This window comes from Carex rostrata, chromosome 1 (genome assembly GCF_964058835.1).
Source record: "Carex rostrata chromosome 1, lpCarRost1.2, whole genome shotgun sequence".
Lineage (NCBI taxonomy): Eukaryota > Viridiplantae > Streptophyta > Magnoliopsida > Poales > Cyperaceae > Carex > Carex rostrata.
In genome coordinates, this window is record NC_135918.1 from 6,702,092 (window position 1) to 6,772,006 (window position 69,915).

At 33.3% G+C, this 69,915-nt stretch overlaps 8 protein-coding genes and 1 long non-coding RNA gene across 12 annotated transcripts; 5 read left to right on the forward strand and 4 right to left on the reverse strand.

Moving 5' to 3' along the window:
• Positions 1-208: 208 nt before the first annotated feature.
• LOC144554653 (putative magnesium transporter NIPA2) lies at positions 209-4,554 on the forward strand. Its single transcript, XM_078302972.1, has 9 exons — positions 209-352; positions 440-565; positions 773-829; positions 2,097-2,187; positions 2,725-2,885; positions 3,190-3,317; positions 3,508-3,648; positions 4,032-4,124; positions 4,243-4,554. Exons 2-9 carry the CDS (start codon positions 445-447, stop codon positions 4,414-4,416), a joined length of 966 nt encoding a protein of 321 aa, XP_078159098.1. The 5' UTR covers positions 209-352; positions 440-444; the 3' UTR covers positions 4,417-4,554.
• A 2,932-nt stretch (positions 4,555-7,486) lies between these two features.
• Positions 7,487-9,982, reverse strand: LOC144554663 (acidic leucine-rich nuclear phosphoprotein 32 family B protein). Its single transcript, XM_078302981.1, has 2 exons — positions 8,002-9,982; positions 7,487-7,721 (listed from the first exon to the last, which is right to left on the reverse strand). The coding sequence occupies exon 1, from the start codon at positions 9,971-9,973 to the stop codon at positions 8,045-8,047; it is 1,929 nt and encodes a 642-aa protein (XP_078159107.1). The 5' UTR covers positions 9,974-9,982; the 3' UTR covers positions 7,487-7,721; positions 8,002-8,044.
• A 13,060-nt stretch (positions 9,983-23,042) lies between these two features.
• On the forward strand, positions 23,043-27,743 carry LOC144554673 (FHA domain-containing protein FHA2-like). Of its 2 annotated transcripts, none has more exons than XM_078302995.1 (4): positions 23,043-23,472; positions 23,801-24,077; positions 26,619-26,761; positions 27,230-27,743. In XM_078302995.1, the coding sequence occupies exons 1-4, from the start codon at positions 23,167-23,169 to the stop codon at positions 27,437-27,439; spliced, it is 936 nt and encodes a 311-aa protein (XP_078159121.1). In that variant the 5' UTR covers positions 23,043-23,166; the 3' UTR covers positions 27,440-27,743. The 2 variants fall into 2 exon arrangements, with proteins under 2 accessions (XP_078159121.1, XP_078159116.1); XM_078302990.1 differs by having other exon boundaries at positions 23,045-23,472; positions 23,801-24,095.
• Positions 27,744-29,620: 1,877 nt separating this feature from the next.
• Positions 29,621-31,711, forward strand: LOC144554685 (nod factor hydrolase protein 1-like). Its single transcript, XM_078303007.1, has 2 exons — positions 29,621-31,001; positions 31,384-31,711. The coding sequence occupies exons 1-2, from the start codon at positions 29,891-29,893 to the stop codon at positions 31,566-31,568; spliced, it is 1,296 nt and encodes a 431-aa protein (XP_078159133.1). The 5' UTR covers positions 29,621-29,890; the 3' UTR covers positions 31,569-31,711.
• Positions 31,712-31,791: 80 nt separating this feature from the next.
• On the reverse strand, positions 31,792-34,415 carry Z-ISO (15-cis-zeta-carotene isomerase). The gene is made up of 4 exons (XM_078303017.1): positions 33,894-34,415; positions 33,202-33,348; positions 32,775-32,984; positions 31,792-32,298 (listed from the first exon to the last, which is right to left on the reverse strand). The coding sequence occupies exons 1-4, from the start codon at positions 34,329-34,331 to the stop codon at positions 31,963-31,965; spliced, it is 1,131 nt and encodes a 376-aa protein (XP_078159143.1). The 5' UTR covers positions 34,332-34,415; the 3' UTR covers positions 31,792-31,962.
• A 7,117-nt stretch (positions 34,416-41,532) lies between these two features.
• Positions 41,533-42,383, reverse strand: LOC144554702 (ubiquitin carboxyl-terminal hydrolase). Its single transcript, XM_078303026.1, has 2 exons — positions 42,112-42,383; positions 41,533-42,017 (listed from the first exon to the last, which is right to left on the reverse strand). The coding sequence occupies exons 1-2, from the start codon at positions 42,184-42,186 to the stop codon at positions 41,781-41,783; spliced, it is 312 nt and encodes a 103-aa protein (XP_078159152.1). The 5' UTR covers positions 42,187-42,383; the 3' UTR covers positions 41,533-41,780.
• Positions 42,384-46,403: 4,020 nt separating this feature from the next.
• On the forward strand, positions 46,404-47,088 carry LOC144554727 (uncharacterized). Its single transcript, XR_013511721.1, has 2 exons — positions 46,404-46,463; positions 46,905-47,088. It is a non-coding gene; the product is annotated as an uncharacterized LOC144554727 (long non-coding RNA).
• LOC144554712 (zinc finger CCCH domain-containing protein 63-like) lies at positions 46,991-52,650 on the reverse strand. Of its 2 annotated transcripts, none has more exons than XM_078303035.1 (7): positions 52,336-52,650; positions 51,106-51,263; positions 50,513-50,575; positions 49,419-49,538; positions 48,874-49,143; positions 48,180-48,491; positions 46,991-47,638 (listed from the first exon to the last, which is right to left on the reverse strand). In XM_078303035.1, exons 1-7 carry the CDS (start codon positions 52,439-52,441, stop codon positions 47,468-47,470), a joined length of 1,200 nt encoding a protein of 399 aa, XP_078159161.1. In that variant the 5' UTR covers positions 52,442-52,650; the 3' UTR covers positions 46,991-47,467. The 2 variants fall into 2 exon arrangements, with proteins under 2 accessions (XP_078159161.1, XP_078159169.1); XM_078303043.1 differs by lacking the exon at positions 52,336-52,650 and adding an exon at positions 52,002-52,125.
• A 13,193-nt stretch (positions 52,651-65,843) lies between these two features.
• Positions 65,844-69,249, forward strand: LOC144554735 (GDT1-like protein 3). 2 transcript variants are annotated; one of them, XM_078303064.1, is made up of 10 exons: positions 65,844-66,218; positions 66,432-66,491; positions 66,583-66,705; positions 66,892-66,990; positions 67,092-67,164; positions 67,282-67,367; positions 67,505-67,588; positions 67,924-67,983; positions 68,281-68,485; positions 69,045-69,249. In XM_078303064.1, exons 1-9 carry the CDS (start codon positions 66,111-66,113, stop codon positions 68,467-68,469), a joined length of 882 nt encoding a protein of 293 aa, XP_078159190.1. In that variant the 5' UTR covers positions 65,844-66,110; the 3' UTR covers positions 68,470-68,485; positions 69,045-69,249. The 2 variants fall into 2 exon arrangements, with proteins under 2 accessions (XP_078159190.1, XP_078159184.1); XM_078303058.1 differs by lacking the exon at positions 69,045-69,249 and having other exon boundaries at positions 68,281-69,020.
• The last annotated feature ends 666 nt before the right edge of the window (positions 69,250-69,915 follow it).

Sequence of the window (69,915 nt, forward strand, 5' to 3'; positions counted from 1 at the left end):
GAAAACTTTATAATTTACACACTAAATATTTTAGTTTTCGAAATAAATAAATTTTGTAAGTAATAATTAAGTTGGACTTGGAGGTTTGACCGCTTGAAGCCTCGAAGCTATCTCCAATTTAATGGGAACTTCTTAATGCAATTTGAACACACGACGCACAAATTACAAAACCACAAGAGATCCCAAGCGAACTCCCGCCCTCATTAATCCCCAGTGGGGTTTCACATGCGGGGATTCGGCCTCGCCTCTCTCTCTCTCTCTCTCTCTCTCTCTCTCTCTCTCTTTCTGGAATCCCGATGGCTGTGCCACCGCTTCATTAACCGATATTCTCTCTACTTCAAATTAAACTGAAGTACTTACTCCTCCTCCCCCAATTTCTCTACAGTTTTGATCTGAGTATGATTTGCTAATACACCCGGTTGAATTTCTTGATTTGAAGGAGACATGTCGAAGGATAATGCGAGGGGATTGGCACTGGCGGTTTCATCGAGCTTCTTTATCGGTTCGAGCTTCGTAATAAAGAAGGTCGGCCATCGAAAGGCCGCTCTTTCTGGCATGCGAGCAGGTTCAATTTTGTTCCCCATAATTCTGATTTCAAAGATCCACTTTTACTTTTGTCTGTGAGTTGTATTTGTGATTACAAATTATCGAGAAATTGGAATCGCTTTATTACTTTATTTTTTGGATATGTATATTGTTCGATTATTATTAGTAAAATTTTGTTTTAGTTGGGAAATACGATGTATTTGCTTAATTTGTTTCTTTGTTTCAGGTTCAGGTGGTTTCTCATACTTACATGAGCCTCTATGGTGGATTGGAATGATTACTAGTAAGTACATTCATCAAGGGATATATTTTCTTTATTTGATTATTTACTATTATTTTACTAAAAGAGTATGTTTTGTTTTATTCACTATGTCAATGTGTATAGTACAATGCAAGTAATGTGCATTGGAGGGTGTTTGACCTATTCTATTCCAACCCATAGTTAGCTTGAAATTGAGAATGTATACATTTTAATATGGGATTAGATCTAATTGAAAGCAATAAGGTGGGTACCTTTTTAGCTGTTCGCAGCGCATTGCTTCCAAGTTAACAGCAGGGGAATTTCCAGCTTTTCATTGGTGCAATCTTGGTTTTATGTTGTACCAACCCATGTGCTCTTAATGTAATCAAGTTTTTCTTTCATAATTTATGGTGTTGTTAGATTCTCTACAAGTGAATTGCCTGAAAAGTTTGTTCCTATGTCAACTGACATCGGAATAGTAGTGAACTTATATCCAGAGAAAAATAATTATCTATGAACCTTGTTGATATAAATACTATACACACATGAATATGATTTGTAATTGAAACATACAAGTGCAAAGAAATAGATAGCCAAAGGAGGTTTAGTGCATAGAAGCCACGATCTTTTTTCAGTGTTATATATTATAACGGTTAGAAAATTATTCAGTTTTGGTGTAGCCAATGCAATTTCTGTCTTAAAACAACATAAGAGATCACATAAGGAAGAACCATAGAAAAATAATCAAGCCAATTAGGTTTGACATTGTCAAACCAGCTTGACTCTCACAAAAGTAGATCCAATTTTCTATTTTCATTGAAGCTAAACTTTTATAGCTGATTTAGGACAAATTTTGGGATTAACTTTGTCAAAGTATTTAACAAAGTAGAGAATCAGAGTTTGGAGGAAGAATAATATATTTTGTTTTTTCTTTTTTGATAAAAGAATAATATATTCTATTAAAATAGGAAAAAACTATACTAATTATAGCTCTGTTGGGGAAAAAATTTCTATCGAAACCTGTATGCTGTTAGAATATTGGAATATTATAGTTTTAGTTAACTAATTTATAGATTAGCTTTGTAGATCCGGCTAATGATACCTTTCGGTAGGAATTGACTTGCTTTAAGTTTACTAAAGTGATACATTTCTAGCAAGATTTGCTAGAGTCCTCTGCAAACCACCCATTTGTGGAATAACACCTCTTCACGAACAAAAAAAAAAGATGCACAATTGACAATGACATTAGTTGCAAATTTTGCCATGAACTGTCCAAAACTAGATGTTAATATTTTGTGTTTCTGTGCAGTGATAGGAGGTGAAATAGCTAATTTTGCTGCATATGCATTTGCACCAGCAATTCTTGTTACCCCGATGGGTGCTCTTAGCATTATTGTTAGGTAATTATACTGTTCTAATTTCGAGTCACTTCTATGAAGCATGAACTGGCCATTTTTGTCAATACTTGGCAGCTAATTGGTGCCAAATCGTTCTCTGCTAAGGATTATTATCTCATATAAGAAATGTCTATTGGCCTTTCATCTTCATACCAGCTATTTTGCACTGGTATTGGGCCTATTTGTTTTGACCTGGAACTTGTATAGTACGCACCACATTTAGAAAGCTTCTTGAGCATTCATAGGACTGCTCAATTAATCTTGAAATCATTCATAAAGTGCCAATAAACAAATATATGGGTACATTTGATATAAGACTTGGCTAGGTTAATAATTGTACTGCTTTTTTTTTTTTCCTAATGTACCTTTTATTTCATTTTTTTTTGGGGAATTTTAGAAGGTTTTTATTACAAGGGATCTTCTGGTAATTTGATTATATACACCTTACCTGACAAAAATGTGACCAGTATTACTACAAACGAGCTAACCAGTAAAAACTGTCCGAATTAGTTTCAATAAATTGAATATTTAATGATACAGTGCAGTGCTGGCACACTGTGTATTGGATGAAAAGCTGCACAAACCTGGTTGGATTGGATGCATTCTTTGCATAGTCGGTTCAGCTATTATTGCCTTACATGCACCTAAAGAAAGAGAGATTGAATCTGTTAAGCAAATCTGGCACTATGCAACGCAACCCGGTAATTCACAAAAGTCCCCCTTCTATAGGATTACTTGTTTGTTTTATTTTTTATCTTTTGGTTGCTTTATTTACCAGACCAATAGCCCAACTGCATCCGAAAACAGTATTTTATTTTACCTTGTTTTTTTATACGATTCTTCTTTTCATCTAACCCATCCTTTTGACTTGTAATATATCCTTTGTGTAGGTTACTTCAAATACTAATATATCCTTTTAGTATGGCCTTCTTGGAACCCAACCAATACAGCTGTGTGCATCTGTTCTCTTTTATGCTTATAATTCTTATGCCTGTAAACTTCCAGGTTTTCTTGTCTACTGTGGTATTATTATTATAGTAGTGTTGGTACTAATTTTTTGGGCGGCGCCCCGCTATGGCCAGAAACAAATGCTTGTTTACATCAGCGTCTGTTCTCTCATGGGTTCTCTTACGGTATATCTAACTATTAGTTTTTTTCATCAAAGTAAATCATAAACTCTTCTAGTTGAACCAAAACACTGCAAGAAAATCGGAAAAAAATATATCAAATTATTATTGAGGAGATAAATTTGCAAAAAAAAAATAATAATAACTGCTTGAGCCATTTGTATATTGAAATATCGTCCTTGTTTTTCATACTTAGGTTATGAGTGCAAAAGCATTTGGAATTGCTATAAAGCTATCAGTGCTTAGCAAAAAGAATCAATTCGTATATTTTCAAACATGGTTTTTCGTTTTTATTGTCGTTGGTTTCGTGGTGGTACAGCTCAACTACTTAAACAAGGTTACATTTCTACCCTAATTTTATATTTTTTTGCCCCAAATTCATTATCTGACACAAAATTAAAAAAGAAATTATCTGACTACCCATAGTATCATGGTACTGGCTATTTCCTCTATATTGGTATTGAACTGATATGGTACAACATTATCCAGGATTGATACCAAGTAGGTTTATCATACTGTACAGATAGTGTACCAAACCATTCAACCTCGGTACTCGAACAAACTAGTGAGTACATATTCATAGAAAAACTTTGCAATTCCAATTAATACAACATTGTATGTCTCTAATCATGCATTGTCATTATACTATATATGTCTTTAATATTTATTTCAGATATTAGCAATTAAATCAGTTATAAAAATATATTAATTTATGTGCAGGCTTTGGATACCTTTAATACAGCTATTGTTTCTCCTGTATACTTTGTGCTCTTCACTATATTCACCATTTTGGCAAGTATGATCATGCTTAAGGTAACAAATTTTGAATTGAACCTCCACATTTTATGCAATACAAATTCCTGGGTTTATTGTAAATTTACAAGTGCTGTGTGCATCATATATACTTAATTTTCAATTCTCGATATTGCAGGAATGGCATGTGGAGAGCGGAACTCAATTTTCGACCGAAATGTTAGGATTTGTTGTCATAATTGCAGGGACCTTCCTCCTAAATTCAAAAGAATCAGATAAATCACCTCCCGCAGAGTTGGCTGATCTAAATGGATCGGAAACATCAGACAGTCCAACACAATTACCTCGATGAATTAGGTGCCATATATATACTGATTATTTTGATTACTTCTAAATTGGGAAGAAAAAAAAATTCCTATTTATAGGTTTTTTTTTTAATTTATTAGTAATAGTTGATGTACATAGATGTTTTTCTAAACAAATTACAAAATATATAGAAATTAGTACTCAATTTCACATGCCGAACTTCTAAAAATTTTGATGTATATTTTAGCCTGAAAACTCCCAATTGCATTGTTAAGCTTCCTTAAGTACAAAAATACCATATCTGCCCTTCTAAAATGAAAATCTCATATCTACCCAACCATTATCATTTTACTAAAATTAACCCATCATCTATGAATTTAACCTTCAACCATCAAATTAAAGAAAAACATAATCCTTCTTAATTTGCCTCTCCCTTTTCCTCACCTTGTAAAGACTATAGCAAATTTTTCTAAAGGAGGGAGCAATTTTTTTCTATATAAAAAGTTTATATTTTTTTTTTCTAAAAGTATATAAAATTTATTACGTGAGGTTGAAGTTTGACATACAAATTTTTCATAGATAAGGTTACAATTTTCACACGAAATGGTTTTTGTTTTTTTTGGTTGTTTGCCACAAAATTTTCTAAAAGTATGACTTATAGATTAAAAGGATTATTCTTACTCGGCAGAAAAAGTTTAGTCAGATTATTATTATTCTTTGTTATCTTATGTCATGGATTTTCGTTTGCATATATAATTTTACATTTTTTTTACTCAGTTTGTTTTGAATAATTGAACCAACTAAATAATAAAACAATCCTAATTTCTTAAAAGATGACAGTGATATGTTAATATTATATACAACACCATACGAGTGTAAACCGTAGAAAATTGAATCTAACAATAACAATTTACTGATTTCCATATAAAGGCGCCCATTACCAGACATTTTTAACCATCTTTCGTCTGATGATCTACTAAGCTTGGGACAAACATGAATTGAACCATCATACAAAGAAAATAAATCTGTTGTAATTCTCGGGGAATTACAAGACCCTATAAATTCTATTCCAACCGTTGGTCTTTCTCGAGATGTGTGCATGAAAACTTACTTTTCCATATAAGTTTTCGAGATCCGCACATAACTTATCTGGTTGATATTGGAATTTCATAATCTTGTAATTTCTTTCAGAATTACAGCAGATTCGGACTCATACAAAGCTTTCCTATCCAATGGATAAAAACTCAGTGTGTAGTGTCTACACTCGTGTGTTATCTCTGATCACGCATTTTGGTTGAAAATGGACCGGATGGAACCTAATTTGTCACCCGAAGGCCGAAACCATAATCGTGCCTCTATTGGGTTTTGCAGTGTTGGACGACAAGCAATGACTTCTTCTTTGCAAATACATTGCACAATGACAAACTCTTTTGCCAGCTTAGCTCTAATGCTGCCTCACTTGATTGAAACGTGAAGCTGACATGGTCACAGTATTGCTAGTAATATCAAGCCAAGGACTGAGTGCAACGCATAGTAACAGCAGCCACATGAAGCGCATAATAAGCTCCATATATATGAGCGTGGATATAGTCTAGAGTTTGGTCCCTCTTTAATTAATTATTGTACCCATTAAGTGGCAAGTTCAATGGGAATTAGTATGTTCAATTAATGGCATGCTCTTGTGGATATAGTCTAGAGTTTGGCCCCTCTTTAATTAATTATTGTACCCATTAAGTGGCAAGTTCAATGGGAATTAGTATGTTCAATTAATGGCATGCTCTTTAGTACCTGGCATTCTGGCAATGTGAAAAGATCTGTCAAGTCCGGTATGATTTGATTTGTCTGATCAGGACCAGATCACATGTGCTTGTGAATTTCAAATTGTTAAGTACACGTCCAGAGCAGAGCCAATTCATTCAATGAGGTTCCCTACTAGCTAGCTTGGATAGGCAGGAAACTAGATAGGAACACACCATACAATCATACATGCATAAATGCATTGTTTACTGAGTTGTATTATATCCTAATTAATCCAGTGGCATTACATTAGCAAGGAATGTTTTGAAAGAGGGGAAAACTTAAAATAAATGCCTATAATTATATGAGATGGGTTATGGTGTTTTGGGAAGTAAAGCTCATGTTTTAGAGGTGAATGATACATGAGGGAAAATGTTTAATCTTGCATCATTGTAATTAATATAATCGATTTTTCTTCTGATTTGAGATGTAACGGATGGAAAAAAAAAATTGTTGCAAATATTTTTTTAAAAAGGACACAAATGTTCAATATTATATCTTACCTATATAATTTTCATCCAAATTTCTTTGTCACAAATCTACGGCAACTATCGAATTTTTCATTAACCTTCAAAATTTTAATGAACCAAACAAAAAATAAGACGAAAATAAAAGTTAAATTTATTTTCCCTCATTAATCATCCAAACACGAAGTTAAATATATTAATATTCATTTCTATTTCTATTTCATTCCATTCTCTTCTATTATTCACCTCCCCTCCCTCTACTCTCCATCCAAACAAAGTGTTAAAGGTTCAAATAGTCAATCTGAACCATTCAAATGTGCTTAGAGGCCAAATTTTACATTTTTTTAAAAAAAAATTACTATTTTCTTATAGATACAAAATCACTATTTTTATGGTCCATAATTTTCTGGAAAAAAAAAAACAAAAACAGTGATTTTTTACCTATTTAAAAAATTAATAAATTTTCCAAATAATGTAAAATTTGATACATATTAATATGGAAATAATGTTCTCTAATTATATATTAAGATTATAGGCGTGGGGTCTCAAAAGAAATAAATTGACTGCAATGGATGTTGCCCCCAAAAGGGCAGACATTGCATGGAGGAACCTTTTAAATTTGTGGTACCATGCACACGAAAAAACAATGTTGCGTAGGGAATCAATCATCACAACTAACCATGTGAGGCGCTACAGTGTTAAAGAGGAGAAAAGCACAAAAGATATCACCAAACCAAATTCATAATTTTTTTTTTATGAAAAATCCCTTAAAGAAAATTAAAGAACAAATTCAATTTTATCCATTAACATACTCTATGCAAAATAGCAAGCCAGATAAACAAGAACATATATACAAAACAACAACCACGATTTGCATATGAAAATAAAAAATTAACAAATTAACATTACAAGATATTAGTTAACGAAGACATCAAACTTTACACTTAGACAATGTTGTATATTCCACAACAACAAAAAAGAAAAAGAAAAAGAAAAAAAGGATATGATACCTTCATATTCTCATAATTGTTGCATCTTATTGCCTCTTAATTACCCCCATTTCCCTAATCCCTTGCCGACCAAAACTCTGAAACAGAGCACCTTTATCAGAAATAATATAAACAGCATAGTGTATGTATAATGACGAGAACATAAATTTAAAAAATAAATAAATAAATACATGGCATTGTCAGTTATCAAATGATAAGTCATCATCCAATGCTTTTGGGAAGTTGGTGCATTATAAAACTCAACATGAACTAATAGTGCTTAATAAATTGCTGTTAATAACTTAATATTATTAACAAAGAATAATGACTGTAATAACAAAAAAACTCATAATAAAAAGGGGCATATATATATTGTACCTTTCTAGTTTCATAATGTAGCACATCATGGCCTCTAAGTTAATTACCCCTTAATCACACCTGTTTTCTTTTGATCACTTAATTTGCTATTATTTCTACCAACATGAAAAACAGACATTTTTTTCAAAACCTTTGATAATTTAATCAAATTAGGCCTTCCAACCCCCAAATTCATCTTCCTTGTAGAAACCCTAAATGCTTGTAAGCAGCACAACTGCCGTACCGGTCCGTCATCCTCTTCGCCTTCCTCGTCTACACTGTCCTCTTCTCTCTCTTCCTCTTTCTTTCCTTTATTTTTAGTATTCCTCTTGTTTCCATCATTCTTGTTTGAGTTAACCTCAATTGCCTCCCAAATTAAATCCATCTCTTCCTCTTCTCCTTCCCCCTCTTTGACCAGAACCGGTACCTTTCTTTCTTCACGTAGTTTAGTAGTTATTCGATCTTCATACAGTTTGCATGCAAGGGTTCTCTTCCATTCTCTATCTACTACCTTTAAGGATCCCTCTCTTTGAAACCCTTGTGATGGTGTCCTTGCATGCTCCCAATGATTTGTTGAGAAAGATTTTGTCAACCTTTCTTCAGTTCTACCGCAAATTAAGGATTCTCTGATGCTCTTCGGTTCCAATTTTTCTTCACCATTGCTAACATTACTAGTAATTGTTTGCATAGAATTCTCCAAATTCACATATTTGGGATAATTTTCATTACTTTCACCTTCTTTTCCCTCCACATCACTAGCACATGATTTGTAATCATCAAATTCCCCATTTGACATATCAGTACCAACCAAAGAATCCTTGGATTTGTAATTCTCTAAATTTGCATTATTTCTCTCCTCATAATCTATTTCCCTTGACACACTATTTTCATCTAAAAATATGTGTTCTACTTCTAAACTCGATATACGGTTGTTAACCGGATTGTTGCTGATTTGATTATGGTTCTCCAAGTAAACAGTATATCCCGCCTTTTCTTCACAGTTACTTTCAGCCAACAATACATTTTGAATTTCAGCATCCAATTCACAAACAAAACCACAAGAGTTATAGAACTTACTATTCAAGCTTTGCACTGAACTCTCCAAATTTTCATCACCAGACATATTCTCTCCGGTACCGGTACCGCCTTTTATTAACAATGCTTCTTGGTTCTTATTCTGTACTTCACAAACAATAGTAGAAGAAGAATTGCACAATTCACCCATGATTCCTTCAAATTCAATCCTTGAAACCTCAACATCAGCCAAAGCATGAACAATTGGAGACAGAACCATTTCATCTAATTCCTCTAACATCCCAATTGTGTTTTCTTTTCTTGGACCCGGTACTGTACATAGCACATTTAATGCACTGCCGCATGTTTTACCCAGAAATTCAAATTCAAATGGCAAATGTGAAGTATTTGTGTGGTAAGGAGAGATGGTCACAACTGCAAGCAGAGAGAGAAGAGTAGAGATAAGAAGGGGTGAGAGAAAAGAAAAGAGAGAGAAGAGGTAAGGTGAGAAGAATAGTAGATAGGCAAAATGGATAGGGTGAGAGGTGAGGAAGCATGTGAGAGAGAGGAGGTCATGTGTAAGCATGGCCATGAGAGAGGTGTCAGAAGTGCGCATTTTGGTCATGGTTTGTTTTTGTTTGGGAGTGAATTTCCTTTTCCTTGTAGTTGTTTGATCTGGTTTGGTTTTAAGTGTTTTTGTTTGGTGGTGGGGCTGAGAAGGAGAGTTGGAGAGAGAAACAGTGAGTTTGGTTATGTGCGAATGTGATGGTGGGGTGGAAGGGAAGAAAAGAGGAGGAAAGGTGGTAGAGAAGGGAAGGGAAGAAGGAGAGAAGGTAGAGAAAGAGAGAGGAGCAAGGTGGTAGACTTTAGCTTTTGTTGCAAACGAGAGAGAAACAGAACTGTTTGTTGGTGTGGCAGAAAAAGCGTAGAAAAAGGGGAAGTTGGAGCAAATTTGGGATGAATTATAGCCTTTTCTCATAATTTGCTATCCAGACATAAATGAGAAGATTGCCATTTTTACGAATTTGAAATGCATCCAGCTTGAGAGAAAATGCAGAGGATGGTTTTTCTCCGCAAGCAAAATTTGTTAGTTATGCTTTAAATCAAGTAAAAATTTGGTTGCTTATTTCGGGTAAAGATTTTAAAAGAGTAGTTTTGGCTTCATACAGCGCAAGGACTAAATAAAAAAAAAAGTTGGTTCGTGCACTGTATGAAGTCAAAACTGCTCTGTTAAAATATTTACTCCTCTGTTCCACTGAAACAGGCTTTCTTAGAGGATTTCTCATTTCTATCAGAAATATAAAGAAAGAATATAATGATTATTTGAGACAATCTATCTATTAATCAGAATAGAAACATGTGGTTAATTGTAAGATTTCTTTTTTTACGAATTTCAAATGGATCCAGCTTGAGAGAAATTTCAGAGGATGGTTTTTCTTCGCAAGCAAAATTTGTTAATTATGCTTTGGATCAAGTAAAAATTTCTTTGCTTTATTTCGGGTAAATATTTTACAGAGCAGTTTTGGCTTCATACAGCGCAAGGACCAAATAAAAAAGTTGGTTCGTGCACTGTATAAAGTCAAAACTGCTCTGTCAAAATATTTACTCTTTTGTTTCACTGAAAAAGGCTTTCTTAGAGGACTTCTATCATAAATATAAAGAAAGAATATAATTATAATTTGAGACAATCTATAAAAATAAATACATTAATTGCCCACATCTTATCGCCTTGATCGTCTTTCAGTTATCTGATAAGAATTATTTATTGTTGGATTAATTGTTATATAGGAATATAGGATACAGCTCTCGTCTCCTTTCTAATTGGATTCTTATAATTAATGAGAAATTAAAGCCTAATAAGACCGTTATTTGAGCAATTAGCGCCAGCCCGTGACCCTACTTGTCCCCATCTCTTTTATCATTAAATCATAATGCATGGTGCCTTCCTTTTGAAACATTTCTCTCTTCTAAAAAACATAAAAAAGGTAAAAATAGTTCACAGCTCAAACTATTTTACGTTGGATAAAATTAAAGAGAGCTGTAAAATCAATCAATATATGAAATCAGTGCAAGAAACAGTATGGTTGGCCCCATTTCTGTTCCAGTTGTTGGCTGCCGACATTTTTATTAACATCCAATATTTAATATATTTTATCACAAATAACTAAGTTTTTGGACTTTTATTAAAAATACTCAAACCGCAAATAATCAATATTTTGTTGCGGGTTGAGATTTAATTTTTGTTTTTGCACTATAAAACCCCGTTTCTTTCTCCTCCCTTTCAAAATCACCAGATATCAAAGAGAGAGAAAAAAAAAAAAAAGACGATTTCAAAGACAAAAAAAGACGACAAAAAAAAATATTTATGCAAAAAAATAGTTATGGCCAATCTGCATGGGTGCGTCATCGATGTTTTGACGTCTTTGATGTTTTGGCAATAATAAAGTTATGGCCGTTTAGAGAGCATGGATGCGTCATCGATATTTTGGCAATAATAAAGTTTTGGCCGCTTAGAGAGCATGGATGCCTCATCGATGTTTTGACGTCAATGATGTTTTGGCAATAATAAAGTTATGGCCGCTTAGAGAGCATGGGTGCGTCATCGATGTTTTGGCAATTACATCGATGCACTTCTGTCGTCGTTAAACCGGGCATAAAGCATCGGTGCGTTATTGGTGTTTTTGCACGAAAGCATTTTTTTTTTTAAAAAAAAAAAATTTAAACAATCATAATTTTGGCTAGGAAAGTCGAATTTGTACGTATGACCCCAATTCGAAAAGGGGGGGGGGGGGACGAGACGGTTGGGACCTTACCCGGGGGGTTACCCCCGAGCATCTGATAGAATCAAAATTGCAAAAAAACGTTGTTTAGTGTCTCAAGAATTACGTATTGAAGTTCAAAATCATTTATTTATTTATTTCAAAACTCACCAACAGATTCCGGCCCAATCGATCACCTCTCTAACCTCCCCGATGTGTTACTCACAATTATCTCCTTCCTCCCCATTCATCACAATTATCTCCTTCCTTTTCTCCCAGACAATCAGTAAACTCAAACTGATTATTACCTACGGTTTTAAAATACATGATATTGTGGAGTTCTGAAAAATATGATATAGATAGGGGTGTAAATGGTCAGATACGGATCGGATAGTGGTCTTACCATATCCGTATATGTTATAATTTTTTGGATACGAATACGGATAGTCTCGGATACGGATACAAATCATATATTAAACAGATACGGATACGGATCAGATATCGGACATAAACAGATACGGATATGAATATAATTCGGATAATTAAAAATAAATTACTAATATACATTTTAATAAAGAATAACATTTAAATATAACTTCTTTCATTCATAAATTAGATGATGCCATTATGAATTATCACCTAAAAAAGTAAAATTTAGACAAAAACAATATGAATAGGTCTATTCTATCAGAGGCCTTTAACGACATAGTATTATTTGTGTATCAGGGGTCTTTTTATTTTTTACCCATTGTTTTACCATCTTATAAGAGATGGAACTAAATAGCTTTCATCCTTCAAACAATGTGTATAAAAGGTCAAAAAATTGTCAGATTGAAAAAAAAAATGAAAATTTTACATAAAATTAATTTCTAGATTGACAAAAATAATGTGTATAAAAAACCAAAAATTGTCAGATTGACTGGTTTCAAGAAAAGAAACCAGTGAGATTCTCACCGGTTTTGTATTTTTTTTTTTTACAAAACAAAAAAAAAATTTCTTTGTATGAAAATATTAGAAATATTTAATATATTTCTTTCAAAATAGATTATAAACCGTGATTAATAACTCAAATTATTTTATGTATTACTTAGAAGTGATTTTTAAACCGCGATTAATAACTCAAATTCAAAACATGTTTATTTATTTTTCCAATAATACATAAAGAAATATATTAAATTGTCTTACAGCTGCGAAAAATTTGGCCTGAAAAATGTTGATCCGGGTTATTTGTCGCAGTCTTTCTATTATATCAAATTATATTGTATTCAATCTATTTTGAAAGAAATAAATTAAATATAAGCAATTCTGCACCATTCAGATATTTGATTTTCTACCTATCTAAACAAATAGTAAAAAATTTCCAAAAAATATAAAATTTGGTCTTCAAACACATATTAATATAGAGAACAAGATGAACAGTTTGGATCAACCGTTACAATTTAAAAAACTCGAATATTGAGCCATAACACCCTAGCCCTCTATGCAACCCAGAGCACCATAGCCATACTTTACTATATTGTATTTGTATGTGTGCTACATATGAAATCTGTTATTACCGGGAAATTGTTTAAAGCCACACTTGTCAGCTTCCCACCACCCAATCATAATGTAAAAAAAAAAAACAGAATAAATCAGAGATGACTCATGACTAGCTCGTATCGATCGAGAAAATAGAGAGTATCACATGAGTTTAAGAACCTTTCCCGAAATTTTTATTTATATCATAATAAAAAAAAAAATCAAAAACTGTTTTTTGGGAATTCCAAATCTACTCATGCCGTCAAATATCTCTGCGGCTCAAAGACTGAAGGCTGCCAATTGGCCATACAGTTCCAATCTAGAGACCTCCCAATAAATTAGCAGCCACATTTTTATTTTTTTGTAAGTGGCATAGAGATCCGAAAAACTTTTTTTTGTCTGAAATCCAATTTGCTGGCACAAAGAACAAGGAGGGTAATGTGAATTTTGTTATGGGCAGGGTTAAAATGCCAGACTGGGACCGTTGATACCATTTTAATAAAAAAAATTGTAAAAAAAAAAATAGGGCCGCTAATCTATTGGAAGGTTCCTAGACAAGGGCCGCAGGGTCAATTGGCGACCCACAGTCTTGTGACCACAGGAGTATTTGACAGCCTGGATAATTTTTGAATTCTCTCAAAAATAAAGTATTTTGATTTTTTTTAATTATAGTATAAATAAAATTTTTGGGAACCTTTCAATAGTCGAAAAAAAAAGAAAAGAAAAAACAAAACAAGAAAACATAAAGAAAGAAAAAGAAACGAGTCTTCCCTAGCTTGTTGAACGGCAATAGAAAAGGTAAAATGAAGAATGAAATAAGATATAATTGTAAAATGAGAAAAAAAAATGTAATTGTATAATTTTTTGAAATACAAATATTTTCGTAATTTTCTGAAAAAAGACATGACAAAAAAGTATATTTTGAAAAAGAATTTGAACATGGGTAGGTAAGTGACTTTCTCTGAATTCATGTCGCTCCGCCACTACTGTTCAGTCGTTGTTTGTAACAAAAAAAAATAACACGGAAAATCATTTGTTGGAAGAACATGATATACATTTGAAACAATATCTGAGAATATTTCATATCTTTTGTTGAATTTCATTTGCATTGGACTCCTTTCCATTTTTGGTAATGGAAAATTTAGGAATGAAGAGTAAAATTTTGCAGACTTTTCCTTGCTAAAAAAATCCTGATAATTTCATATTAAGAGTGTTTAAATGTCTCTTTTTTGTCATCATTATGTTTTTATTTTTATTTTTTAAACGTTAATAATTTAAAATTTGAAAAGTCCGATGTTAAAATAAAACGGTTAGATTTAATCTATTTTTTTGTCATCATTAACTTTTTTTTTAGGGTATTAATAAAAATGTCCGGATTTAATCTATATCATTTTCTCCATGCACATATGAAAGATTATAATATTTTGACTTTGTTTTTATCGGCATTAGATCTTAAAAAAATACATTGATAATTTTATATAGATAAATATGGCCGTTAATTTTTAATTTACCGATTCATATAAAAACAAAACTGAAGATGATAAATTTTACGTCAATGTAGAGAAAACAATATTGATCACATCTAATTATTTTATATTTTCATACAAGTTTTACAAATTTTGTTAATAGAAAATTTGTACCAGTATTCTAAATACCACACTATAGTGTTTTCGGTCTTTGACAACTATAACTCTATCAGTCGTTTTCGGCATTATAGCGTTTTTTTAGCCCTTCCGCGATGATGTGTTAATTGCTATTTAGAACCTTGATATGTATTTTTGTTTTCAAAGTTCAAATAATGGATCCAAACTGATCTCGATCTCCATATGAAAATATATTTAGAGACCAAATTTTATATATATATAGAGGTTGGCTAAGATCAAAGTGGTAGTTCCTGAGCTTTGGTGCTACCAATTCGTTTTTTATTTTTTTAAAGTTCAAAACGACAATCCGAACCGTTCAAGTTGTTCTCCATATTAAATTGTGCTTGGAGACCAAATTTTACATTTTTCTGAATTTGTTTACTATTTATTAAGCCACTTTGAAAATAGCTGATCGAATGGTGGCTTCTGATTTTACTGTTTTGTTAAGCCACCGTTGGATCAGCGATTTTCAAAGTAGCTTAAATAAATAGTAAAAAAATTCAGAAAAATGTAAAATTTGGTCTCCAAGCACAATTTTATATGGAGAACAACTTGAACGGTTTGGATTGATGTTTTGAACTTTGAAAATTAAAAAAAGAATTGATAGCACCAAAACTCAGGAACTACCACTTTGATCTTAGCCAACTTCTATATATATATATATATATATATATATAGAGTACGGCTAACGCGCTTCCTCTAGCATATGGGCCGAAATGCTTCCGGTGGAAATTTGAAATCTCAAAATCCAAAAAGTCGATCTGAACCGTTCATCTTCTTCTCCATATTAATATCTGCTTGGAGACCAAATTTTACATTTTTCTGAAATTTTTTACTATTTATTAAGCCACTTTGAAAATTGCTGATCCAACGGTGGCTTGCCAAACAGTAAAAATCAGAAGCTACCGTTGGATCAGCGATTTTCAAAATGGCTTAATAAATAGTAAAAAATTTCAGAAAAATGTAAAATTTGGTCTCCAAGCAGATATTAATATGGAGAAGAAGATGAACGGTTCAGATCGACTTTTTGGATTTTGAAATTTCAAATTTCCACCGGAAGCATTTCGGTCCATATGCTAGAGGAAGCACGTTAGCCGTACTCTATATATATATATATTTTACTATTTTGTAAGATAGATAGAGCATCACTACTTTTGGATTATCCATAATCTATAAAGTTATTTTCTATTTATCTTAAATAATAATAAAAAATTGTGAAATGTGTCATCCAAGCACATTTTCGCATAGAGATCATTTTGAACGATTCAAAATTATTTTTTAGACTTTAAAAATAGAAATACGAATATGTAGTACAGATCGATGAACGCTTTACATAATACCATAGACTCACTCAATTTATATATTTAGAGTTTAGAGTTTGTGTTGTGAAAATAACCGAAGAGAAACAATAGAACAAATAATTTGCAACTTGGCACTACAATATCCTAAAATTTAGGATGAAAATATTCATGACATGCAGAGAATTTTGAATTATTCAAGCAATGATGGTCCAGAATTTATATTTTGTGGGGACAACCTCAGATTCATAAGAAAATATGGCATATATGTTTGTATCTCTCGCTATTAAAGATAAAAATAATTTAGGTTTTTACTTGATAGTTATATGTATTTGTTAACATTTTCCTAAGGGGATTTTGCTTAGGAGTTAGAATAAGGCTATGGTAATATGTTTATTAGATATTGATCTGTGTTATTAATTTATATCTTTATTTTTAAAGTTTAAAAAGTCGATTGAAACAATTAAACGTGATCTTTATATGAAAGTATGCTTAATTTTAGAATATTTTTAGAATATTTTTATCATTTTTGTAGATAAGTAGAAAATCATGTGATCTAATAATTATAGATCATTTGAAAGAAAAGATTTTTCTACCAATATAAAAATATAGTAATACAAATTCTATAAAATATAAAATATTAGTTTTAAAATATATTTTCATATAAAAAATATATTTAACTGTTTAAATTTTCAAAATAAAATATAAATCTGTAATACGAATTGATCCATAGTATACATATTACCATAGCCTTCCTCTATGTGTTTTATTGATATTTGATCTTATTGCGCACTAGTCTTCGAATGATAAAAGTCAATTTCTTACTATCAAATTTTTACCACAAAACCAATGGTTCTAGCCGACGCGAAACAACGAAATATTTTCTTTATTAGAAACGCACGGGAATCTAACAGCCATAGCACCAGCAAAACGACGGAATCAACATTTTTGGGAAACGAATTTATATATTTTGTTCGTTTGTGTACCTTTTTGTTATAAATTATGACAATTACAAATGAACACCTAACTTTTTGTCGTTTCTATCATTGTACCAACAAAATATTAGAAAAAAAGGTCTAGACAAATTAACCTCTGTATTTAAATATCCAGTGGTTCTATAACTGTAAGCGGGAGACAATTTGAACTTGATCCAGTTCCTCTGCATTGTCTGAATATTTTACTTGTACAATTTTTTAAATAATTCAAATGCCGTAGTATTGAATTTACTATGTGGTAGGTTTGCTACATGATTTGATATTTAGGTTGTGCTTCAGATGGAGGAATGCGAAAGAAAGGAAAGTGAGAATTACTGTGTGAGGGAGATGCATATTTTATATCGGTATTGTTCGATGATTTTTTCAGACCCAGATGAGAAGAATTGGAGAGGGAGAAGAGGTGAAGAAGTACTGTTTGGAGGTAAAAATCGCTTTGCGTAGTGTTGATTTTTGATGAATTATGTCACCTCCGATTTGGAATATAAAATTACTGTTCGAAGGTTGCCTCACCCCCAATCTCTTTATTTTCTTCCCTTTAATAAGGGATTTACCCCTCTGTTGTGGAGCACAGCCTTAGAGTTCTCTTGTTCAATTTACCAAAAATTTTATTAATACTACTTAAAAAAAATACAAATTATGAGAAATTTGAAAAATACCAGGACTTTCAATTCAATATGCATGTAACATGTAGATCATTCTTCATTTATTAGAATAAAATTTTAAAAACAGAAGAAAAGCACAATTTTTTTTCTAATGTTTTCAAGTCCGTAGGTGAAAAAAGGAGTGCAGATTTTAACAACACATCTTTCACTTAACGCAGCGCAGCACAGAATGCACAGTACAGTATGAAATTTCTTTTTTCTTTATCCTCCATGCTGTGTGAAGCTAAAACCGCGTTGTTAAAATCTACAGCCAAAGAAACACACTATATCTAATGGTAAAAGGTATAATAATACAAGAGCACTGCAGGGTTCCAATCACACAGCAAGGCAAGAGGTAAATCCTCTGTCAAAAATGCAGACTGGAGCATTGTCGTGAGATGTCAAAATAAGATTCTTTTGTTCGCTACGAAAAGTAGAATCTCGTTATTACGATCTCATTCCTCCAATGGAAAACAAACAACCAAATCTACTATCTTCAATAGTCGTGTAGATCCCATAAAATATTTAAAATCGGATGAATCCTATTGTAACAAACAAATCTACTATCTGACTCTAATTCTTAGTTAATAAACAATATATCGTCAAAGTTTATAACAAAGATATTAACAATCTTGTATTGGCTTCATACAGCGTACGTATAAAAAAGTCAAAACAAACTAGTATATAACTCTGCAAGTCAAAACAACAATGATAATAATCGTTACAGATTTGCATAATAAATGACGCACAAATCAGCAAAATTAGAATTTGGAAACTAGCTTCCGACTTCCGAGCGAGCGCAATCAAGTCTAGGTACCTGTGCAGAGCCATGTGATACCAGAGAACCTTGGGTAAACTTTTAACAGAGCAATTTTCACTTGATGCAGAGATCGAATCATATGCAGCATCATTTTAATTTCCATAGTTCGTGAGCTGCACGAAGCCGAAACAGCTTTGTTAAAATATTTATTCCTCTTCTGTGGCAGTGCTGTCGGTAACTTGAGTGGACTTGTTATCACCTGTCACAGCAGCTGTTTCTTCGTTCATATGTAACTAACCATGTGATATATATGATTTTTTTTTTTTTTTTTTGAAAACCTTCGCAGAAGCTGTAAAATTGTGAGGGAGAAACAAACTCTCGACCTTTGAGTACAACCTTAGAACTTTTTTCTAGTTAGTTGTGCTATCTCCCGTTTCTCATATATATGATCTTTGATTGTAGAAATTACACACCTTGTTAAAAATATAGTAGCATTGAAATTTTATATCTGAGAAAATATGTCAAGTGTCACTTTTTTTCGTTGATTTATATGATGGATTTGTTGAGTGCTATAATTAAACCTTTACTATTATTCCAACATATGTTGAACACTTTTTAAATTAAATTTTTTTAAAAATCAACCATTACCTCTTTTACAGTTTTACTGCCTAGCAGCACAGGAAGTTATATTTGCACCCGCTACAGAAGAACATAGAAACCTCTTTTTTCCTTTTGCCCCACAAACCAGTGCTTATAACATGTGAAAAGTAATATGAATTGAGCTGATGCCCCTCTTAAATCATTTTGCCACCAAACAAGCACAAAAATGACCCCAAAACCCCAATCTGTCAATTGGTGAAATGTCTTGCCTCACAACCACCTTCTATTTTTGAGCATATTTGAATCAAGTCCAGGCTGTCTATTAAAGCGTCAATTTTTCTTTTGCAAATTCAATACCTGAAAAGAGAAACTAGAAGCAGCATTGATAACATACTTTATTACTTGTTAAGTAGTACGTTAATTAATTAATATCGTTTAGGTTCAAATGTCTTAATGTCTTTCATGTAATATAACCTCACATTTTTATTTTTATTTTCAAAATTCAAATAGTGGATTTGAACCTCTCAACTCAACATGATATCCATATTAAAATGTGCTATGAGACCAAATTATATATATATATATATATTTTTTTTAAATAATTTACTTTTTTCTTTTTTTATATCAATGTTCTAAATAGCGGCATTATAGCGTTTTTAGATATCAAAAGCTAAGCTATAGAATAAAAGTGCGCTATGACAGCTATAAAGGTAATAGAGATCCGCTATAGCGCGTAGCTTGTAGCGCAAATAACGCACCCTATGCTACGTAGGCATTTATTTAAAGGCCTAAATTAAAAATTTATTTTTAAGAATCAATTTTTTTTTTCAAAGTCTAGATTGATTTTAAAAGATAAATAGTTTATGTCATGATGTTTAAGTTATTTTGAATAGAAAAAAAGATAGATAGTTCATGCCATCATGCTTATGTTATTTTGAATGGAAAAATATAGATATTCTATGATATAATTATTAGGGATATTTTAAATAGAAATTTGGGTCTTGTATTAATTCAATATGAATTTTCTAATTCCTTAATCAATTTTGTGTTACTTATTGATCTATGAGGTTTCAGATAATACTGATAATTAGTGGAAATTTAAAATAAAAAATTTAAAAAAAAAACTATGTAGGATAGCTTTCGTTATCATAGTAGTCTTTCTATAATGGCACAATAATCGTTATTTAGAATTTTATTTTAGATAGATACAAAATTATAGTTTTTTAAAAGATTTTGAATCATTCAAAAATAGTAATTTGTTACCTACTAATAGTAATAAGCTTTTAAAAAATATATAATCAGATCTTTAAATATATTTTAATATAGAGATCACGTGAATAAATTCAAATCGAATGTTTAGACTTTAAATATAGATAAAGATGTGACCTGTGAGCTACGATTCACATACAAAAATACACAAGGAATTTCACAGTTCTTCGACCCCATATCTAATATTTAAGTTCTAAACCACCACTGAGATAAATTATTTGAGGCTACACCACCGCTGACCCGTCCACGAAACCTCAATTCTCTTCTTTAAAAAATCCGGTCAGAATCTGAGTACAAAAGGGAAGAGAAAAGCCCAAATGCCTCAAACCTCTATAAAAATAATTCATAGGCCCAAATAAAATTTCAGACGATACATTTTAGGCCTTAAAAGGCCCATTAATAACTCAAATAAGGCGCTGCTTCGGGAAAATTTACAAACTGCCATTTCCTATAAAAAAACAATCAAACAAAATACCCTCCTTTTTAATTCTTTGTTAAAATGCCTTTGTAAGATCCACTGATATAAATTTGTTCCCTCCCCTCTGTTTACTTTCACTATTTTCAAACTAACTTCTGTAGAATTTTTTTAAAAAAAAGCCTTTCCGTCTGTTCGCCTCCCCAATACTATGTTCATTTTCTCAAACTCTTCGTCTCTCTTCCCCATCATTCTCTCCTCCGCACTGAGCCACAGTCTTTCCTCCGCATCACCGTATTGCTCTCCTCCGCACTTGCTTAATTTGCTTCCCTTTGATTCGCCTCCGTTCCAGAAGCCGGTTATATATTTGCCCTATTTGTTGTGAACTGCTGATAAGAGACTTCTTGGATTTAACTTGTATGTTTTTTTGATCAAAATTATTTAGTTGAGTTTGATTAAGTAGTTAATTTTAACTTGACTTTTGGATGATTTTTTTAATTTCTTATTTGCAAAAAATAAGCCTCAACTATTTTTTATTTTACTATTTCACATGCTATCGATTGTGCGTACCTGTCCTTCACATATAGTTATTTTTAATTTTAGGATTAAACAAAAAAGAAGATGAATGATAAATGAAATAAATAAACTGGTATTCCTAACTATTTAGCATGACATAAAATAGTGTGCATGAAATTCAATATACTAAAATCTATTTTTTGCGAACCTCTTTAATGTATAACTTTGTATAACTCTGTGTATAGGGAACAAAACATCAGAAACCTAAATTTATGGTAATAGGGAGAAAATTATATGTATATATTTAATTACAAAAATTATAATGAATATGTGAAATGATAATGCACTGTTGTAATATTTTTTTTGTACATGTAGGATCATGGTTGATGCATTGTTATTCGAATGGTCTACTGATGCAAGCGAATATTTTGAAGAGATAGAAATTGAACATGATGGTGGTCTCGCAAGCATAGCCGCTTCAATTCAAACAAACAAAAGTCTAGAGGTGGATGGTGAGTTTGTCAACAACCCGATGTCTTTCAATGATGATAAATCTTGGTTGACAACGTATGAGATAGAAGACTTGGCTAATGAGAGTCAGTTTGCCACGCACGGCCCAGCAAATGCAAATGTTTAAAACAATCAAATTAAAACTGTGATGCGTTAATTAATGACAAATTAATAAATTACCGTTATTAGCGGACGGTTCAACCCAGTTAAACCAGTTCGGGGACGGGCTCGAATTTGATGGCTCGGGGTATCATAACATTTCTCATATTATAAAGATTCATATGTTAATCCAAAATATTTTATAGAATAAATTAATACTATAGTACAACAATTGTTAAAAGGATTAAGATGTTAAAAATCTTTTATAAAATAAATTTTATACTGAATATATAAAACTTTACAAATCTGTACATGAGATATTAGATGATATTTCATGATATTTGAAATAGTGTAGATTAATTACGACAGATCATTGAACCAAGAGTCGTGAGTCAAAGAAAAAAGACAGAAATTCAAATAAATTAAAATCTAAACATAACTTAAAAATAAAACGAAACATAACTTATCAGTAAGTCAAATGCAAATATTTGAAGTTATTAAAAATGCATGATATCTAAGAAATTAAATGTGGTATGAAAAAAATAACAAATATGGCGTCTTCAGCCTTCTTCATTTGATACTTTCCAAAAAAAAAAAAGTTTCCAAATTAAAAGGCACAGCAATTAACGTGGAGAGTGAGAGGGAGCAATATGGGAAGAGAGGGGAGAGGAAGGGAAGGTAACTTTGGGTCCATAAGGGCATTTTGTCAAGGAATCTAGTGAAGAGACATTTTATTTGATATTTCTCAAAGGATGGACATTTTGTAAAATTCCCCCGCTGCTGCTTGTGCCCATTTACATATCGAAGTGGTCGTTAATATGACTGTCAGATTAAAATCACACGGATTGGATCAAAACCCGTTTACTTTTATAAAGATCAGACGGTCAAACGCAGGCTTTGCAATATTTTAACAGATTAGGTTTGGCTCCATGCAGCGCACTGACTATAGAATCAAAACGGGGCTACACATGGTTTGTGCGCTGCATGAAGCCAAAATTGCTCTGTTAAAATATTTACCCAATCGAGGCCCGTCTTCTCTCTTCCAATTTCCAAAGCTTTCTTCGTCCCTCCCCCTCTCTCTAAAAACGAACAGTAATAAATCCTCCGAAATTAATCAAATAAAAGGAAAATAACATCTCCGATTCAGCCATGGTGAAAATCCGAGGCGGCGAGCAAGAAACTGTGGGTTTCGCGAAGCTCCAAGGCGAAGACTTCGAGTACTACATGCAAACCTACTCGATCGTGATCGGGCGGAGCAGCAAGAAGCTCGGCGGAGAGGTTGACGTCGACCTCTCGGGGATTGGCGGTGGGATGAACATTTCGCGTCGCCACGCCAGGATTTTTTATGACTTCTCACGCAGGAGATTCGCTCTTGAAGTTTTGGGGAAGAACGGGTGCTATGTTGAGGGGGTGTTGCATGTGCCTGGTTCGCAGCCTGTCAAGCTCGATTCTAAGGTATTACATGCTTAGGCCTAAATAAAAAAATAAATGCATTGCTTCGTTTATACGCTTGGGATTTAATGCTAATGTTGCGCCAAGTAACACCAATGTTTTACTGGTTTTGGTCCTTTCTGACTTTTACTGAAGACTAAAGAGTAGGTACAAATAATATGAAAGCAGGCTTTGCAATTCTCACATGAAGGCATATCTAAGCCTTATTAGGCATAGATGCATGCATAAGCTTTCAATTGAAGTATTGGACACTAAGCATTCCAGGAAAGAAAAAAACAAATAAGAATAAAATAAGAAATGCAAAAATTTAACAAATTGTATGAAATTATAGGATCTGCTACAAATTGGGGATTTGCAATTCTACTTCCTCTTACCAACCCGGTCAATATTTGATCCCCGACCGATACCAAGGCTAGGTACCAGTACTCATGTTACAGAGGAAGAAGAAGATGATGAAGAAGAAACAGAAGATGAAGGAGAACAAGAGGAGGATGAAGAGGAAGGTGCTGGAGATGAGGAAATGGAGCCGGTATTGATGAGGAAGCGGTCAAGATTGGTACCAACTGATGCGAGTATACCCGGTGGTGTTGGTACGGCAGGGAAAGCAGGTCCGTCTGGACTTTTAGGTTTGTATAAAAGTCTCCCTTTTGTTTTAGCTAAGTTCTTGTGTGTAATTGCATAACAACAAAAATTCCCATATTGCGATGCATATCTGGCAGCAGGAGAAATTTAGTGGACCCTTGCAAAACAAAAGAATCATTAACTATTGCCTATACCACAGTTTAACATGAGTAGTATTCTTTCTATTACTACCCTAGTTCTTTTTAATTAGTGTATCCAAAGGTTTAAATAGTGGATCACAGACTTATAGCAGCCGAGCATTTTTCGTAGCGGATAGCAGATAATGGCACTATTGCGGATGCTAAAGTTCGTACAATATGTAGTTATTTTAACTATTATTTTGTATATGGTAAAGTTCAAATTATTCAACTAAAAAAAAAATTATTGAAGTCATTACTGAGTGATGTGGAGGCGTAGGATCCCATATGTATGAAGATAATGCCAACGGAAAAATCTACCACCGCAACATTCACTTATCTGACGAATCCATATCCTCTGAGGTAGTAGAATGTTTCTGTTTAAATCCAGACCATCCAATCAGAATCCGGGCCAATCTGGCCCGAGGTGGAATAAATGGAGCCTCATTAATATTCGTGCAGATTCTGATCGGACGGTCTAGATCTAAACAGAAATATTATGTTATCTTAGGCGATATGAATTCCTCATCTGACTAGTCCACCCGAAAAGGAGTAAAAACCAGTTCACCTATGGGGCACAACCACTGTGCTGACAATGGCAGAAAAATCAGCACCAGCTCTGCACTGTCTCCACCAAAGAAAAAGCACCTCTCAACCAGCATTTCATCCTTGCATCGGCCCAATAAATCAGATTTATTCGATGGTGAACAAACGACTGAAAATAGAAGTCTGGTACTGTTCGGTGGGGCAATAGTATGAGAACAGAAATGGTATCAATGATTCTGTGCAGAAGGTAAAATAAAGGGGCATCAAAATCAACATCGCATGCTTGCATCTGCCAACAATCAGATATATCTGATAGTGATCCCAACTGCTGCAAATAGAAGTCCGACACTGTTTGTTGGGATTCTTATCCTACTCTGGCTGTAACATCTCCATCGCAGCAAATTGAACCATCCATTGAATTTAACATATAAGATTAAATTTCTCCATATCCCTCCCATCTTACTTTTCTCCCTTGCATGACATGCGTTGTGGAATAAATTCTTTGTTCCTGCTTGTTCTCTTCCCCTTTGGCTATCCTTATAATCCAAATTTGCCAATAGCAGCTATCCAGTTTGAAGGGGCACTGGGTCATTATCTCCATGATCACGCTGGTCTGTTCCGTTGAGTCTGTCAGAAATACACATTTTTCAACCATTTAGTTTCAGACACATTTACATAATTAGGAAACAAGTATGCAACGGGACAGTTATGAAATTTACTTATAATGAATGCAAGACAGTTCTATAAACATGGGAAAACTGACAACCATGTATAGAGACCAAAATGAAAATGGTCTATATTATTGAAGAATATGGATGAGGTTAAATTATATAATCTTGGATTGTGAAATTAGTTGATGCAAACCCATTTTATCTCATTTTTTAGTGTAATTTACTTTTGGTCTTATCTTGTTCAGATCCTTGTGGCATTTTATGCTTAAAATCAAGATTTACCAAATAATTTCAGAAAAAAATGACCTAACACAGCACATTACAGTACCGTGGCTGTTTGAGCTGGTAGAAAATTGTGAAGGCTATTTAAGAGATTCTTTATAGATATTTCATCAAGCATCTAGCGTTCATCTTTAGAAGTCCCCAAATACACCATCGCAGAAGTGGTACTCCAAAATCAAATTCAACAGAGCAGGGAGTGATGCATGGTGTAAGAAGATATAACTTCCAATTTGTTTTGTTCAAAGTTGGCGTCAGTAATTGGAGAAATTTGGAAAGAATTAGTAATATGAGAAATTTGGAAAGAGGAATAGACACTGTAAAGTTATTTTAATTCATAGATTCAGCGAAGTGTTCTGAACACTTCGTTTTTTCTACTTTCTGCATGTGAGGGAGGCAAAGTCGGATGGGAGATATTGTGGAGAGATTTTCTCACACAGTCATTGAATTAAATGGATGGTCTGATTTACTGCACTAGCAATTTTCTAGCACCGGAGATATTGTGGGGAAAGAGAGTAAAAATTACGTGTGTTTCTTAAATTGATTTTCAATGTGTGGTTGTGTGGCAAATATCTTTAAGCTATGACAGTATCATTTCTACTGTTCAGGCCTGTTTTGGCAAATCATAAATGCAAACAATAAGTCCATTATTGCCGCCTTTATACCCAATCTAAATAATTTAAGAACCTTGCAAAGTCCACTCTTACTACGTATATATGAGATTGTTTCTCATCTAGCTGTGGTATATATGTCATCTAAAAGGAAATATGCAAAATTAAATATTACTGAACCATGATAATAGTCATGGACAGAAATGGAATAATCATTTTTTTTTTCTCCTTATTGGCTGATTATTATTTTTGTTTTTATATTTATCACCTTTATTTTTTTGTAGTTAAAAAAGGAGTAGACAGAGAGGCTGATAACAGGCAGCTATTACTTCTAGAAGAGAAAGATGTGATATCTTCAGTTGCCACAGTGCTGTCAGATCTTTGTGGGCCCGGTGAATGGATGCCTATGTTACAACTCCATGAAGAGGTCAGTTTTACCCCCTTCGAGGACTATTTAGTAATGCGTTCGAGCTTGATGCTTAGTTCATAACTAAACCTACTGAGACTACTATTTGGATGCATGATTATTGATCACAAAGCATGGGATACCTAGGATAATTTGAAAATTGAGGAAACCAAAAGGCGATCTTTTCCAAATTGATGCAGCAGTTTTTGATTTGGACCAATGGAGTGGTTGATTGAACCAAAATCTATGTTAGGGTTTTTTATTGAACCAAAAGAAAATCAGGGGCTTGGTTGATCCAAATACAAAGTCCAAGGGCCATTTTCAGATTTTTTTTTTTTTTTTCCTTTAATTTTTTTTATCTGTTTTTTTCTAAATTTCAGTTTTGAGGGCTTTATAAGTTTAAAATATTCATCTATGTTATCAAGCATTGCATGTTGTTATAAATTAGATATGTCCCCATTTTCATTATTTCTGTAATTTTGTTTCCAGATGTATGAGAAATATGGGCTTGTATGGCACCATAGTAGAGTGCGAAAATACCTCACTTCAGAAGACTACACAGACTCTGAGACAAAAGGAAAACCGTGGTACGGCCTTCTGACCCTTCTAAGGAAATATCCAGAACATTTCGTCATCAATACGAGGACAAAAGGAAGAATTACCACGGAGTTTGTATCTCTGGTGTCCTTGCTCTCCTAAAATGGTTTTGGCACTTTGCCTCCTCGACTCTAAAGGTTGAACTGGTGGAGTGATTGTAAATTTTTTAAGGTTGAAATAGGTTTCCGGTGGTGATTGAGAGCAGAAGAAGAAAATTTCTTTATGCTCTTTACTGTGTAGAGGTTCCTATTGAGTTTAATTCGGCCGTTTTGATGTAGGAATTGTGTTTTATGAAATTTTTGATAAATGGTTTTAGCTGAGTTCTTTGAGAAAAATAATAATTTAATGTGTTGAAATATGTAATCCATAAAAGTTATTAAGCTTTTAACACAGCATTTTCAATTTTTAGATTAATCACGAGATGTTGTCAGATCTAATCTTACATTATAAATTATTTAGCTTTTAACTAATAATTGTTTATCGATACGTTGGATATATTTTATTCAATGCATGAAAATAGTTATTATTTTCTGAGATCTTTTATCAAAATTTATGTGCATTTTTGTCGGTGTATACTATTTGATGGTCTTTATTTCAATTTAAGATTTTAACATATCTATCTATATTTTCGGAAAATTTGTGAAAATGTGGTTTTATATTTTTTTTTTAACTATTTATGAAAAACAGAAATACTTGGTAAATAAGCAAAACCGAAAAGATAATTTTACAATACCCTGAAATAAGAAGGGTAACCAATAATTCGCAGTACAAACATGAGATACTTTATCCAATTATCCAAGAACCAAAAAAAAAAAAAATGGACGATAATTACATAACTAACCAGAAACAAAGAAATAAAAAGTTACTGATTTTGATACTTGGAGCAATTAAGTTTTAATTCGTTGGATAGGAAGAATTTAAAACGATACAAAAATTGGGCCAATTTATATTATGAAAATCATTAGACGATTCAATTAGATGATGAAATCAAAATGAACCCACCGAATCTACTGAAAAAAATTAAGTTACATAGTTTTAAAAGTTCAAGTATCCATTATAGAGTCTTCTGAATTTTGATAAAATAAAGTGACATAGTTTCTATTTCTCTTTGATAAAAGAATATTTTCATGGATTTACCTATTTTTGGTCCTTTTTTTAATTTTTTACTTTATCTTAATCTCTTTTTTTCCTAATTTCATTTCCTAAAAAAATAATTTCTATTTGATTATGTCATCATTTTGTTATTTTTTTATGAAAACGGGATAGTTACTTTTCAGAAAATCATAAAAATATATTTATGAACTATGTATGATTTCTTTATGTTGTCAAAAGGTTGAATTATAATGAGTACATAAACTATCAATTTTGGAGTGAGTTTCTAGGTACTAATCGTGTAGAATACTCATAGCATACCAGATCAAAATTAATTTGATCTCTATCGAACTCGAATTGAATTTGGGTTTAATGGGCATTACTTCGGTCCGATCCGTTTCAAAATGTGCATACATGATTCATACAAATATTGAAGTGGCACGCACGCATTTTAAAAGAGATCGAACAAAAAACCTAGCTGTTGAATTCATGAATTTGTATCATCTGCATTAACTCAAAAGAGAATCTTTGAGTTAATGAATCTCGACCATCCGATCTGTTTTAAAATTCATGTGAACTAGATCTATACTAGTATTAAAAGGCCTCTATGTTATAGAGAGGAACCAAATTGACTCCGTTTAAAATTAGACAGTTGAGTTTCATTAACTCAAAAGATTCCCTTTTGAGTTAATGCAGATGATACACATTCTGAATTCATGGCTCCAATAAGCATCGGATCTAAAGATTAAAGAATATAAAGAGGTCCACTTTAAAATTTGCATCAGATTAAAACTACTCGGATCTTATTCTACACGGTCAGGTATTGCACTGGATCTGAATTCCCAACTTTGGGCAGGTATCTTCTTTTTTACCAAATCGTTTCCAATCATAAAAAGACACACTGCCTTCTAATGTTGCACTGGAAGAGGTACTCGCACCACATGGGTATTTGTTCCGTAGGCCAGTCTTGCAACAGTAAATCTTGGGGGCAGTTAAGTCTATTTAATTTATTTTGCCTTAAAATAATTGGTGCTATGTACAATTTTGCTGAGGTTTGGTGCCAAAATTGCAATCTCAGCATGTTACTGTTTGGACGATGCAAAAATCAAGGTGTCCTTTCTTCTTCCAGACAAACCTACCACCGATAAAACAGACAGAATAAGCAACAAATATATATATATATATATATATATATATGTATATACCAAAAAAAAAAGGTTATACTGTTTATAGATAAAGCTAGGAGGCCTTTATAGTTTATCCCATTCTTTCTTGTTTTTCCTTTTTCCAAAGTTGACCTCTTTCACGATCCCTTTCACCACCTGCTCAGTGTTGAACTCACGCACTTACAACCTTTCTCAACAACTGAGATTCTCTGATTTCTCTCTCTCTCTCTCTGTCTCTCTCTACAATGCACACCACCATTTCTCCCTTTCTAAGGACCTCACTATACCAGTCAAGATGGCAAAAATGCTGTTCATTTCTCTCCTCATGCTTTCAATTGTTTCTCTCTCTCTCTCACAAGAACAATGCACAAACTCTAATAACCAGGTAAGAGCTGGTTACTGGCTCTCTAATTCAAACCATTATTCTCCACTAGATAGCATCAACACCTCTCTCTACACACACCTTTACTACTGCTCTATCTCAGTTGACTATAACCAAGCAACTATCTCTCTACCGGCATCCGAGGAAGTACCATTTTTCATGAAATTCTCTTCAACCCTAAAATCTACAAACCCATCTCTCAAAACACTGGTTTCAGTCTTTGCCACAACTGAGTTCTCATCAATTGCCTCTGACCCAAGTAGCCGTGAAAAGTTCATCTCGTCGGTCATTCAATTAGCCCGTGCGAATGGGTTTGACGGTGTAGATTTGTCATGGCAATTCCCCAGTTCATCTGCTGACATGGCAAATCTTGCAGAGTTACTCACAGAATGGAGATCCAAAATTGATGAAGAAAATCAAACATCATTACCACCTCTCCTCCTAACTGCCACCTTGTACTTCTCAAACCATATTTTTGATATGCCAGATCAAAATCTTGATTACCCAATTGATGTGCTTTCGTATAACCTCGATTGGACCAACATTCTCTCATTTGACTTTCGTAAAAGCACCAATGTAACAATTTATGATGCACCATTGTATGACATGTCATCCCATTACTCAACAAGCTATGGAATCATTTCTTGGTTAGATGCCGGTTTACCGCCATGTAAAATTGTAATGGGATTGCCTCTATTTGGGAGGTCTTGGATTCTTAGAAACAAGGCAAAGAATGAATTGGGGTCTCCAATTGTCGCTGCGGGGCTGAAACAAAAAATGAGCAATCACACAGGACTAATGGCATACTCAGAGATTGCAAATATAACAAAGGATTCGAGTGTCAGTGTTTCATATGATAATAGATCAGTGGCTGCATATTTGTTTTCTGGCAGTACATGGGTGAGTTTTGATAGTTTTGAGGTGGTTCAAGAGAAGGTAATGTTTGCATTGCAGTACCGGTTGCTCGGCTACTTCATCTGGCCTATAAGTTTCGATGACTCGGACTATAGCATGTCAGATCAAGGTGAGCTAGTTACTCAATTTGATTTATTGGTATTTCATATTTTATATTTCACATTATAAGTTAGAAAAAATATGAAGAGAAACCTGCAGTTGCCAATCCTGGCTTTCTACTTTTCTGATTTTGGTATCACGTTACATAAGTTTGTAACAAGAAATAAGGTTTAAATTGTATAGAAATGCCATGATTACTATATTTTCCATGATATTTTGGTTCCATGGGAAGGGTGGTGGGGCTAAAATTGTATAGAAATTCCATGATCACTATAATTTCAATGAATTTTTGGTTCCCTGCTGGCCATTTCTGGTACCAGTATGTATCAGTTGCTGGTACTAATCCTGCCTTACATCTGTTGGTATCTGATTTAATTGGATTTCTGATGCAGCCTCGCAAATATGGCTCGAGTACCGCAATTCTTTAATCTATGAAGAAGGAAATATGTTCGGGTTTGGTTTTGGGCAAACAGAGGCCCCGTCAAACTCCCCTCATCACAGCCTCAATCCATCACAAGCATCTAGATCAACACATCACAATTTGCTTCTGTTTCTTTTATTATTTCTATTCTTTTAAAAGGGAACTATAGTTGTAAAGACAGGTGTTCTTCATGAGAAATTTGTTGCACGAGGTTTTCCAGTTATTTTTTCCATGTTTAAGCAGGTTTCTTATCATGTTAAAAAGATTTGGTGCTCAAAAAGTGGTACATGATGGCTCTATTGGGTTTTCTGTAATTTGTTATATTTTTACAGGAAATTTTAATTTAATGTTCTTGAAATTCACTTTAGATAACTAACAATTTTGTACAATACAACATTACTATATATACCTTAGTACCATAACACTATTTCCATACAAATTAAGTTGTTAAGATGTTCCCGAGTACAACATTGTACCGACTATCTCCCGACCTTTTCATTCGAGTCCACAAATACATCAAAATTACACTATGTACATTAGTGGGGTATCTCTACCAGTGAAGATTATAACTAGAAGATTGCATCAAGGGGTGTGCAAAATAGGCACCGAGAGTCAAAACTGTGATTGCTATATAAGGCAACCGCAAAAACTCCTTGTAATAATCTTCTGGTAATTTCTGACGACCATCAAGAATTGCCGCAAAAGGAATAACACTCGTTCTTTTCTTAAGAACTTCAAATGACTTGCCATAGCGAATTGAGAGCCGTCGATCTCCGTTCCAAACCCCAAAGAGATGGTGTGCTATTAAGCCGACAGAGGCTGAGATTGCCACGGTCTTGCCAATCCAAAGTGAGTGTGCCAAGCACCAAATTACTTGACCTACCATCTAGAATAATAGAAAAAAAAAAAAAGTAGGCATTAAAAATTTGTTCCTTTTTTTGCAAATTACACCAATTTTTTTTTTTTTTTTTGCAAATGACACTCAATTATTAGAAATATGCTAGTTTATAAATTTCAAGCCCAACTCCGATTTTGGTTTAATGATGGTAACAGATTATGTTTCTTCTTCCATCACTCCGTCTAACAATTGGCACCTGTTTGTAAATATTTCAAGAATGTTTGGTTTAGATGCAAAAGTTTTAAATTGTAGCAGTTATATGCAAATCAATAAACAGTAATTACCTAAAAAACCTAACTGAAAAGAGTTTTTTTCTTTTTATTCTGCTAGGTCCTTGAACAGTCTTTTTTTTTTGCTGGCAATCTGGCTTACCAAAAATAATTAAATGATTCTGCTTGCATATGTCATTACCGGTATGGATCACTATAATTATTCTAGATGTCTGAAATCACAAATAATTTTACCTGGGGATGCCTGGTTATGCGCATGATTCCTGTCTCCCACAGGTGCATCTTTGGTTTATCCACAGCTGCCACTTCTAATAAATTAAAAGTCGAAGGATACAAAAAGAAAAAGGAGACAAATGACGAGAGCCATACTAGCTCATGGACACCAGGTACTGCCTGTACTTGCCATAATTGCGTACCGTCATATCTGTGATTGATGAAATATACCTACAAAACTAAGTCTGATTACATGAGAATATTATGAAAATGTTTGTAGGCTCTTTTCTAGGCATCTTTGTACCACCTCAAATTTTGCACTTGGCTCTTGTGACACTCTCATATTACCCAAAAGTTGTATAGAAGTTATATTTTTAAATTTTAAAAACCTAAGCCTGGGTATTACTGCAAATATTGTAAGTGGAAAGAGAGATAGATAGGTACTTACAACTGTAGATACAGCTAAAGGGAGGGAAATTCCTGCAAAAAGCACACGGAAAGCTCTCTCTCCAATAAGCTTCTCACCTTGATCACGTAGGTTGGCCAGGCCACTATGCACAGTAGCAAATATTGCCATTAGGACCAACATCGTGACCTAATTATGAGACAAGTTCTTATTAAAAGGATGCACAATTCATTAAGTACTCTTGAACAGGTTTTCAACTTATATTCAACATTCTAGCGTTGTTCTTCTAAAATTCTTTAAACTGCTCTAAATGAAAACAAAAATGCCAACTTTAGGGTTTCAGCAAACTTTTGTTGATGAACTACCTAAACAACCAACTTTACAAAGGCCATCACAAAATCTAGTTTTTAAAATTTACCGATTTACGAAAACTCAGACAACGACCAAACAGTCTAAGAGAAGTTTCCTGATTTAGTAAGCTACGATACAAGGTTCAAAAAGATAAGGAAACAATTAACAAAAAAGGAACAGGAATTTCTCAAAAATGTTATTGCAGCTCTGGTCTTATTGTTAGTATTATTTAGCTCTTAATAGAAGTGGTATCACAATTCACAAACCAAATATTGTACCAGTTGCATACTAGATGATTACCAGTATATGGTTTTATCAGAGCAACCCCCTAAACCAATATTTTCCCTATTAAATTGAGAAAGCAAGGTTTCTAGATTACTCACCTCAGGCGAACCTGAAATGTTTGAAATTGAATCTACAAATGCTGTCCCGAATCCAGTAGATGGATTAATCCACAGAACATTCAAGGCTAACAACACAGAACCCAATATTACAGTGAAATAGACCCAAGACGATATCTTTTGCTCGCTCAACTGAAAAGCAGCCGAATCCTCTCCCAAAAGAGATTCGTCTGAATCCTCTCCCAAGAGAGGTTCGTCTGGAATTGAATCCTCTGTTTCTCTGCTCCCAATTGAAGAACTCTTGACGATGGTTTTGTGGTATACAAAATGTGCGACCAATTTGGGATGAGAGAGAACTGGGGAGAATTTGTGGGAATTTATTGGTTTTAGAGGTGGGAGGCAGAGTAAAGACGGGATTCTGTGGCGTGGTGAGAGATGGTAGAGGTGAGGATGAGCGATGGAGAGGAGGAAAGACGCCATTTTTTTTTTTTTTTTGTGTGGTTTCCTTTTCGACCGCTCAAGGAAGAAAAGAAGAACAAAGAAACTAGGCTACTAGTGCTCTTGACACCTTGTTCTAGTGCTCTTACCACCTTGTTTGGATGGAGAGTATAGGAAGGGAGGGAATGGGAAGACAAAAAAAAAATTATGTTTGATTGACAAAATTAAGAATGGTTTAATTTTGTATTATTGTAATTAATAGAACTGATTTGAATTTATTAAAATTACATTAATTTCTTGCATCCATATTCAAAGTATTTACAAGATTCAAATAGACTTCATATTCAATATTATATACAAATTTTAGATTAATTTTGAATTATAATTAATATTTTAGTTAAAATGTCAAGTAAAATATACGTATAGCATGATATATGTAAATTAAGAATAATTATTTTAATTAAATTAAATTAATTACATAGTAGTGAACAATTCAAATTTAATATTACCAAAAATGATATAATTCATAGAATTTTTAATTAATTTTGAATTTGGATATTGGTACAAAATTCATTTATGAATCGTCAAGTAATGGGTCCGGATTCTCTAAAGTAATCCGATCTTTGAGTTTTGGATCGAGATCGTACGATTTAAATATGTTATTCAAGATTGCTTTGTAATTCAAATTCATTTCTCAGGATGTGTGAGCTCAACTTCAGATAGATTATCACGGATTCGAGTCGGACAGTCCGATGTAAAATCCAAAGATTGGATTATTTTGCTGGATCCGAACTCTCAAGGGGTATAATGGGGATGAATTTGCAAAAATCCGCTTCAGCAGCAATTTTTGGGTTTATACTGTATAATGGGCTGATCACAGTTCTAGACCGCTTCTTGTGCTGGGCCAGGGCTGCTGCACTTGGAAGGAAACTTTTTTTTTTCTTTTTGTTTATTGTTTCATCAGCTTAATTTATTATTCTTTCTAGAAGAATTTTTGGAGTTTTCGTAGACAATAATCAAATAACCTTCTGTTGCTGAGTATATGTGTAAAATTTGCAAAGATATGACATTCAGAGGGGTGGTAACCAGCTGGTTCGTCACAAGTTGGGTCAAGTTTGAACTCATTATGAGCTGGCTTGTCTGAATTACAAGCGAACTGTTTTTAGAGATCTGAGTTGAAATCTCAGAAATCGTCCCGAGCTGGACTAAGCTAGCTCGCGAGCTAACAAGCTGGATCTGGATGGATCTTGTTTTAAGAAGAAAATAAATTCTACAAATTTTGGACCAAGCTGACGAGCAAGCTAAATCCTAGCTTGAACTTGTTAATTCTGGACTGAACTAGTAGCGAACTGACTCATTAACAGCTCGGTCTAGTAACAAACAAGTTGTTAGCGAATTAGTCAAGTGCAAATCACGATCTAACTAAGAGCTTTTTTGCCATCCCCAGACATTCTCTTCCTGTCTCATGTCCATTAACCTTTTTGTGTGTTTTCAATATCAAAATTTCTTAATTCTTTTTTTTTATATATCAAAACATATGAAAAATGGTACAGCATTCTACATAGTCCATAGATAATGAGCATGTGAACACTGAATAGCACCCACTCCATTATGTACATTTTGACGATTATGTAAATATTGTTTGGTTTAGAAAAATAACACCAGACGTTAGGTCTTTCATCATACACTTTCAAGAAGATTAAAAAAAAAAACTGAATCTTTAAAAAAAAAATGCTCTAGATCAATTAATCCTGACTACTTGTGCAACAATTTTAGTCATTTCGTCATTCATATAATATGATCAATCTAATACTTTACCCTGGAAAAAAAAAACAGAATCTGAAAATACTTCAAAAAAATTAAACTACTGTTGGATGCATCCTTGTTTAAATTTTATTTATACGGATTTGGCTAATATGCTATGGGTAGCTAAGAGACCTCCCGTGCTACGGCTCAATATTCGAATTTTCAAAATCCTAACGGTCGATCCGAACCGTTCATCTTGTTCTCCATATTAATATGTGTTTGGAGACCAAATTTTACATTTTTTGGAAATTGTTTACTATTTTTTTAGATTTATTGAATATCGCTGTTTTTTATGGTCCAGATTTGTCTGAAAAACAGCGATTTTCAATAAATCTAAAAAAATAGTAAAAAATTTCCAAAAAATGTAAAATTTTGTCTCCAAGCACATATTAATATGAAGAACAAGATGAACTGTTCGGATCGACCGTTAGAATTTTGAAAAGTCGAATATTGAGCCGTAGCACGGGAGGCCTCTTAGCTACCCATAGCACCGTAGCCAAGTCCTTATTTATACTCTTTATGTATCTTCAGGATGTGTGTGTATGTATTTTTAACTCGGTCAATTTATTTATATGTATTGTTAAAAGTTCTCCATTTAAGAACTTTTTGTCAATTGAATCTTTAATATATATGTCAGCTAGAATGAACATTTTTCTGTGAATATGAGCGCAAGGAAGTTTGTGCACATTTTGGTTCATATATAAAAAGTTGCACACATGGTAGGACCACAGGAGCTGCAATTATTGATTTTTATTGTCCCTTAAGTTAGTAAGAACAAATTTGCAATAAACGATGTGGGGCCATTTAGCCAACCAATTTTCAATGTGTAACATGCACATCCATATCACCTAGCATTTCCCTCCTGAGGCAGATCCAGTGCAATACCTGACTGAGTACAATTATAGTAACCAGATATGCAATTAATTCGCGAATTATTTGAATTTAATTTGTTTTTTCAATGTTTTTTAATCAAACACTGAATAAAACGTAAAGAAACGTATAATATGTTTTATTCGCAAATAAAATGTGTATAAAACGCGAATCATGAATTGTTCACGAATGAAACGTGTTTTTTTTTTTTGCTTCCTTGTGGTACCGAATCATTCACAAATAATTATATCCGAATTATTTCCGAATCACGAATTTTTTTACCCCGCCGAACAGAACCCGAACTATTCATTTGTCACTATGAGTACAATTAGATTTAAGTTGTCAGTTTGAATCTGACACAAATCTTAAAACAGACTTCTATATCAAAATAGATATTGAATTTCAATCACTGTTGCATTAATATTCATGCAGATTAGGAAGGGAGGGTACTAAATCCAAACTCAAATTTTGAGTTAGTTTAGGGGATCAGAATTCAGATACTCTGGTAGTAAAAATTATAATTGCAAACATAAATTAATATGAGTGAGTCTATGGTACTATGCATATTACGATTTGGCACCGTGCTACGGCTCTATATTCGAGTTTTCAAATCCGAACGGTTGATCTGAACCGTTCATCTTGTTCTCCATATTAATATGTGTTTGGAGACCAAATTTTACATTTTTTGAAATTTTTTTACTATTTTTTTAGATATTTAGAAAATCACTTGATCTGAAAATTCTGGACCATCCAAAAACAGTGATTTTCAATAAATTTCAAAAATATAGTAAACAAATTTCAAAAAATGTAAAATTTGGTCTCCAAACACATATTAATATGGAGAACAAGATGAACGGTTCGGATCGACCGTTAGAATTTGAAAACTCGAATATAAAGCCGTAGCACGTTGCCAAATCGTAATATGCATAGTACCATAGACTCACTCAATTAATATTATGTAAAGATAGTCAAGTTTGAAGTCATTTAAAGAATATCAAATATAGTATGTAATCTTATCTGTCTTGTTCGAATTAAATGCGCACGATGCAGTATCAGTATGGCTTTAACAAATATTTCAAGATATTTTGTGAGATTAATGCAACAGTGATTGTTTTCAAACCAACTATGCCAACAGTCACAGTGCATGGGATAGATGTTCTGAATCAGTACTGTTCTATAATTACGAGAGCACTAAGTAGCATTCGTCCAGTGAGTTAAAACTCCTTAGGACACTGTCAATAACTTTTTTAAGAAGTAATTTTAAGTAGCTATAAAGTTTAAAAGTAACTTTTTTTTTTAAGAAAGCTTTAAGTTTGACAAAATACTTAAGTCATGTGAAATTATGGCTTAAAAATTTCGGCAAGTTTAAAAAAGTAAAGGTGGCATTAAGTTTGATAAAGGAGCACCCGTACAATGAATTTTGACTATTTAGAACACTAAGAAACACTAAAGAGCTCTAAGTCATGATTGCTGAACAATTGCCACCAATTTTTTTGTAAGCTTAAATCTAAAATCTATCAGAGATAATGTGTTAATTTAAGAGGAATTTCATGTATATCCCTCATAAGCTTTTACAATTTTCAAGAATAAATATGTTATTATTGATTTTGGAGAGATAAATACGTAATATTGAAACTTTTGAGGGATATACATGAATTTCCTCTTAAATTTATAAAATGTAATTAAACGGTAAAAAAAGTGATGAGAAATGAATATATTAAATTAACTTATAAATCTTCTTTTCTTACCGCTTGACTTCATAACTAAATTAAGTCAAAATTTTATAAATTTGACATGTAAATGCATAACTCGTGAAATAGATTGGTTTCAACAATTTGAATTAGTTATTTGAAGTCGTTTTGATAGAACTTAGTATTAAGCTCATCAAAGAACTTAATAAACTCAAGAGCGTCCTAGTTCTACCCGGATCAGGGTTCTAAATAGCTAGCTAGCTACGCAATAGCGACACTATAGTTTTTTTCAAACCTAAAAAATTATGACGTTATTAATCGCTTTTCTTATATAATAATTCTAGATAGCTAGCTATGATTGCGCTATAACTACGCAATAGTTTTTTTGGACCTTAAAAGCTATAATGCTATAATCGCTATTTAGAACCTTGATCCTGATATATCATATAATTTAATAAGAAATTAAAGGAGGGAATTAAATTAGTGTCTATCACACCAGTAACATGCCCTGTTGTAGGGAATCTGTAACAGAAAACCCCAACTGGTAACACTTAATTTTTTTCACACAAAAAGCATTGGGTTCTGTACAACATGCATAGATGTTCAATTGTTCATTTAAGTTTGTGTCATAGTTCCGAGTGGAAACACCATTATTTTATCAAGGTTAAAGCTTTACAAAGACGCTGCTTCTTAAAGAAGAGCCGGACTAGGGGTGTCAATGAGTACAGTAAGGAAGTATTTTCATATCCGTACTTACTATAAATTATAAATTATTCTTATCTGTATTCTATTTTTATCCGCTACGAATTAACTTATCCGTATAACCATCATTCAATGTTTCATTATTTCATTTATGCAATTACTGCAAAAAAAAATACACAACAAAATATAAAGAAATTGCCACCTCCAAGTTTAATAAACAACTTGAATGTATATTTCAAAAAAAAAAAAAAAAATCCCATTTTGGCATCTTTAAACTAAATGTTCCATCTTGAAAGCATATCTTAAAATTAAATGATAGACAGCATAGTAGGTTCTCCTTTGACCTTGAATATATGAAGCATTGATGAATTCACACAAAAGCCAATAGCACAGGTTCAAGCAAGGGAAACAAGTTTATAAATGAGCACATAAATGTGGTAGCCAACTAATAAGTAATAAGCATTTATATATACATGCATCTCTATCCCTGTAAGTTACAACTTACAACCTATCTACTATGTCAAACTCTTAAATGCTCCTCATACAACCTCCACCAACTTTTTTGCATTGTAGTTGATCATGTCTATTTATCACTAAAGCATCCATTAATTACCATCATCCCAATTCCCTTTTCCTCAAGGCATAAAGAAATGATTTATTTTTCCTATTTTTGAATGGAATTGGATTTTGTCCAAAGAATTCTGAATAAATTTTGTCTTAAGACAGATATAAACCATCATATCTACGTTAAGATTCGTGCAAACAAATTTAAAATTTAATAAATTTAAACGGCCCAGAAAATCTAAACTGTCAACGTGAATTTTGACACGAATCGAATGATTTTGAGCAAGGCTGTCCAGAGCTTTTTGGAATTTGAGGCTACATCTAATCAAAATTTGTCATGTCTGTAATGCACGTGGTTCTTTAATATTCGTGCGGATTTAAATCGGATGGTTCAGATCTAAACTCAAATTTTGAGTCAACTCAGAGGATATGAATTATTGGAATTTGGTGTTGTTTTGGTACGATGAGAATTGAAATAGTAGAAAAAAATTCAGCAAATTTCAGGTACTCATATTTGTTTTTTTTTTTTTTGGAGAAAATTAGTTCCAAACTATTTTTCTATTAGGGCGTGTTCGGCCGAATCACTGTTCACGTGGGAAAAAAAAAATTCAGTTCAACTGAATTTTTTTTTTCCCACGGGAACAGTGTTTTTCAGTTCAATTCCCGTGTCCGTGCCCATTCCCATTTGTCGGCCGAACAGGCCCTTAAGTATTTTGGACTTTCGTTTTTTTATAGCTAGAGTTCCAAACGAAGTACCGAAAATTCACCAACATATACATTTTAGCGCAAGGTGCTTGTGTTTATCTACAGATAAATAAATTCAAATGAAACTGAAGCAAAAACCAGCGTAAATTTTGCTAATATACCCATCAATTTTCACTATATAACCTTTGCATCCCCCACAAAATGTCAACTCAAACGCCTTTGGAAAGCTTTCAAGAATTCCTATTTGTACATTTTATCCTTTAAAGAATAAATCTGCTTATTTGCTACTAATACGGATTTAGATAGTATAAATTATTATTTTATTTGATATTTATTCATTATCCGTCCATTATATATGTTTTTCTGTTACATGTCAACCTTGATGATTAAGAATAGAGTATGATAAAATTAATATTAAATTTTAAAGAATAAAATATAAATAAGACTCAATCTTATATTAATTGATACTTGTTGGATACTAATGCATTTCATTTCATTTCAAAACAAAAGGGATAATTTGTTTTTAATTTACAAAGCAACAAAAGAACCAACAAACCTTTTGAGAAGTGGAGCTCAAAGCTGTTAGTCCCATCCATCCTTGAAAGCTCAATTAAATAATATATCACATTCCTCTGTCATAGTCTTGAGTAAAAAATAAATATATAACCAAAATTATATAGATTTTATTAATTAATATAACGCTAAGCAGTGCATCATGACAACAGATTTGTTATCTCTGACAAGATGTATCTTACAAAGTAGAACCCATACCCTCAAATCATAAACAATTAGAAAGCAGTATATACCTTGATCTTGAAAAAAATATTACACATTACAAGACCATCTTACATCACCCTTTTTAGCTGAAATTCACACATTTGAAGGAACCAATCAAGCACAAAATGACAAAACAAATATAATGTTCTTAAAATTAATGCCAAAATGCATTTAATTTCACAGATATATCAATATATTAAAAACTAATCAAAGAAAACATACTAAAAAAAAATGGCAATAGATTTCCTTTTCACAATTAGACCCAGCATTTCTCAACACTCAAATTACTCATATAAAGACTAATAAATAAAAACTCAAAAATAAACAAACACAAATTTCAAATTTCAAATTTCAAATTCTTTGTTTAGAACATAACCTAGACGTGGCAACCAAAGCAATTACATGTCCTTGGTGTAAAAGAGCAGTACCCAAATGGCCTATTTGGGATATTGCAATTTATTGCATAGCAGCAAGGAGATGGCAAACAGAGACCCCTGGGCCCACCACAACAGGTACACAAGGCACAAATGTGGAAGCTTCCAGTCAGCCGCCGTGCCCTCGACTCTTCTATCAGTACCGATCGGTGTACCGGTTCTGGTATTAACTTGGAACCCTGTCAAAATTTTAAACGATTCAGCCTATTATCATGAAAATTGAAACAAGGTTGGGAGAAATCAAGAAAAAAAACAAAACATAGAAGAACCCACCTTAGCAATGGCTGGGGAGAGAATGAGGAACGCAACAAACAGGAGAAGAGAGACAGGTCTAGAGAGAGAAAGCATGGTTGTTTCTCTCTGATTGGATTGGGGGCTAAAGAAAGAGAGAGAGAGAGAGGGGACGAGATGGGGTTTATTTTTGGAGGTTGGAGAACTTAATACTGTGTGGAACCAGGCATCAATACAGAGTTACAGAAGAGAGAGAGAGAGCGGAAGGGTTAAGGGTTTTGGAAATGGGCCATGGAGAGAGAGGGAGAGAGAGAGAGAAGCTGTGTTTTTAATCAAGGTGTTATTATCATGTTGCCACCTTTATTAAGTTGCAACTAATGGTTGGAGAGAGGAGCCAATAGCAATGCACTTTTATTAATTGACTCTTTAAATCACGGTACATAAATTCTTTGTAGGTTAAATGGTTAAGTACAGCAGCAGAGCAATTAATGCAATTAGGGGTGTACAACGGACGGGTCGATGATAATTTATTAAAATTTTAATCCAACCCAATCACACCGGGTTAAAAAAATTCTTTACTTGACCCACCCATAACCCAACCCAACCCATCTATTTTTTTATATACGGATTATGCGGGTTAGACGGGTTAAACGGGTTATAAATTCAAAGCTATCATTCTAGGCTGATTCAAAGCGAGACATATTCAAAAACAGAAGTTGGCAAGTTGGTAACTTACCAACGTACCACTGCATTAAATAAACTTATCATGGTAAGTTGGTAACTTATTAGAACCAGTTAGTACCAGTGCAGTGGTACTAATTTGTATTTCATTTAGAGCCCATAATAATCCTATTTTGGCCAGCCTACAATAGTGATGTTAAGCATATACTGATACTGGTACCAGTGCAAAAAACTGAGTTAAGCATATACTAATACTAGTAGCAGTGCAAAAAACTGAATTAAGCATATATTGATATTGGTACATAAGAGATATTCTTGTAAAGATTTTAAGTTTTTAACAATACAGTGATACTAACTGGTACTAGTGCCGGGTCACGAGCGAAGGAGATAAGGACTCTGGGTCGGGTTCGGATATAAACGGGTTAGTAAGAGCAAACCCGTGACCCGACCCAGAGTAACGGGTTTATCAAATTTCAACCCGTACCCGACCCAATAACAACTCAACCCGGTAAAAAATGAGTCGGGTCGGACGGGTCAGATGGGTCGGGTGGGTCACGGGTATTTTTATACACCCCTAAATGCAATGCTTATCCTAATTTAATGAATTTACAATTTAGTACATCTTGATTAAGAATTATCAAGTCCCCAATTTAATTGTTGGTGGAACCGACTCCGTTACAGAACAACACGGTACGTGTGTCGTTACGTACTGTGATTATTTACATACTATGATTATTTTTTGAAAATTTGACACAGCACATTATGTGAAATATCTAGTCACGGCACGGCACGGCACGCACGGCACGGCACGGCACGCACGGCACGTGGTCACGCGAGTTATGTGTAATTAGGATCGACTAAATGGTGAATTTTGAATAAGCTAACTTAAATTATGATAAAATGGTCATACCAGTCACGCGAATCACGTTTGAACACGACGTGACTCACGTGGTGTGACCATTTCACGTGCCGTGATCATTCATTGACATTTTAATCACAGCACAACACAACACGGCACAAAACTAAAATCACGACGTGTTAATCATTGTATATAGCACGGCACAATTTTTCCACTCTACTGGGTTTTAGTTATTCGAACTTACAAAGAAACAATCATTTTAGATTTTATTCTGAGTGGGTCTATGGTATTATGCACAATGTACATTAATTCAAGATATCTTCAATTTTAAAATTCGAACAGTTCATCTTAACCATTCAATATGATCTATTTTTGATCTATTTTAAAGATACTTGTATATATTTTTTTAGAATTATTTTACTATTTTTTAGACCAATAGAAAAATATTATTTTTGTATAGTCTAGAATCTTTAAATTAAGTTATTATCATAATAGAGCTATTCTCAGAGCAGAACCATCCAAACGTGAAACTAAAATTAAGAATAGCGTAGGAATAGCTCTATTCCGCTATTCCGTGAAAATGTCGGGTTAGCGATTTAGCACCCGTTGGGGTTAGCGATTTAGCACCCGCTGGCCTTTGCTATTCCTAACATACAATCCAAACAACATTTCTACTAATCCGGAATAGCCAAAGTTAGTGCTATTCTTGAATCTCTTGGGTTAGCACTATTCTCAATCACTAATCCAAAAATCGCTATTCTTGCACTAATCCTTGCACGATCCAAACGCACCTGTACATATCTAAAAAATAAAATTTGAGCTCCAAGTATATTTTTATATGTTTAGCATATTAAACAGTACTAAATAACTATTTGGAAATATTGTTTCAAAATGCGAACTATACGCTGTGCATAGTATGTCTAGCTTTTTTATTTTTTGTTAAATGAAAAGGTTCAACCGATCTTGCGTTTTAATATTTTGTCACTAGATACTTGAAGTTATGAATTTCGAAAGTTTATAAAGTCCCCAATTTGCATTAAAAGGAGAATATGCACTGCTGATTGCCTTACCAAATATAACTATGCATGATTCTGATCTCTGCTTAAGGTTTTGATTTTATGGCAAAAGGCATATTAAACAAGAGAACAATCTACATTTGTATCGGGTTGCAAAATTTTGTCGCAAAAAGAGAGAAATAAGGAACAATCTATATTTGGGCTGGGATATAAAGGCCTTTATGGGCTGGATTTTGTTAAGTTAGCTGACACCCCAAACCAGACAATATCTAACTTTTTTTTATTTAATATTTATTTTTTCAGTATAACTGCTGTTAAGCAGGTATAATTTGGCTACATAAAGTCTACAAAACATGAATAGAGAAATACAATTCATGAAGTTCAGTGCTTATATACATAAAGACCAAGGTTCTAAATAGCGCTATAACGGCGTAATATGACAATAGCGTCGTTTTTTCGACCGTTCCGCTATGATGTGATAAATGCTAGAAGAACAATTAAATTTAATGTTGTTACACCCTTAACCAAGCTTTCGGGACCTGGAGGAACTGCATCCACCACCACGGCTGATACAACATGCTCTGCTTTGGTTACATGTTAGTGTATCATGGGGAAAGTTACAGTTTGAAAGCAACGAGTTTAGTTAATTCACATTGAAGCTGTCTAGATGACACATGCCACAATACGAAACTACTAAGCAACTTCAAATCTTCAATGCAGCTTTCCTTAAAAGTTAGACTAAATGTGATTGTACAATCAATCAATCAATCAAAAACTTTTCTTCAATAACTGAATTGAAACTGAGAATCAGTTTTTGAATTAGTGACAAAGACGATATTTTCAGTGTGAAAGATCGTGCGTTTGAAATTCGGATAAAAAATCTCATTGTACAAATTAGGAAAATATTTTTTATTAAATTCGTCCACATTTTCTGTTATTGTGCATTAGTTATAGTTGGGTCACCTACAGAGCTAGGAATTTGTAATGAATTGAGTTACAAAAGCAGCAAGCACCGCAACAATACACACAAAACCAGAATTTATTTTCAAAGAATTACAGAAGTTATCTTCTTCTGTTGGTCAAGCAAGAAGCGAATGAATCATGCCTACGGGCTTTTCCCCTCAAAAAAAAAAAGAAGCGAATGAATCAGACAGCATACAAAAGACAAATGTGAAATGCCCAATAATCAAACACCATGAAGCATTTTCACTAGAGTGAAGAGGTAACTGCGTAACTTAAATAGAAATTTCACCACAGGGCAGAGGCACTGTGACACTGTGAGGCACACGAGACAATGCAAACCAACATATAGAAGAATTGTCTGCTCAAGCAAATGATTCTGTCAGCTGCTACCACCCCACTTGAGGAACCTTTCACTGGATGTCAGATTCTAACCTGATAATGATCGATTATACTTGGAGGCATGTTTTTTTTTATTATTTTATTATTATTATTATTTTATTTTTATTTTTATTTATTTTATTTTTTTATGGGATGTGTCAGTTCTGTAACAAGGGATGGTAATTGATGTAAACCCCTTGACTCATATTGGTTGTTAGTTTTACTTTCAGTAATAGAAATGGTGGTCCTTCAGACCCCAGTATTTCATGGAAAAATTTAAAAAAAAAATGTCAACGTGGGCTGAACAACTGCAAGAGCATACAGTTTTCATTGACCACCACGACAGAAATAATGGTGTTACCCTTTTTTTTTTTTTTTCCTTCAGTTATCCAAATGAGAATTTTTGTTTTCCAATCATTTGCATTTAACTTTGAAGTGCTGGAGTTGTATTTTACTGTTTTGTGAATAAACAATAATTTTTAATGAGATGGGCTACGGTGAGTTGCGAAGTAAAACGCATTTCTACTTCACGCAATATCTTCATTTTCAAAGTTCAAAACATCGATCCGAACCGTTAGATGTGATCTTCATATTGAAATGTGCTTGGAGACCAAATTTTATATTTTTTGAATTTTTTTTTACTATTTATTAAGCCACTTTGAAAATCTGAAAATCCGGATAAACAGTAAAAACAGTAAAAAATTTCTGAACCACCGGATCTTCAATTTTCAAATTGGCTTAATAAATAGTAAAAAAATTTCAAAAAATATAAAATTTGGTCTCCAAACACATTTCAATATGGAGAACAAGATGAACGATTCGGATCGACATTTTGTACTTTAAAATCTCAAAATATGAGTATGAAGTAAAATAATCGCTTTACTTTGCAACTCACCGTAGCCCATCTCATTTTTAATTATATAATTATATGTAAGAAGCAATTCACAGGAATCAAATTTGCTTATGCTTGTTAAATGCCACCAACCATGTAAAACAATATCACTATAAAGCTGACAGAAAGAGCTTGCACATGAATCAAATTGCAAAAAGGTGCATCCATTACACTTTATTCAAAAGATATAAAAACAGAACATGTTAAGTCGTTACCTTCGATAATGATACTTACGAGAAAAAAAATGCAGTTGTCCTCGTGAATTATTACATTACTATCTACAAGTAAAAGAAGAAATAGGGAGAGTGAGAGAAACAGAGAGAGAGACCACGAGCCACTGCTACAACAAAGGTACCCCCAAAGAAATGATCATTACACCATCAGAGATCTTTATAAGAAAAAAAATTTTGCCCCATTTACATGAAGCAAAACAGGTTATATATGAGATCTACAATTGCGGGAACCAAATAACCCAGCTGATCTCCTTTTCGTGGAACTTCAGTTGCAGATGAGTTACCTCTTTTCTCATTTTCCTTTTTCATTTTTTTTCATTTTTTTTTCTTAAGGTCAAGAAAATTAAAGAAGAATTTTTTTGGCAAATGCCTTTTTTTATGAAGAGCTTTGTGATGCCTCTATCTCATTGTTCCGGTCACTAGTCGGTATTTGCTGAGGAGATGCTGCAAGACCATACATGTAATGTCCCATAGGATGATCGAATTTGCAATTAGGCCCGAATTTGCAAATACCATAGCGTGAGTAGAAATCACACATCGGTTCTCCCTGTCAAATTCAAATTATGTTCCAATTACTTCGTAACACTTTGTGACAAACTACAAAGTTCAAAACATTAAGGTGTAAAAAATGCAAAAAAAAAAAAAAAAAAGACAAGTCTAATTAAAAAACAACTGTCACAAAAGACTACTTTCAGTTGCCTGCAAAGAGAATCCCTTTTGCTAGCTAAAGTTTTAAATTGTTATCTTTTAACTTAGCACAGCAGTGTAATTATTATCAATTACAGAGACAATAATAATGCTAATAAAAAAACATTGAGCCCTTCTAATCCTGTTTCCTTGATAATTATTACCCCAAAAGCTGATCCATTTTCAAGGAGGTTTTCCATTTAAGTGATACCCCCCTGGTTAATTTAATTGTAAATATGCACTAAAATAAATATTAGAAGATAGTGGCTAGCAGTTTATTGAGAATTTCTTACGAGCAGGTTGTCTCTCTGCATAATAAAAAGAGATAGAAATTCACCAAATTCGAAATAAGTTATGGACCTCTTGTAAATTTTCCTTAAATAGAAAAAGGAAACTCTTACAGGGCGTAGAGGAAGGCCAATGGGACTGAGCGCACAATTTGGAGCAGGGACTAGCCTCTCTCTCGGATGGTGAAACTTGCAAGTAGCACCAAATTTGCAATCACCGGTTTTCATGTAGAACTGGCACTCAGGCTGGTCGGGTCTCTCTGGGAAAACGTTCTCTCTCTGAACTGCATACACAACAGATCCTGGATGGTAAGATGGGTAAGCTCCTTGATCAGTTGGAACATCAGTCTGACGTGTGGTGGTATAATATTGTGCGGCCGCGGTGTTTCTTTGTGGGTCATCTGGAGATGGGGACCCCATTGGTGCCTAGGGGTCATGAGAAACTTGTCAGAAAAGTCAGTATGAAATGGTGAAAACAATTGAGGGGAAAAAAATTCAGTTGTGCCGCAATACAACGCCACAAAATCATGCATCATCCTATTAAAAAATGTGAACCTAATAAAACAGAGATATGCCAGTTGCAATTCTCCTCTCCTTAATTCTTCAAAGACTGCCAAACGTTCCTTTCTTAATTGCTGGTGGTTGCTCCTAGGAGTATATTGTGTACATTATGTTTTACATTAAAATAAATGATCTTGCCACGTTACATGGTACATTCAGAAAGGTGAAAGTAAAAGTTCCACAAAATATACGTACGAAAACAGAGGGAAACTAGATCTATGCAAAAGCACAAGTGAAACGAACTTACAGGATAGGGGTTCCATCCTGGGACCTGAACTAGACCCTGGGGCAAAATCACTTGCGCATAACTGGAAGGCCCTTGCCACCTAGGGCTTGTGATATAGGAAGCGCGTGCAGTATAAACAGGAGAAGTTACAGCTTGTGGGGAATAAATAGAAGATGAAGCGCCACCACGTAAGGCGATCATAGCATTTGAGGGCTGGGGATGGTGGAATTTACATGTGCCTCCAAATTTACACTGCCCTGTACGTAAATAATATGCACACTCCTTTTCATCCTGCATGAGTAGATGAATAACTAATACTTAAAATATTATAACTGTATTGAAGAATCTAACTTAACACCGGGCATACAGATTACATAGCTCAAAATCTACTCCATGATGTAGACAATATATATATACATATATATAAATGGTCCAAATTTTACTACCAGCCGGATTGACTTCTTCCTATTTTCCCATTGATGACACAAGGCTTCTGAAATAAAGATAGCAATTAAATACAAGGATACAACTAATAAAAAAAGAACTTTTATAAAGATAATATATACCGGTCGTAGAGGATAGCCTAGAACATTCAACTGAACACGTCCGGCAATTCCAGCCTTTTCTCTTGGATGGTGAAACTTGCATGTAGCTCCAAATTTGCAAGTTCCAGTCTTCAAATAATACTGTCAAGTACCAACAAAAGTAGTCAGAATTTAAATTATTACTCAGTAAAATAGCAGAAATCCCCATTAAAAACTAAATATTCCTTACTGCCAGATATATAAATACTGTTACTAAAATCCAACCAGTACTACATTACACATATGCTCCCTGGAGTACCATCATTTCTCCACTTTGGTCTCTAAATTGAAGGGTTCAGTTTTTGTCCAAAAGTTTCCACTACAATTGGTCTTGGCTGGTATCCACACAAAATGATGTCAGCATGGCCAGTATCCACACAAATAATGTGCTTCTCCCATCAAATTTCGAGCCAACACTTTCCTCAGGTGCACAAATGATGCTTGCTTTTCCCAAAATTTACCATCTTAGTCCAAAAAGATATATTTCCCATTTGGTTCCCAGTAAATTTTGGTTTTTCCCATTTTTGTTCCCATGACTTCCAAAGCTTCTCAATCGAGTTCCTGAAATTTTAGTATTTCCCATGTTGGTATTCAAGAATTTAGGTTTTTCCATTATCACCCTTAACAAATTCATATAAAGGGCAACATTGGCAACCAGTCCATCTTATTCTATTAAAATTTAGTGGCATTAGAAACAGATGAGTATGACATAGAAGCGAGCCAAGCAGGTATTCTAAGACCAATCTTGCAAAAGAAGTTGCATCGGAGAGAAATCTGCTGCCAACATTGTATGATACCAATGATGGCGTGATGATGTTGCTTCAGATTTACTCATGTGAGAGATGTTAGACAACTTGGTAGAGATCGAAAACTCTGGGGCCAAAATGGGAGTTCCAAAAAATTAGGGCCCAAATTGGGAAAGATTTTACTTCAGGACAAATTTATAAAAAATCCAGAGAGTAAGAATAATGGAATTTTATGCACTAACATGATGCAGCTGAAATTTGAAAAAAAAAAAAAATGCATATGACGAAAATTACAAAAAAATATTAATGACAGAAATATAAAAAATTCACCTGGCACTCAGCTTGGCCAACCCTTTGTGGGTACTCTCCCTTGAGTCTTGCAGTTGCCATGACCTTAACAATAAAAAAAATTAAATATGTCAGCAAGACAATTGATGCAAGCAAAATGCTTAACAAGGTCTCAGAGGAAGTAATGATGAAACACTTTACCGATTTTTCAAGAATTTTATACATCCTAAAAGTCTCACATGATAATATACAACTTTTGTATAGGAACCTAGTTTTTGCAATGATTTTGTGACCACATTAACGAAGCCATTTTAGAAAGGAAAAATACAACTAAAGAGAGGGACAGAGAGAGAAGAAACCAAAGATTTTAAAGGCATTGATATAAGGTGAAAAGAAGAGTTGATTAACTAGACTATAGCCAAAACATATGAATATATAAACAAATAAATCGAACTCTGCATCAAAGAAAATTAAGGGACTACAACAGTCAGCATATGCAATAAACTATTAAGAAAACAAAGTCTGGAAACTTTCCGCAAGGAATATGCTCGTTTAAAATTCAATAAACTTACTGGCATGCAGTGTTCGACTGACAATACAAACAGAAACAACAAATTGTGAAAGGAAAAAATTACCAAAGCCCTATTAGGAGGATGATTGAATTTGCATGTCATCCCAAATCGGCATGTGCCAGTTCTCATATAGTATGAGCAATCAGCTTCCCCCGGACGCTCCGGGTACGAACCTGCGTCTACTTGTTCGCCTCCCCTCAAGCCCATTTGCCACATTGCATCTGCACCAGTAAAAAAAACAGCTACATAGGTTTAGATATTGCTTTGATCAAGTGCATGTTAATTGAGGTAGTTGGGACAATAAGTTGAATTTACTACAATAAAAGCTTGAGAAAAGAGTATCAACAAAATACATTTTCTTTAATAAGCTTGTGAGCTCAAGTACAATTATATTTAAACGAATTATCTAGTTTTACCATTGTTGCAAATTGCATACAAGTAAATCAAGGAAATACACTAATTCACTACTCTGAGCTTGCTTTCGCTGTTATGCGACCACAAATGTACTCATAGCTAGCTAGGGATACTCGTAAAAATTCAGGATGTGCTAATTCGGTACACATATTAGTCTGCTGAAATTAATACCTGATTTGCAGAAAAATAGCATGCGATTACAGTGCCAACATACAGAGCACGAGCAATGAAAGCCTAATAAATTATCATCCAGGATTTCTCCTAGAACAGCAGGACTGTGCCATTATCATGCACTAGCAATTGGAGAAACAGGGGTGGTTGTATAATACACAAAATCAGGTGTAAAAGGGAAATTGACGGAAAAGGAGAAGATAAGAAATAAACAAATTACCTCGACACAGACCATACCAAATTAATACTAATTTCAGATCAGAATTTCAGGATCATTTAGTGGAATTATTCATATAACTTACAACGCACTTAAACATATCAGCATTGCTACAGTGCAAAAAAAATAAAAGCACAAACTAGTTAAAAGAGGAAACCCTTAGTGCAAGCAACTCTCAAATTCATCACTCTCCAGACTGAACAGAGCACCGGAGGCAGATGCACTGCCACTCATGATGCAGCAGTACTGATGGTGGACCCATCACCGCTTCAGATACAAAAGGACAGAGGAAAAGGATATAAACAGCACAACCCAAATTCCGTGAATTTCCCTTCAATTCCCAAGTTTAAAAAGAAAATTGAAGCACATCAATTGAAACTAATATAAAAAACGCTGTTAAAAATCAAAACAAACAGCATTGCTACAGTACCCACAGAGACAAAAAGTGAAACAAGCAACTGAACAAGGAAGGAATCGGACAAAATTCTGACCTTCATCTCCGCCAGGTCTGGTGGAGGACCCCTCTGGCGCTGACGTGGCGTTGGGTCTGGGCGGGAGTCCACCGCCGGCGCCTCCGCCACCGCCTCCTGCGTGCATCACGGCGATCGCAACAGCATGCGATCAGGCTTATCGCAGCGATCGGAGTAGTGAGGGAGCAGGAGATAAATAAAGGGGTGTGTGTTACTTTGCTACGCTCCACAAAAGAGGGAGAGAGAGGGAGAGAAGAGAAGAGGGGAAAGGTAAGGAGGTGTAATGAGAGCCAGCCATTGGGGCTCCGACAGCCAGTCGTTTTGTTCCCCTTTTCCACCCGCGCGAGAGAACCCCGAACGGACAATTCTCCCAGTTACCGCTGCTATGCGTACTCCGTTACGTCCCCCGTTAGACATTCTCCGAGTGAATACCAGTGTGTTTTTTTCTCTCTCTATTTTGATAGTTTTGATTTGAATGCAAATATTTATGATTTGTCAAAAAAAAAAAATTATTGAACATTAAAAATATTTTCTATAATATAGAAAAATGATGATTTTCCGACGTTGATGATATTACAGAAAAAAAATATAGATAAAGAGAATTTTTATAACAATATTTTCACTTAATTTCATATCATGGCCTCTTTTTATGATATCTTTTTAATGCATTTAGATTGAGTAGTTATTTTAAATTCATAGTTGATGTTGTATGATGTTTCAATTATTTTATGTATTCGTATCGATCTAAATCATGAGTATGATGTTAAGGTTATTCTAGCTTTGAGATGAAAAGTTGTTATGTATGTTCTCAAGTACACCTGAAGTAATATGATAACTTGTGTAATTATTATAATTACTATATTATTTAAAACATACTACATGAAAATGGTAATTTTTTATGACACTTTTTTAATATATACATTAAAGTAATGACAAGAAAATGTATCTTTAACATAAATTTATTTTACAATGAATGGACTCTTTAATATTTATATTCAGGGGCGGATCTAAGGCTTAGTCAAAGGTGGCTAAGCCACTCCTATAATTTCAAAATTTTAATTATACGTATAGGAATTTAATTGAATTTTATCTTTTTTTTCAAACTTTCTATATAGTTTAGCAACTCTTAATAAATGACAAATACTTAGATGTAGCCTAGTGGTTAAAGCTATATTTTGTAGTTCAAATCACACTCGCCACAATTGTAGATTTTAATTTTCAGCCACCCCTATCAAAATTTTCTAGTTCAGCCCCTGTTTATATTTATATTATATAATTTGACATGTATAATCATTTGTTACGGTATACATGTTTCACAACTTACTTCTCATGACAATTTGTAACGGAAATAAACTCTGGGTACAAACTGGGTTCTCGTATAAAAACTTATCGTATATTGGTGTTTACTTAACCCACAAAGACTGGAAACCGTTTAATTTAAACCGCTAATGCGGTCTGTTCCCTCTCAGAACAACTTAACTCTACCCTGAGACAAAGTATCTCCTGTCAGATCGACCGTTGGTTGACGCGATCAACGGTTCGATTAGATATAATTCTAAGGTGGATTCGACACGTGACGTATAGGCCGGCGGAGTAGAGACAGGCGGGTGGGAACGCGGCGGGTTTCGAACGAACGAAACGCACACCTCTAAAAAAATAAATAAAATAAAAAGCGGAACGCGAAAAATCTTTTCCAATTCCTGGAGTAGTTCGTACAGAAAACACCGTAGTAGTGTTTCGTTGCCTTGTGAATTGTGATTTCACAGTTATTTGCAGTTACCGTTGGATGCTTAAAGTTAAGAATATTTAAATTAAGATGGTCTAAATTATATGGAGTTTAAAATAAAAATTTAAGTAGAAAGAGAAAATATCAAAAAATTTATGTCGGATAACGGTTCTAAAAACGAAACGAATTAAAATAAATGATATGTACTTTTCTCTTCACCCCCACATTATTTTTCTTTGAAAATTATTCAGATAAATAGTTTAAGACTTTCTAAAGTCATAATTACACATGTTTAAGTCAATCTAATTATTATGTCTTTAAGGGCGTGCTTCAGACGAAGGGAGACAAAAGAAAGGGAAGAGAAAATCACTGTGGGAGGGAGACACTCACTCTAGACAGCTTCTGCCCAAAGATTTCCCCTGCTCCACAAGAGAAGAACCAAAGAGGGAGTGGAGGTGAAGAACTACTGTTCGAAGGGGAGAGCGGTATCGCGTAGCCTTGATTTTCTCCGAATTTTGTCATCCCTGATTTGGAGTGCAGGTTTTACTATTCCAAGGGTAGCCTCCCCTATTGTTCCCTCCCCTTCATTCCCTTTAACGAGGGTTTCCCCTTTGATACTGGAGCACAGCCTAACCAAGTAAGAACTAAACTTCTCATTCCTCCGTTTAGTCCTAAATCAAACATGAACGGTATGTTAATTGATACTAGCAGTTGATTTAGAGAGGCTCACTGGTAGGCACTTACCTACTCCTGTATGGACTTATGCCTACTGGATCATGCGTTGTGTCTAATCAAGTCATATTTTTACATGTCATGCTATACCGTGATCAAATTTAGAAGGATGGTCACGGCACGTTAGTCACGCTTTGATCACACGTGACTGATTTCTCACATTTGATTATATTTACTATATTTTTTCTTAATTTATATTAGTTTATTCAAGCTTCACAAATAGTTAACAATTATTTATTTATTAATTGATAAAGTTTTTCATTATAAAAGCAAACTATCAAAGAAAAAAATCTTTAATCAAAGCATCAGACCTAATTCTAATTTAGTCAACGACCTAACTATTCCGCTTATTAATTTCTACGGCTAAATTTTTTAGCTTGTTTTTGGCACAAATAAACAATCTGGTTGAGAAAGAGCCTGCTCCAGGAGTAACCGACAGCAAATCACATTTAATGCTGCCTAAACTGCGCATGCTGCTGGCCTCCGGTCTCGGTAGGACCCACACAAGCCGCTGGGTCGGAAAAGGACGGCCCCAAAGAGGCCACGTGTAGGTTTCGGATAGGGTGCGTCAGGTGACTCTTTTCTCTTGTGCTTTTTCGCTAACCCCTTTCAGATCCCTATATTTTCTTCTATGGATATTCTGTAGTTTCTATCATGTTGTTGTCCGTATAGTAATTTTACACCAGAACTTGTAGTGAATTCTTTCTTGGAATTGACCCGCAACACAGAACGCAATATCTCATTATCTCATCGTTTAAATAAAATATAGCTCTACTACACCAGACGAATATTAAATAGAGGGGCTCCATTACTATTATAGTAGCGGTCGATTGGGTGAGAAGACAGATGTAATTAAGCCCGTGTGATTACTGAAAGCAATATGGAATTAAGCACTATTTAGTAGTGGGTCCCACAAAGAAAGAAATCAGAATTCGCGATTCGTGCAGTGGCTTTTTCATACTTTACGGCGCTAGCCTGGCTTTGGCTCGATTTACTAGGGAGGTAGGTTTTGCTTGATTTCAGAGGTTTCCCCAACAGCTTTTCTTATTTAATTAATTAAACGATTAAATTATGAAGTTGTCTTAATTTTATTTAGACAAGGTCAAGGGGCAGTTGCAAATCTACAATTGCACGGGTAAGCATTTTTTTTAACTACACGTGGAATCTAACAATGGGATCAATGTCAAAATGAGGATTGACACGTTGGAATTCAGATCCAGTCAATTAGGGCATTTTCGACTGTCAGGCGGGAACGAGAATGAACTTGAGTTCGGATTCAATTTGAATGGCTAAAATACTGTGTGCGTGAGAAAAAAAATTTACTATGAGTGAATTTTTTTTCTCACGAAAACAGTGGCATCGGTCCTTAATTTCACCTATAAAATGAAATTCATACTGTTTAGATTAACCTAGCACAAATTATAAGGAGCCTTGGTAAATCTAAAGCAGGCTCGAGAAACAATCGCTAATTCTATTCCTTGTTGTCAGAGATAGAGTCAGATTTTCAAGTTATGAAAATTAAATGTAAACATAATCAATTATATAAATTTTTGATCAATTATGCTTAAATAATATATAAATATAAAATATTAAAAAAGGGGTTAATTGACACGCATTCTTTCAAAGTGGCTCCGGTATTGTTTACAGTACCACAACGGATACTCACTCCACACACTGGGCGTAATGAAATTATAGTATGTCGAGAAATCTTCAATGCATTCTAAATAAATGTAAACTATTAACAACAGTTTGAAATTATTTTAGACTTAAAATATTTCATGTGCATTGGCTTGCAAGAAAAATATAAAAAAAAAAAAATACTTTGTGAAGAAATGAAACTAGAATATCAAATTGATTCTTTTTTTTTTTAAGTATGATGTCTGTTGCTCGCAGTTTAAAGAAACTGTTAAAAAAATTTATATAAAAATAATGCCCAATGGGATGAAAACATAGTATTGTCTTATATGAATCTCATTTTCGTTAAAGATACAAAATTTTAATAAATCTAATGAAATGTGCTAATTCAACTAGATATTTTTCATCTAAAAATAATACTTATTAACAAGTGAGCTATATATTTTAAATTACCTACTGCTTGATATATATATATATATATATATATATATATATATATATATATATAGAGAGAGAGAGAGAGAGAGAGAGAGAGGGGGGGGGGTAGGCTAATAAACAATCGATTGTTCCTAGCCTCCCGTGCAACCAAGTTGTTTTTCAATTTTTAAAGTCCAAATGATCGATCCAAACCGTTAGATGTGATCTCCATATTAAAATGTGCTAGGAGACCATATTTTACATTTTTTGAAATTTTTTTACTATTTATTAAGCCACTTTGAAAATCGTTGATCCAACGGTAGCTTCTGATTTTACTATTTGGTCAAGCCACCGTTGGATCAACGATTTTCAAAGTGGCTTAATAAATAGTAACAAAATTCCAAAAAATGTAAAATTTGGTCTCATAGCACATTTTAATATGGAGATCACATTTAACGGTTTGGATCGATCATTTGGACTTTAAAAATTGGAAAATGACTTGGTTGCACGGGAGGCTAGGAACAATCGATTGTTTATTAGCCTACCTCTCTCTCTCTATATATATATATAGAGTTAGGCTGGGGTGCTATGGATAGCATAGTGGCCTCTATGCTACGGCTCAATATTCGAGTTTTCAAAATCCAAACGGTCGATCCGAACCGTTCATCTTATTCTCCATATTAATATCTGCTTGGAGACCAAATTTTACATTTTTCTGAATTTTTTTACTATTTATTAAGTATTTTACAAAATTGTTGATCCAACGGTGGCTGCACAAAACAGTAAAACCGTTGGATTAGCGATTTTCAAAGTGGCTTAATAAATAGTAAAAAAATTCAGAAAATTATAAAATTTGGTCTCCAAGCAGATATTAATATGGAGAATAAGATGAACGGTTCGGATCGACCGTTTGGATTTTGAAAACTCGAATATTGAGCCGTAGCATAGAGGCCACTATGCTATCCATAGCACCCCAGCCTAACTCTATATATATATATATATATATATGAAAATTCTAATATGCTACGCGTAGCATAGAGGGCCTCCGTACAACGGCTCAATATTTGAGTTTTCAAAATCCTAACGGTCCATCCGAACCATTCAACATGATCTCCATATGAATATGTACTTGCAAACCAAATTTTATATTTTTTAGAATTTTTTTACTATTTTTTTAGATAGGTAGAAAATCACTTGTCTTAATGACACATAATTTTCAGATCAAGTGATTTTCCACCTATCTAAAAAAATATAAAAATTGGTTTACAAGTACATATTCATACGGAGATCATGTTGAACGGTTCGGATTAACTGTTAGAATTTTGAAAACTCAAATATTAAACCGTTGCACGGAGACCTTTATGCTACGTGTAGCACCGTAGCAAAAAAAAAAAAAATAGGCCCTCTATGCTACCTATATATTGTTCTACGTTTATATGTAGCCATATATCTTATTTCTCCATCAGTTTGCATCTCATAAAAAAAAAAGTTTGATAATTGCAAAAAAACTATATATTTTGTTTGCTAACAAGAAATATATTATTTAATAAATTAATACGTCAATATTTCTTAAGCACCCCCCCCCCCCCCCCCCCCCCTTCCTCCCTCCCACAGAGACCGAATCCTCTGCCCATCTGGGAGCAAGAAATTTCTGCCCCCAAAGTCACTGTTGGTGGACCCCCAGTTTAAAAATTAACAGTGACCGGTCCCACCCAGCAGTAACTGAGGAGACAGAATTTTCCTACACCCCGGAGAGCAGGTGATCTCCTTCCCCCCTCCACACACACACACACACACAAAAGAAGATGATTTACACGTGGAGATAAAATAACACATAGTTGAACTGTTAGTGCCAGTAGGCAGTAGCTATCTTCTCATGCTCTGCGATTAAAGTATTTATTGTATTTCTAGAACACTAAAGTGCAAAAGATGAAACTGAAAAGAGAATTCTAGAAAAGGAGATGAGGGTTGAGTGTGAACTAAGGGTCCATGGAGACTTAATTGCGTTGACTTTACACCTAATTATATTGGAGAATCTACGCACTAAAATTATTTTTGTTTTTTTCTTACTAAAATTATCATAATTCACCTCCTTTTTGTTTCCATAGGAATAGGATGTATCATCTCCTATTTGAAATGACAGGAATTTATGCTATCTGATGTCATATTTGACTTTTGAATGGGAAGAGCAATAAATTATGTATTTTCACAATAAACAGATAAACGAGGAATAAAATATAAGTAAAAATGCGTAAAATTTAAGTTAATTCGAAGTAAGTTATTTTTTTTTCTTCAGACAAATTTGTTTACTCTATATTTATTTGTCTCAGAAGCGAACTCAAGTTTGCTAGGAGTGGACAATTGTTCTATTTTGAATTTTCAAAAATAATTTTTAGGATAAATTCTATTATTACGCATCTCGGTATAATATTTGAGTTTGTTGAGATTAGTATAATCTAAGTTTAATTTTTAGAAAGGATGGGAACAAGTCTTGACGTTTGATGAGAAAATGCATACTCGAATTCTGTAATAATTTAGAAAAAAAAATCTTGTCGAGATGAATGAAATTTTTTATTTTAATAAATGATTCATATGATTATTTTTTGTGTTTTTATGATTGGTTTTAGATAATAATTGTTTTTTTAGAGTAAAGTTAGGTTAGTTTTTAAACTCACCAAATTTAAAACTTCTCGATTAACTTCAAATAATGAAACCAAATAGTTGGAACTGATCTACTTCAATAACTTTATATTCCAAATTTGTAAATTTTCAAATTAATTTAATAAAATGTCAAACTGTCAAGAAGAAAAAATGAATCTTAATACATTCATTATTTTTATCACTTTTTTTACAGCTTGACTTTATACTAAATTAAATATTATAAATTTTGTATATATACATCACTCAGGAAACATATCAATTTCAACAATTTAAAATCGTTATTTAAAATTAATCTAATAAATTTTAAAGTTAAATTCACCATAAAAACTTCACTAACATAAAAACATCACCACTAGATGAATCAATGAGATAGTCCGTATAATTTATCTATTATCACCCAAGAAATAACTAAATTACAATTCATTCGCATTGATGGTTCTCCAAATGTGAAAATATTGTTTAATTATTCTAAATTCACAAAATGTGCATTACCCTTTAAAGCATTATATCTTATCACAGTTCATAACTTACTACCAAAAAAAAATCAATGAAAAAAAAATCAGAAAGAAAACTTAAAACAGAAATGTACCTAAGGAAAGTGCATGGCTTGTGGCATCTAATTGTTGCGATAAATATGCACGGTACAGCCGAGGCGTGATCATAGTTGGCTGACGATCAAACACCGGCGAGGCAAGCCTGACCGTAATTGTCAGGCGTTAGTCGTAGGAGAATATTGTCCTCAAATGTTTTAATTGAATTTGCATCCTCCTATTTTTAGGAGAGAAAAATATTGAACAAGATAAGGAGAAGATAGCACAATTGGTCTTTCCTTGGTTTAGTTTTTTTATTCTTCTTTGTTTTTTCAATGTCCAGGGTGTATTTTTTCCAAATTTAGATATATTCAAGAGAGGGAAAGAGTAGGCTATTCAAAACAACATCAATAAATCGAGCTTGACTCAAGTCACCTTGCACAAATGTTGTTGTGTAAATACAATAGGATGGAACAAATATTAGGATAGAGTATAAATTTACAATTATTCTAGAGTTAGGCTATGATGATATGCATATCACGGATTGACATGTTCTATTAATTTATATGTCTATTTTTTTTAAGTTTAAATAACTGATTTGAACCGTTAAATATGATATATGTATAAAAATGTACTTGAAAACAAAATTGAACACTTTTTTTAGGTTTTTAAATCGAGTGATTTCTACCTATCTAAAAATAGCAAAACAATTCAAAAAATATAAAATTTGATCTCTATGTATATTTTCAAATGAAATCATGTTTAAAGCAATGTTTTGAAATACGACTTTATATAAGTAAAATGACACTGATTGTCGTATATGCCATATGAGGATATATATAGTACATTTAGGGTGTTTTTAAGCTCACCAAACTCTTTTTTAGCTTGATTTTAAAAAATTATCAGATCAAACAATAAATCTAAACTATTGAAACTTGTCTACTTCACAAGTTATATGTTTACATGCTAAATTAATAAAATTTTGAATTAATTTAGTATAAAGTCAAGCGGTAAAAAAATAAACACGTTAAAATTAACTTATTAACCTTATTTTTATCGCTTGACCTTATATTAAATTAAGTTCAAAATTTATAAATTTGACATATAAATGTCTCACTCGTAAATTAGATCGGTTTTAACAGTTTGAATTTATTATTTTAATTTATTCGAATAAATTTTGAAGTTAAACTCAATAAATGACTTAGTGAGCTTAAGATCACCATTATTCTACTCGAAATCATATATATGATTTAATGTACAGTTTTTAAATTTCATACAAGTAGGAATGATACATACAAAATTATAAGTGACATGCCTATGGGCATTTAAAGCAAACAAAATTATAGGTGACATACAAACTCTTAAATCATAACATTTATTACAGAAAATTATTAACAAAAATATAATATTATTATAAAGTGCATAATCACAATGTTTAATAATTAGAATGGACCTACATAAAATATAGAGTTAGGCTAATATGACATTGGTGTTATTTCAAACTAAATAACACCACATCGTAAACCGTTAGATTTGCTTTAATATTCGTACAATCTGCTTTTACTGTTCAAGCACTTTATTTTGTACGAATATTAAAGCAGATCTAACGGTTTACGATGTTGTGTTATTTAATTTGAAATAACACCAATGTCATATTAGCCTAACTCTAAAATATATGTTATGCAACTTGTGTTTGCTAATATGCCCCGAGATTCAACTTAATTATTTGTTGTGTTTCTTGAGTTTTTATTTGAATAAGTATATAAAATTATATTTAATTAACAATTTAACTTCAAAATGTTGAAGAGGTGTAATTTGATCAAACACTAACACTTCAGGGAAGAAGAAAAAATTTCCCACCTTAATTTTAAGTATCATTCTATTTCAAAGCCAGTTTATAAATAATAAATATGAAGTGCAGAACATAATATCTAATTTCATAGAAGATTTCATAAAACATATCCGACAGATCACCAACATCTCTGTGAGCACGTGACTAGTTAGACTCTAATAGCAAAAACTTTTCTTGTCGTGTGGTCGTAGGATTATGTCTTTTAAGGCTTCAAGGCTTTGGCTTTGAGAGACCGTCTCCAATTTTCTAATGAATCCTTTTAATCTTTAAATTGTTCCATATAATTCTCCTTTTTTATATATAAAAAAAAATCTGAATCTCTCATCTCTTTTCTTAGATAGTGTAAGAAAAAGAGAAGGCTAGAAATATGTAGAATAATTACACTTCAGAACTTGTGTTGTGAATTGTGTTAAACTACCAACAACAATCAGTGTGTTGTGCGGCCCACACAAATGGCCATAGAATCGACTTTCCTGAATTAAATCAGATTCCTTTAATTAACAGCCTTTTGTGTGGCCACACAAAAAACTATGAGTGGTTGTACAAAACTCTGTAATTCAGCCAACTTAATATATATGTAATATCATAGTGACAAATGAATTATTCGGGTTCGGTTCGGCGAGATCAAAAATTCGTGATTCGGGAATAATTCGGGTATAATTAGGGAATGATTCGGAATTATCCGGATCAGAAATCTCAGTCCTACAAGAGAGCAAGAAAAAAAAAATTGTTCTTGGAAAAATTCGGAAAAAAATCGTGAATAATTCGTAAAATTCGAGAAAAGTTCGTAAAATTTGGGAATTATTCGGGTTTAATTCGGTCAAAATTCGGTCAACCGAATAATTCGGCGTTCGGTTCGGCATCACCCCAAAAAAGAATTAAACGGGTATAATTCGGGTATCTTGTCACTATGTGTAATATCCAGATTGGAGAGTGCAGCTGCACAACCATTTGTACGACCCGCACAAAGCTCTGGAAATTGTCTGATCTACTATGTATTTTGTGGTTCTCCTTAATTGCAAATTTCATAATCAGCTCATTAACAATTTGAACTTTTTCTGCGTAAGTCAACATATTTATGAATCATATCCTATTAAATACATAAATTGTCAAATTTCTTGACCCGGACAATCATACATAACATTATACAATTCATAATTATATCGCATATATGCTCACCGTTGGATTATGATCCAACACAAAACACTAAAACAATGAAGTATTGTGCTGCTCATCACTTGCTTTTTTTATGCATTTTTTCATGGCTTATTTTGCATAGACCATTTCAATATGAACATTTTTTTTAACACATATATGTTTTACCATTAAAATACTAAATTAGTCCTTATTTAGATGAACTTTCTGGTAACAATCTTATTGTCAAATCTCAAAACTATAGATAACACGCGATCATTCTTGACTCATCTAATTAGAGATGGAATTAAAAAAAATTGAGATAGGAAGACTAAATAAATAAATATTTTGTAATTTCATTTATGAATGCGGATCATTAATAATGTTTTTCATATAATAATAAAAAATTAAAAAGATAAAACTGAAACTTTTCATCTTTTAGGGAGTGCTTAACATCTATTTGCTTGTACTATAGCCCAAATTTTTTAAATATATCCCCAACAAAAAAAAAATATCACTGTTTTTGGAAAATTTGATATTTATTCGGGCTGCAAAGATAAAGAGTAATTTGTCGCTGCGGCCCGGATAAATATGGAAATCTCCAGAATTTGTAGATCTTTTTTTTGGGAGGGTATTAATAAAAATTTCAGTACTATAGCATACGAGTTATAAATTCTAATTGTAAACTAATTATAACTATTGATGTATTAATTGCAATAAGAATTACAAGGATATATATAACGGTTATTCATTTAACAAACTTCTTTAATTAACAGTATGCCTGAATTACTGTATCTACTTTTAAAAAATAAAATTTGTTTGCAAGGAAATTATTACAATCTTGCCTCAAATTTAAATTCAAAATTTGGGCGGCCGTTAACAAATTACATTAACAACAGGATTATTTTTTAGCTTAGTTTTGGAAAAAGAAAAGTTTATTAAAATATCTGAACTTTTGCTTTTAAAAAAGAAATAATTGAACTTAAAAGTTTAGATATCTTCCATTTAAAATTTTGGCATTCAGCATTTTTTATAAATAAATATCTTTCAAAATGCTACAACTTCATAAAATGAATAGCCATGAACTATATAAAAAATGGGAAATGCTAAGATGCTACTTGTAGCATAGTGACATGTGGTGTTACTTTTTTTTAAAATAATATTGAATATATTTCAAACGACAAATTCAGACCGTTAAAACCGATCTACTTCACGAGTGATGCATTTACATATCAAAATTTATAAACTTTTAAATTCATTTAGTATAGAGTTAAGCGGTAAAAGAATAATAAAAAATAAATGTATTAAAATTAACTTATAAATCTCTCTTTTTTTAAATTTTTTTGACTTTATACCAAATGAATTAAAAAATATATAATTTTATATGTAAATGCATAACTCGTAAAATAAATTTGTTTCAACGGTTTGAATTCGTCGTGAAAGTGTATTCAATATATATTTTAGAAGTAGCATGACATGCACTATACTATAGGTTTATAGTAGCACGCTATTCTTATTTATGAAAAATTCTATAAATAAAATACAAAATACTTATATTATTTTAATTGTTCATTTGTTTCCAAGTCACATAAAAAACATCCATGGCATTTAATACAAATACTTTCTAATCAAGACATAATGACGCGTAAAAACTATATCCATGACGAATAATATATGTGACATGATGTGACTATGAGTTGAAATAATTTCTTCTGATTGGACAGTTATAATTTACAATTATAATTGCCAACAGTGACTTTAAACTAAAAATTAAAATATTATTGTTTTTGTTTGAACCGTTCACCCAAAATTTCAATATATTTATTTGAAACTAAATCATTCGTCCAGAAAATTTGTACCAAAGATCATAAGTGTAGGACTTTGGAGAAATTTTTTTATAAACCATAATTGAAAAAAAAAATTATGAAACCAATATGATTATTTATTTTTTTTAACAAAAACTTTCGGTTTTGAATTATTTTTCTTTTTGGACCAAATGACAATTCAGTATCAGGTTCATAATGTTTCAAAGTATTTTTTTTTTTGAGATCTGTGAAAACGGCTGGTATTGAAATGACAATTTGATAAAAAAAAAAAATACAAACCGAAATGGTATACTAGTTCTTATAATCTTTATAAAAAACAACACAATCAAGTTGGTTTGATAAAATTTAGTTTTTTATTCATGGTTTTTAGAAAAAAAATCGGCTTTGGAGGGATCCGAGAGAAGAGAATCGGGGGATTCTTCTTCATTGCTATCTTGGTGACGTCGTAATGGAACTACTAATGACGACATCATGAAAGTTAAAAAGAGAAAAAAAGGTGGAGTGGGTCTGTGGGTTGCCCAATGTCCACCGACACAGTTAAAAGTACCCAATAATGCACCCTACAAATCTAGTACTGGGCCCCACCAAATAATTCCTCCATCCTACCCTACTCCAAGTGTACCCAAGTTTCCTCCTATTCAATTCTTCAGAAATGGTCTATTGGGCCGACTTTAGATAGTTGTTCTACTAATGGGCCATATTGGGTCGGATTTTGTTAACTCTTGTGCACCCCATTCTTGACCCAAGATTGACTTTTTTTTTTTTTAATTTGTATTTCCAAAGTGGGAACTGACCAGAAATAGAGCAATTACCCGCTTATTTTATCTTAACTCGGCGTAGATATTTTTTCCACGCGGAAATGTTTACCGACTTGTCCAATCATCTTATACGTGCTGCGTTTGAATCGTCGGTGCAGATAAGACAAACTGTAGTAGTAGTGCCGTGTGCCGTAGAATAGAGCAGACTCTATTGGTGGGAAATACATCTCTGTTTCGTTGCTCCACTTGCAATTTTTCTCCGGCTAAAGAATGTAACGGACTAGTTTTGGCTTCATGCAGCGCAAGAGCTCTAGAATTAAAACAATGCTGCATATAGTTCGTGCGCTGTGAAGTGAAAACTGCTCTATTAAAATCTTTACCCATTTTCTCCCGATCACACTCTTGGTCCATCTTCCTTTGAAATTAATTCTCTCGATCTCGTTATTTATTTTCTATCAGAGCCTCGAACTATGTATTAGATCAGATCTAACTTCTCGAATTGGATCGAAAATCCATTTTTCCAAAATGGCCCTTTCGACTCTAATTCCTAGAACTAGAAAGGGGCGGTTTTTGATCTGTTTGGTTCTCCTCTTTCTTTTGGCGGCTTCTTCGATTGAATTGGTTTCTGCTCAGGTAAGATTTCTTCATTTTCTCTTCAAATTAAGCGCATTCACGTAGACAATGCTCTGTACGATGGAGTATGGCTTTCGTACAGTACCGGTATAACATGCCTCGATTGATTTTTTTTTTTTTTTTTTGAAGATATTTATTGGTTGGAAACGGTGTATCAGTTATTCTAAGTTTGCATTCTTTTATGCTAATTTTCTGTCAATTATTGTTGTTCAGGAGGGAAGTTCTGAAAATAAATCAGCTGAGGTGTCTCATTCGCTGGGTCGCAAGTCTAAAGTGAGTCTCTTCCTTCTTATTAGATAACCTGGGCTGTATAAATTTTTCTCGATGTGAATTGGACCCATTTACTTATTGTTGAGTGGTACAGGTTGTTATAAAATCTGTTGGGAAAGATGGAGGAATCGAAGATCACGGTGTGGATTTGGATGAAGTGGGACCGGGGCTATTTGATGCTTTATTTGCTAGCTTGTCTATGATCTTAGTTAGTGAGGTCAGTACTGTTATTGACTATTCAAAATACCATTTGATTTGAATTTTGGAAGTTAGATGATAAATGTACATGCATTTGCTAGACAAAAGCCTAGGTCTTCTCAAATTTCCAGTAAGTTTTGCCTAAGTTGCTTCAATTTCGCTATATATTTTATAAAAACAATATGTCTTATTTTTTGTGTATTAGATTGGAGATGAAACATTTATAATTGCTGCTCTCATGGCAATGCGGCATCCAAAATCAATCGTCTTGTCAGGCGCACTTTCTGCTCTCTTTGTCATGACCGTAAGTTTTAAGAAAGCCTCTTAAATTTTTGCTTTTTTGTATTTTCCTCCCTGTTTCATATTCATACGACTAATACTTTGTGTATTTTGTAACTTGTAAAGATACTATCAACTGCACTAGGCAGGATAGTGCCGAACCTGATATCTAGAAAACACACTAACAGTGCTGCTACAGGTATATAATTCTCAATTTTTATTTGTATTACTATTGGAAGTTTCTCTACACGTATCTATTCCAAAATTCTGAGCTTGTTTGAACTATTTTCTTACTATTTTTTGGGTCCCGGTTTAGTACTGTATTGTTTTTTTGGGCTTCGGTTGCTATACATTGCTTGGAAGTCAGACTCAAAGGCATCTCAGAAGAAAGAAATTGAAGAGGTATGCTTTCTTTTTGTCAATTATTTTACCAAAATCAGAAAGAATTCCAATACTATCTCTTAGAGTCCTTGTCCAAATATTCACAGCTAAGAAGTCTCACCGACTTTGTATCCTTATATATTTGATTCGCTGTATAGGTAGAAGAGAAGCTTGAGGCAGGACAAGGGAAAACTCCTCTTCGTCGATTCTTTTCAAGATTTTGCACTCCAATCTTTCTTGAGGTAAATTAATCTTGTTCTCTCTTCTCTTATTTGTTGGTCAGTCATTGTTCTTTGATTTGTTTAATCAGGGATTATGATGATATATGCTCACAGTGAGCTGGTCTGGTCAGGTCCTGCAACTGTACTGTACCAGTATTCTTAAATTGCTACAACACCACGCTCAATTGGCTCAGTTGAATGTGATTTTAACTCTCTATTTGTACACCTTTTGGATTTATCTTGCCTTGTTTGGCATTGGATTATTCAGTTGGGAATACCAGTCATAACCAGTAATTTTGCAATTTTATTCTCTTTCAGCACCTGAAGACTCATGTATGTTTATTTTTTTGGTTCAGTCATTTATCTTGACTTTTCTAGCTGAATGGGGTGATCGTAGCCAAATAGCAACCATTGCGGTAATTTTTTTTGTTTGCTATTTAGTTTTTACACAATGAATTCAGTTTTTAATACGAGTCTTTCAATCATTTAATTTATGCCTAGATTTTGAGCCAGCGAAGCTTTTAATATATCAGATACTTACTGTGTCAAATATTGTGAATTTGTGACTATAGAATGGCCTTAGGATATAAGTGCCTACGATGTTAATTGGTAGATCTCAATTTACGAGTGTTGCATAGTTCCTAGATTTGCATGAGAAATTTGTTTTGTATTATTGTATTTTTATGTTGATGCTTTTCTTTGTGAAAATGCAGCTGGCAACCCACAAAAATGCAATAGGAGTTGCTATTGGTGCAACGGTGGGCCACACCATTTGTACCTCAGTAGCTGTGGTAGGAGGAAGCATGCTGGCCTCCAAAATCTCGCAACGTACTGTTGCAACTGTTGGTGGCCTTCTCTTTCTTGGTTTTTCCCTCTCATCATACTTCTATCCTCCCTTGTGATTACAATGTTCTTCTTGTAAGTTTGCTTTTTTTTTTATTTGACCCATTGTGCTTCTCAATTTCTCAGTTTCTGAGACTGGGCAATTGAATTCTTTGACAGGAGGGTTACATTGGTAGGGAAGTGGTGGTTAGTTGTTAGTTTATTTGTTTAATTTATAGGAGGAATTTTGAATTTTTGTTTTGCAACTCATTGCTGGGTTAGTAAAGGGAAATTCATGGGGCAGATGATTGAGCAGTCCGAATGGAAGATGTGTTACAGTTTTGGGACAGTTACTATGTAGCGACATTCAGTACTTTCCACCTGATACAGTAACACAGTGTAGAAATTACTGTAGCAATGAAACTGAATTGAAGTGTTTGATACAGTAACATTTACTTTCCAGTGTTATTTCTTCCAAAAACTAAAGTGACATCAGTCAATGGCTACTGGGTCCAGTCCCAATTTTAGTCTGGCACAAGTGTAGAAAATTACTTTAGTTGGATCAGTTGGTGCTACCTGAGTGGAATATATTTGACTTTCAAATAATATCAAATCTATTATACTTGTTTTGTACCTTATTTGTTTACAACTCCAGCCCTATGAGAAATAGTTCAATGTTGAAGGTGAGATGAAATTGGCGTTAATTAAAAAGCAAATAAATATACTAATATTGAAGATGGAAATGAAGAAAATATAGACGGCTATGAGTCGAAAAGATACTGTTGTTTTTTATTTTGTTATCACATTTTATATTAACTAATTCATGGATGAAAATGAATGGGAGACATGAAATTCAAAAACAGTTTTTTGTTTTGTTTTGTTTTTTGCTTGGATCACGCCCGTAGGCTATTACTTCTTTTCCTCATCTCTATTACAATTCAATCCTCTTCTTTTCAAAAACAGTTAAAAGAACAAAAATAGGGAAACTATGTTTTAGTTCTTGAACTATTACTTGTTTATTTGACCTACTGAGTTTTTTCTTTTGTTTACTTCAAACAGTTCTTTTAAACTATCCAACATTCTGTTGAAAAAGAAAGAAAGTGTTTGAAAAAAAAAAAAAAAATCCACTGTATTGCTAGACTCGCAATTCTGAATTCGTATCTTCTGAGTTAAGATCTGGACCGTTCGATTTAAATCTACATTATTATTAAAGGGCCCGTGCATTATAGCCTTGTAGGTATGAGCCGAATTGACTTGAATTCTGATCGCACAGTCCGAAAATAAACTCAAACGGTACGTTAATACTGACGATGCGAATTCCCCAACTCTTCCTCTCTTCATCTGTCTCAAAAATGAATCCCACTTCCTTCTCCTGTCGGCACTAAAATAAAGTGAGTTTTAGATATTGAAACCATTTTTAACCATTTTTTTTTAGAGTAAGGTGGCAACGTGCATCCTACGAATTTTCATTAATAAAAATAATGTATACATGAAAATGGGGACCATTTTTGTCGGATTTTGGATGG

Excerpts from the sequence above, each read along its gene's own strand:
- LOC144554653 (XM_078302972.1), top strand. The coding sequence starts at position 445 with ATGTCGAAGGATAATGCGAGGGGATTGGCACTGGCGGTTTCATCGAGC. Across the intron at positions 3,318-3,507 it reads CTCTCATGGGTTCTCTTACG|GTTATGAGTGCAAAAGCATT; the intron begins GTATATCTAACT and ends TTTCATACTTAG. Across the intron at positions 4,125-4,242 it reads CAAGTATGATCATGCTTAAG|GAATGGCATGTGGAGAGCGG; the intron begins GTAACAAATTTT and ends TCGATATTGCAG.
- LOC144554702 (XM_078303026.1), bottom strand. The coding sequence starts at position 42,186 with ATGCTTTCTCTCTCTAGACCTGTCTCTCTTCTCCTGTTTGTTGCGTTC. Across the intron at positions 42,018-42,111 it reads TCTCCCCAGCCATTGCTAAG|GGTTCCAAGTTAATACCAGA; the intron begins GTGGGTTCTTCT and ends AAATTTTGACAG.
- Z-ISO (XM_078303017.1), bottom strand. The coding sequence starts at position 34,331 with ATGGCGTCTTTCCTCCTCTCCATCGCTCATCCTCACCTCTACCATCTC. Across the intron at positions 32,985-33,201 it reads CTTTAGCTGTATCTACAGTT|GTATATTTCATCAATCACAG; the intron begins GTAAGTACCTAT and ends TTAGTTTTGTAG. Across the intron at positions 32,299-32,774 it reads GCATAACCAGGCATCCCCAG|ATGGTAGGTCAAGTAATTTG; the intron begins GTAAAATTATTT and ends CTATTATTCTAG.
- LOC144554735 (XM_078303064.1), top strand. The coding sequence starts at position 66,111 with ATGGCCCTTTCGACTCTAATTCCTAGAACTAGAAAGGGGCGGTTTTTG. Across the intron at positions 66,492-66,582 it reads CGCTGGGTCGCAAGTCTAAA|GTTGTTATAAAATCTGTTGG; the intron begins GTGAGTCTCTTC and ends TGAGTGGTACAG. Across the intron at positions 67,589-67,923 it reads GCACTCCAATCTTTCTTGAG|TCATTTATCTTGACTTTTCT; the intron begins GTAAATTAATCT and ends TTTTTGGTTCAG.
- LOC144554673 (XM_078302990.1), top strand. The coding sequence starts at position 23,167 with ATGGTGAAAATCCGAGGCGGCGAGCAAGAAACTGTGGGTTTCGCGAAG. Across the intron at positions 23,473-23,800 it reads CTGTCAAGCTCGATTCTAAG|GATCTGCTACAAATTGGGGA; the intron begins GTATTACATGCT and ends ATGAAATTATAG. Across the intron at positions 26,762-27,229 it reads TGTTACAACTCCATGAAGAG|ATGTATGAGAAATATGGGCT; the intron begins GTCAGTTTTACC and ends TTTTGTTTCCAG.
- LOC144554663 (XM_078302981.1), bottom strand. The coding sequence starts at position 9,973 with ATGAGAAAAGGCTATAATTCATCCCAAATTTGCTCCAACTTCCCCTTT.
- LOC144554712 (XM_078303035.1), bottom strand. The coding sequence starts at position 52,441 with ATGCACGCAGGAGGCGGTGGCGGAGGCGCCGGCGGTGGACTCCCGCCC. Across the intron at positions 50,576-51,105 it reads ATCCTCCTAATAGGGCTTTG|GTCATGGCAACTGCAAGACT; the intron begins GTAATTTTTTCC and ends TTTATTGTTAAG. Across the intron at positions 48,492-48,873 it reads CAGGATGGAACCCCTATCCT|GCACCAATGGGGTCCCCATC; the intron begins GTAAGTTCGTTT and ends CATGACCCCTAG.
- LOC144554685 (XM_078303007.1), top strand. The coding sequence starts at position 29,891 with ATGGCAAAAATGCTGTTCATTTCTCTCCTCATGCTTTCAATTGTTTCT. Across the intron at positions 31,002-31,383 it reads CTATAGCATGTCAGATCAAG|CCTCGCAAATATGGCTCGAG; the intron begins GTGAGCTAGTTA and ends TTTCTGATGCAG.